This window comes from Solanum verrucosum, unplaced genomic scaffold (assembly GCF_900185275.1).
Source record: "Solanum verrucosum unplaced genomic scaffold, falcon-dt-bn FXZP01000301.1, whole genome shotgun sequence".
Classification (NCBI taxonomy): Eukaryota; Viridiplantae; Streptophyta; class Magnoliopsida; order Solanales; family Solanaceae; genus Solanum; species Solanum verrucosum.
Genome location: NW_026019916.1, coordinates 664,754 through 736,842, shown reverse-complemented (window position 1 = coordinate 736,842; position 72,089 = coordinate 664,754). Strand labels below are relative to the sequence as shown.

The window sequence follows — 72,089 nt, the reverse complement described above, 5'->3', positions numbered from 1 at the left end:
GAGGAGGAGCCTATAGTCATCGTGGGTAGACAAGTCTAAAAGCTTAGGACCAAGGAGATTGCTTTAGTGAAGTTGTAGTGGAAGCATCATTCAGTTGGTGATAAGCCTTGGGAGACAAAGTCGGTTATGTGTTCTAGATATACATAGTTGTTTTAGGCTTCAGGTACTTTCTGTTGCTTTATGTTTGATGAAAAATATAGTTTTAAGTAGTGAATAATGTAATGACCCAATTAGTCATTTTTGAATTTTTTTGTAAAATTACCATTTCCCCTCCTGATATTGTCCCCGAGTTATTTCTAATTAAGTTTTGAAAGTTGGTTTCAAACATTGAGTAAAAAAATTGTGAATTTTTTTATATTTGAGTTTGAAAGGCTAAAATTGTTAAAAATGGTTTTTGGTGTCTTATGGAGTTTCGAGTGTCGGAATGAAATTTCATCGATTCCATTAGTCCTGATATGTGGAAATTGGTTTACAAGAGTTGTGGGTTTTAGATTCAGAGTCTTTTTAAGGATTTGATGTCCTAAGTTGGAAATTTGTGAAATTTTAGTTTTTGGATTGACTGTAGTCAACATTCGGGGTTCAGATGCTCGGATCAAAATTCTGACAGTTCTATTAGATTCGGGGGATGATTTTAGACCTAAGAGATGTCTTGGTTGAATTTTCAGAGGTCCCGAGCTAGATTTAGCATTTTTAGGCATTATGTTAGTTCATCATGACTTCCACAAGTTTCAAGTCAAGAAGACCTTAGATTCGTGTTTCGACGATTCTATTGAGTCTGATCGCTGAGTATGGTCAAATTGCATATATTGTTTGTGTGTGCGGAGTTTCGAATGAATTCCTAGGGTCATTTCGATGCTTTGAGTGTTGATTGTGTTTATGGTGCTCCAAAGTTCACATTCCCGAAGATATCTTCACGATCATGATAGTCGTGTTAACAAAGACCTACTCACAATAGTGAAGGAAGCCCTTGTCCAGACCCTCTTGGGTGGTAGAGTTGATGAGTGGTATAGTTGCACTCATTTAAGGCTTATTTTGCTCAACAATTAGTGTACGAAATGCCTAATTATGTGTTATTCTAATGATATTTTGATGATTTGTAGTTATGAAGGCTAAAGGAAAGGCCAAGGATGAATGTGTGAAAGCATGGCAAAAAATGTAAAAAGAAGTATAAACTATACACCACTGATCGCCAAACGAGAAAGGCAAATTCCCTAATTGGTACGATATCACCTAAATTGACAGTGCACTAAGCTTATTACTCGAGGTTGGTTGGTGAACTCATGGAGAAACGTTGATGTGTCGAATACCAAAGAAGAACAGGGTGAACATCGCTGAAATTGATAGTACCAGATGACAAAATAGAAGTTCAAAAGTCAAACAACGGTGGTGATCGGCGGCTCGCTGAACGAGAAAAGTAGACTCAAATAGGACCGCTGAATAAGGTTCAAACACCTGAAGCCTGGAGCAAAGAAAAAGTGAGTTGAAGCACAATTGGTGACTCACTAAATAAGCTCGGTGAGCCCGACTAACGTCGCCGAGTGAGAAGCTCATTGAATTTTGGACCGAATTTTGGGAAACTATAAATATCCCACAGAAGAGAGAAAACAAGAATTCAAAATTGGTGAGAAAGTTCTGAGTATTTTTTAGAGAGAAAAACTTCTTATTGAAAAAAACAAACAATTTTAATTTTTGAGGTTTTTGAATTGGTGATCCTGCATTTGATAAATTGAGGTTGAATTCAAAGTAGGTTTTCTTGTAATTGCTTAAATTCATGTTACCCATAGTTATTGTCATGCAATGTATAATTTCCTTACACTATGTGATGTGTGGCTAAAACCCTAATCTTTTGGGGTATGGTTATGGGGTTAGGTGTTGACTTAATTTAGTGGGTATGTTGAATTGCTCAGTTTTATAGCTGTTAATCATGTATTTGAACTGCTACCATGTGATTATTTCATAAAATAAGGTGGCCAACCTAATTTTAGCTTCAATCTCGCTTTGGTGCTCGAAACAGACCAATAAGAGTGGGTAATTAGTTTAATGTTTGCAATTTTGTTATGCTTAATTGTAAATCCAAGGTACTAGGTTGAATTGAAGTTCACATGAATGAGACCGAAATGAGATTTCATGAACTAGTGTTATGAGATCGAAAGAAGACTAATATTGTTGAAGATGACCTAGCCTATCTATGATTATTTAGTTTTATTGAGAAATATTTGATACTACACCTAGTGATATAAATGTTCAATCCCCACAGCCCTAGACTAAATTAATTTCATGAACTTTTGCTTGCTTTAATAGTGGTATAATTGTGCACCTGAATTTGGGTTGTTAAATTTAGTGGAATCATCCACTCATTTGCCATGTTTACTATATTGAGATTAGTTGCGAGTTAATTCACTAATTGGATGCTTAACCTTGCATCATTCCTTGTTGGGATTCGACCCCGACTCTTAGTTGGGTATTTTTATAGATGATAACCGCTCACTCTTTGGATTTGTTTTAAAGAGTGATTTGAGCGTTATAAAAATGATGTCGTTGTTGAGGAATGGTAGTTAGGAATTCAATTTGAGAACTAAGTTGCATACTAATTATTTTTGTGGTTGAACAAACTTATGCTTAGACCTCTTCTTGTGTTCTTTTGGTAGGTGAAACAATGAGTACATATGGTGGTGACGACTCTACTCTCCAACTCCATGGGTAAGACAATAATGTTAGAAAAGAAGATGAGGTGATTTCTCATATCACCAATGAAGTTGGAGTAATTTGGTTACCACCGGTACATAAGGATACCACATTTGTTATAACCAAGTCCATGTTGCAGCTTATCAAATTGAGAGGATTATTTGGGGACTTCGAACATGATCCTAACAAGCACCTTGCAAGTTTGTGAGTGTGTGTAACCCTTTTTCAGCTAATGGTATTTCACAAGAGTCAATGTGGTTGAGATTATTCCATTTTTCATCAATAGGGGAAGCAAAACTAGGTGGTTATTGAGTTGCCAAGAAAGTCTATTACCTCATGGGAAGAATTGATTGAAGCTTTCCTTGAGAGGTTCTTTCCTCCGTCTAATGTAATGAAATTGATGAAAGATATTCAAAATTTTGAAAGAATGAATGGAGAACCCACTCATCAAGCATCGTTACGTTTTAGAAAGGTGTTGTTACAATGTCCAAGACATGGTTTTCCTGATGAACTATTGTTACAATATTTTTATCAAAGTCTTGACATTGTAAATAAAGGATTGGTTAATCATCTTATTCGGGGTAGTATAATTAAGTAATCATTCATAGAAGCATCTAGGTTGTTCGATGACATGACCAAAATTAACCAAGCTTGGTACACAAGTGAAGATTATGTGTCACTTCCACACTAGGATGCTTAAGGAACAAAAAGAGAAAACAAAAGCATGACAAAAGCATTGCTAAACTGACTACCCAACTCAAATTGTTATCCGAGCATGTGATAGAAGGTGAGATGAATTGTGTGAATGCAATGTCCCAGACAATGTATGATGATGAGACTCACGTGAGAGGAGGAAAATTGGAGGGTTTTTGGCCTAGCTATCCAAGGCTTGCCAGAAATCAAGGTTGGACCAAAAAATTGATGAAAGTTGGTACGAAAGGAAATGTGAAGTTGCTACATATATGCAGCCTTTCAATCTACATGATCCGATGAATACTACAATCGATGATTTGTTTGCGTAAATTCTACACAAAGTGGAGGGTTCAGATATGATTTTGAATGAAGAGTGACGTTTCATTTTTGTCCACCATGGTAATCTCACACTCATCATCCATTAAGTTACTTGAAGAAAAGATGGGGAAGCTGACTGCTCTTGTGTATACTAATCCATATGAGAATTCAATGACTCATTTAAATGAAAATCAGAAGGATGCTATCCAAGTTTCAGCTATAGTTACTAGAACTGGGAAGTCTTTGCAAGAAATACCAAGGCTCGAAATTGTAAATGCTCAAGGGGTGAATTCTGATGATGAATCACCTAAGGAAATGAGTAAGACACAAACAAAAGAAGTTGAAGGTGAACTGAAGTCAAAAGTAAGGAAGGCAGTGTTCATACCTCATCCACATTGCCCCAAATAGAGATAAAGCCTCATTTTCCTCAAAGATTAAGAAAGAAAAATGACAATGTAAAATTTCAAAAGTTTGTGGAGATAGTGAAAGATTTGAAAGTGAATATTCCATTGGTGGATGCCTTGACCAAAAAGTCAGGTTATGCCAAATATATGAAGGAATTGGTGATAAATAAGAGGGTGATAGATTGTGAAACAATTGAAATGCCGCAAACATGTAATGCAGTGATGACCAAGAATACAGTCCAGTCCTCCAGAAAGATGATCTAAGAGCTTTCACTATTCCATGCATTATTAATGCGTGCACTTTCACAAAAGCCTTGTGAGATCTTGGTGCAAGTATAAATTTGATGTCACTGATGATATTTAATAAGCTTGGGCTTGATGAACCAAATCTGACAAACATGAGGCTCTTAATGGCTGATGGTTCATAAAGAGGTCAGTTGGCGTGGTCTCTGATGAGTTGGTGAAGGTTGATAGATTTGTGTTCCATACTAATTTTGTAGTGCTTGATTGTGAAATTGATATTAATATGCCAGTTATCCTTGGTAGACCATTATTGGCCACGGGCAAAGCTTGGTTGATGTGGAAGGTGGTGAGTTGATATTCCAAGTTAATGATGAAGTAGTTAGCTTCTATATTCATAAATCAATGAAATATCCAAGTGATCTGTACGTTGTATCTCATTTGGATCAGATTGATGAAATTGTGGCAAGTATTGGAGATGCAGTATTGTGGGGAATCATTGGCTCAAGTGCTACTCCATTATGATCAAGCCGAAATAAGTGACTATGATGAAGTTGTGGCTGCTCTTGTGGGCGTAGGCTCACACACTTCGTTTCAAATAAAACTTAATCTCAATTTGTCTAGTCGAGAGGCAAGCCATCTATTATTGAGCCACCAAATTTAGAATTGCAGTAACTCCCCCCTCATCTCGAATATTCCTTTTTGGGGGATAACAACACACTTTCGGTGATTATTTCGAGTGATATTAAATAATGGCAAGTGGAGTTGTTACTCATAGTGTTGAAGAGGCACATTAGAGCCTTAGGGTGTTTAATTGTCGAAATCATGGGAATTTCACCAGGTGTATGCACTCACAAAATTAAATTGGCTGAAGATTGCAAACCAAGCATTAAGCACCAACGACAGTTGAATCCCCCAATGCAAGAAGTTGTGAAAAAAAGAGATTATAAAATGGTTAGACGTAGGAGTTATTTTTTCAATTGCGGACAACCAATGGGTAAGTCCGGTCCAATGTGTCCCTGAAGGGTGGTATCACGGTAGTTACAAATGAAAAAGTTGAACTTGTCGCCACTAGACCCGTGACCAGGTGGTGTGGGTGTATGGACTATCGGAAGCTTAACTCATGGACCAAAAAGGATCATTTCCCCATTCCATTTATTTATCAAATACTTGATAGACTCGCGGGGAAGGGGTGGTATTGCTTTCTTGATGGGTATTTCGGGTATAACCAAATCTTCATTGCACTTGAGGATTAAGAGAAAACAACTTTTGTATATGTCATGACCCTAGGGTATCCCCTAGACGTAACAAGGCACATAGAACCTCGAAAGGCCCCATTTAAGCCACTTAACATATCATAACATAAAGCAGAACAATAAGAGTAAAACACATTTCAAGTCTTAAAACTTTTTCATAAAAGCAAAGCGGAAGTCTAAACTTGTCTCCATTATCCATCTATTACAATACTTGAATCAAATAGGGACACAACTCATACAACATAATCTGAAAGTCAAATACAAGAATGAAACTACTAAATGAAGATATATGTACTAGGTCAATACCAAATTTATTTCTCGCTCAGGAGGAATACCGGGTAAATCATCAAGGAAAAACTTTTGGAAACTCATTCACTACCGGAACCGACTCTAGAGAAGGGGTTTCAGACCCAACATCCATCACCCTAACAAGATGGTAAATACATCCTTTGGAGATCATTTTCCTAGCTTTAAGGCAATAGACAAATTGACCTCTAGGCATAGAATTTCCCCCTTTCACCTCTAAGATAGGCTCATTTGGAAATTGGAACCTAACCACCCAAGTTCTACAATCAATAGAGGCATAACATGCATGCAACCAATCCATACCCAAACTCACATCGAAGTATAGCATGTCTAACTCCACCAAATCCACCAAAGTAACTCTATGGGACAAGGAAATGGGACAGCTTCTATAAACCCTCTTAGCCACTATCGAGTCACCAACCGGGGTAGAGACCGAAAAAGGTTCTACTAACACTTCGGAGAGTATTTCAAACTTCATAGCCACAAAAGGTGTCACAAAGGACAAGGTTGCACCGAGATCTAACAAGGCATATACATCAATAGAAAAGACTTTTAACATACCGGTCACCACATCCGGGGAGCTCTCTTGGTCACCTCGGGACTAAAGAGCATAAAAGTGGTTTTGCTTTTGGGCATTGGAGTTTGAACCGCTTTGAGGAGCTTGTTTATCTTCCCTTCCCTTAACCTTGAGCATCAGAAAATCTCTCACCTTGTGGCCCATCTTCCCACAACTAAAACACCCATCGGTGCCAACTAGGCACTTACCATCATTCTTTCTACCACATTTGCACAATTAGGCATAGCAACATAAGAACCACCACTATTACCTCCTAGAGGTTTAGGGTTGGAAACCCTATCCTTGTTGACCCTTGGAGCACTAGAGGAGCCCTGGTTGGAAAACCTTTGTCTAAACCTTGGTCGACCTTGTCCATCGGACCTAGCGTTGGAAAAGTTCCCATCACCAGTTCTAGCTCTTTTCACCTCTCTATTCTTTTTCTTGAGTTTTCACTCCTCAATTTGTTAAGCGTACACCATAAGCGTTGAGATATCCATGTCATGATGGAGCATTGTCGTACGGCATTCTTCTTCAACCAAGTCGAAAACACCCGTTAAAAACCTACTCATCTCATCCCTCCAATCCGCCACCATAACTGTAGCATACTTAGACAATTGAGTGAATTTTAAGGAATACTATTTTATGCTCATACTTCCTTGACGAAGTTTAATGAATTCCTCCACCTTGGCTTCCCTCAACTCTCGGGGATAGAATCTATCAAGAAATGCCAATTTGAACGTCTCCCATTCAATCGGTCCCGAACCTATGGGTTTTCCCCTCTTCCATAAATCATACCATACTTGAGCAACATCCTTTAGTTGGTAGGTGGCCAACTCCGCCTTCTCTTCCGAAGACACCCCCATAATAGCAAGAACTTTATAAACCTCATCAATAAACCTTTGGGGATCCTCTTCCACTTTAGATACATGAAATTCGAGGGAGGATTCATTCTAGCAAAATCCCTAACCGTTGAAGCAGTCGAATTAACATTAGGGTTCGCCGGAGCTACAACTTCTCTATTGGCTTGAGCCATCACGACTTAAGCTAACATTTGGATAGTAGACCTAAACTCTGCATGGGTCACATTTTCAACCAAAGGATCAATCGAAGATTGATTATCTTGAGGAGGAGCTCCTTGATTCACAATCTCTTATTCTACCCTTCTAGCATTAGCCCTTCGTTTATTCATATATTGAGACACATGAGAAGGATTAGGAGAGGGATTTTATAGAGTTAAAATCTAAGGCATGACTTAAGAGTAATGAAAGAAGTATAGTTTCATAACTATCTTATAGCCTCTCATTCATAAATATTGTGCGCTTCACACTTATGAACAATACTCTACTATATGTGTCTTATGAGACATCATCATAGAATCATTATAAATCTTGTGCCCTGATGCCAAGTTTGTCACGACCCAAGGGTACCCCCTAGATGTAACAAGGCACATAGAACCCTGAAAGGCCCCATGTAATACACTTAGCATATCATAACATAAAGCATTAGAACAATAAGAATAAAACACATTTCAAGTCTTAATTTTTTTTTCATAAAAGCAAAACGAAAGTCTAGACTTGTCTTAATTATCCATCTATTACAATACTTGAATCAAATAGGGACACAGCCTATACAACATAATCTGAAAGTCAAATACAAAAATGAAACTAATAAATGAAGATATTCGTCCTCGAATCATGATGACTCACTAACAAGCAAGGAGAAATGAGTAAATCCAAGCTACAACCATAATGAGAACCACCTTGAGAACCGGACCCTACACTTGGGGAAAATGTAGGAAAATACGGGTTAGTACAAAAATGCACCAAGTATGATAGTCATGCATAAAATCATGAAAACATGCTAAAAGGGACATTTTAGTTGAATGCATGCAATTTACTAAGTTAAAGCTTCATTTTGAAGATAATGGAAAGCATAAGTCATAAGCATACTTAACTCATAGATTATCATATCATAAGAGGAACATACCATACATACCCTCAAGGCATACTTATGCAATGCATGAATAAGATCCCATAATCTCACTCATACTAAGTATAGCCTCTTGAGTAACTATAACTCATCATTCATACTTTTGTTCATACTAACATAATAATGGGGAATACGCCTTAACCGACATAGACCATGTGAGCTTACCATGGAATCCAGTGTCTACCCCACACCGAAAAGGGGTTGTCCTACTTGCCTAAGGTAGAACCATACTCTTAGCTAAGGTGGATCCACTAGCTAACTACCTATGTGGTTACATTATTTATGGGATAAGGAGATTTCTACTAGAAACCCGAACTCAACTAAGGTAGAAGGTTTCCATCTCATGAGATACATACTTCGGGAACCCAGACTCAACTAAGGTAGAAGGAAACAATTTGGAAAGCCGAACTCAGCTAGTGTATAAGCTTTCATTGAGAAGTTGGACTCAACTAGTGTATAAACTTCCATCTCATATTCATATCCACTCGGTGCTAAGCAATAATTCCCATGGATTACATATTAAGTGTTGACTTAAGTTCATATTCATGGAAGAATGCTTGATACTCAATCTAACATAATTCATATTATAGCTCATAGATTCAATAGGTGAGAATAACCTTTCAACCTTAGAATCATGATATTGTGAGAAAGCCTTTCACATCATATCATAATCATACAGAAGTGTGTATATAAGGATAACCTTCCAAAAACACAACAACCATATCATAATCATAATCACTTTACTCTCAAATTGTTCATAAAGCATATACATAAATCTCATAATCATGCATAATTCTCATACTTTGTCCTTCAAGGACCATAGATCATATTTCCATCAACATATATATAATTACTACATTAGACATGGATAATAACATAATTCAAGTAACACAACTATCACAAGCATAATCTCATAATATTCTTCTATAATTAACAAACCCACATCACAAGTTCATAATTGAGTAATATGGGGGCTTCATGGGTTCTTGGGGATTTCAATGTAAAAACCATAATAAATCATCAGTTCAATCATACATAACTAAGTCAAACATTAGAATCATTTTTTAAAGGAACCCATGACTTGGAGAGAAACCCTAACTTTAGGGGGATTTCTATCTTTTAAATTGGGGTTTTGAAGTGACTCTATGGATGAAGGACTACCATACCTTACCAATGAATTCCAATGTGATTGAGTAGAAATCCTTAATCCTTCAACCCTAGCTTCACCTTCCTTCTTCTTCTTCCTTGGAGGTCTAGAGAGAGAATTTTTTGAGAAGGGATGAACTTTGGGAATTATTTGGGTGTTTGGAAATTCTGACATATTTTAGGTGAATTTGACTTTAAAATGACTTATATAGTGATCCTAAACTTACACAAAATGACTTCACTTTGATAGGACTTAAATCGGAATTTCCCAAAAACCACTCACTTAAAGTGAGCTGCCCAGGTGCCACGAGGGGTTCCACAAGCCGTGGTCATGATGATGAGCCATGGTCCCTCTCGTGGACTTGAGGCAGTGGCTAGGCAAATTTGTGTCTTTAGCTCACAAACCCAAGGAACCTTCACGAGGGGCTCCACGAGCCGTGGTCCCTCTCGTGGGCCTTGAGGCAGTGTCTAAGCCACCCTTCATCATCCCTCAACTACAAGGAATGTTTAAGGCCACTCCCATGAGTCGTGAAGTGGCTCGTGTGGAGGAGCCAATTTAAGGCAGCCTTAAGGAGGCTACTGCCTCCACCTCCACGAGTGGCACCACGACTCGTGGTGACCACCACTGGTTGTGAAAGCCTTTGTGGTCTTAGAGCAGTGACTTGGCGAGGCTTAGGTAGCCTTGGCCCTTGCCCCTTTTCCCTTGGCCCTAGACCACCTCCATAACCCTAACCCTCAAACGTAGCTCTAGTTTAGCCTACTAGTTTTTGGGGTGTTACAACATACCCTTATGGTACATTTGCTTTCAAGAGAACTCTCTTTTGGTTGTGCAATGCGCTGGCTACCTTTCAATGGTGCATGTTATCTATCTTTGTGGATATGGTGGAGGACTCCATGGAAGTGTTCATGGATGATGTTTTGGTCGTAGGAGACTCTTTCGAAGAATGTTTGAAGCATTTGGAGATGGTGCTTAAAAGGTGTATAGATTTGAATTTGGCTCTTAATTAGGAGAAATGTCAATTTTTTGAGAAGGAAGGAATTGTGCTTCTGTACAAAAATTTTGGGGCTGGTATTCAAGTTGATCAAGCTAAATCCAAGTAATTGAAAAATTACCTCCCCAATTTTGGTAAAGGGAGTATGAAGCTTCCTTGGTCATGATGGGTTCTATATGCGGTTCATTAAAGACTTCTCCAAGATTGTTATTCCATTGTGCAAGCTTCTTGAGAAGGAAAGCACATTTATTTTTTATAATGCATGTTTGGAAGCTTTCAAGATGTTGAAGGAGAAACTCGTCTCGGCCCCTATCATTATAGCACCCGATTGGAATCTCTATTTTGAAATGATGTGTGATGCTAGTGGCTTGAAACTAGGGGTTGTTCTTGGGCAACACAAAAACAAGTTTTTTTCATTCCACTTATTATGCCAGCAAAACCTTGAATTGTGCTCAAACGAATTACACCGTGACTGAGCAAGAGTTGTTGGCTATTGTATATGGGTTTGAGAAGTTTAGAGCTTACTTATTGGGTACCAAAGTGATTGTCCATACTGATAATGCAGCTCTACAATACTTTTTGGCAGAGGTGAAACTAGGTAGGGGTTCATGAACCCAGTAGCTTTTTGGTAGATATTATATTTGTACTGGAAAATTAATTATATATATGTATATTAATTTGTGAACCCTTAACAAAATTGATTGACGTTTATTAACGAAATTTAGAACCCCACAACTCTCAATCCCCGCTTCGCCTCTGCAGTTAATGGCAAAGAAAGAGGAAAAACCAAGACTGATCTTATGGGTGATCCATCTTCAAGAATTTGACTTTAAAATGAAAGATAGAAAGGGGTGTGAAAACCAAGTATCTGACCACATATCAAGGCTAGAAGCGGATGCTAAAGTGGCTGAGGAGAGAGATATTGATGATGCTTTCCCTGATGAATTGGTAATGTTAATTTCTACACCTCTGTCCCTTGGTATGCTGATTTTGCAAATTTTATTGTATGTGGGTTGTTACCTAATGATTTGAGTAGCCATCAAAATAGGAAGTTCTTGTTTGATGTGAAGAAGTATATATGGGATGAACCTTTCCTCTTTAGAGAATGTGTTGATAATATTATCTTGTGTTATATACTCGAAGTGGAGGTGCAAGAAATATTAGAAGCATGTCATGTTTTGCCTGCATGTGGACATCATGGAGGCATCTGTGCAACCTCCAAGGTTTTACAATGTGGCTATATTGGCCCACTATGTTTAGAGATGTTCATGCTTTTTGAAAATGTTGTGTTCAAACATGATTTGTCACTATCGCAAATCCTTGAAATTGAGTAATTAGATGCTTGGGGGATTGATTTCATGGGCCCTTTTCCTAGCTCATTTGGGAATAAATACATTCCTGTGGCAGTTGACTATGTTTCCAAATAGGTGGAAGCCATGGCATTACCATGAAGGAAAAAGTGTCATAAAGTTTCTCAAGAAGAATATTTCACAAGGTTTGGGACCCATGGTCCATTATAAGTGATGGGGGGTCACATTATTTTAACTGTCAATGTGAAGCACTTCTATTAAAGTACGGATTCAAGCACAAAGTAGCAACACTGTGCCATCAACAATCTAGCGGACAAGTTAAGGTATCAAATCGAGAGATAAAGAGCATATTAGCCAAAATAGTATATGTCCACCGCACCGAATGGTTTAGCAAACTTGATGACGCACTTTGGGCCTATCACACAACATTCAAGTCTCTTATTGGTATGTCTCCATACAAGTTAGTATTTCAGAAGGCATGTCATCTTCCAGTTGAGATAGAGCACAAAGCCTTATGGGCATTGAAAAGAATAAATTTGAATAGGGAAATGACTTCCAAGAATCGTGTGTGTCAAATCCTTGAGTTGGATGAATTTTAACTGCAAGCATATGAAAGCTCCGCTCTCTATAAAGAGAAAGTTAAACAGTGGCATGATGCAAAGATCTTGTCTCGTGAGTTTAGAATGGGGGAGCTAGTCCTACTTTTTAATTCAAGGTTAAAACTCTTTTCGAGAAAGCTTAAGTCCAAGTGGACTGGTCCTTACACAATCACGGGGGTGTATGGAAATGGCGCAATTGAAATTGAAGAAGCAAAGGGGGGTGAGATTCAAAGTTAATGGTCAAAGGTTGAAGGTGTACTTTGGAGAAGTGTCACGACCCAGGGGTACCTCCTAGATGTAACAAGGCTCATAGAACCCCGAAAGGCTCCATATAAGCCACTTAGCATATCACAACATAAGATAATAGAAAAGTACGAAAATTTAAAATATTTTTCAATACAATCAAAGTTTCATAAAACGAAGCAGAAGACTATTACACTTGTCTCAAACCATCTAATACTTGAAAAGAGTTAGGGACACAGCCCATACAAAAGTCTAAACATAAAAGGAAAGGGCGATCAAGTCCTCGATGCTATGAGGACTCACCAAAACTTCTCTTCTTGATCTACTATGAACCTAACCACGAGGATGGAAGTCAATATCGTCGAACCCTACATTTGATAAGAATGTATGCAAAAGTATGCGTTAGTACAATAATGTACTAAATATGATAGCTAGCATAAATCATCAACATAAGCATATAAGAGGCATTAGTCAACATAAGACATATACCATAATCATAAGAGACAATAACATAAGTCATTAGCATAAGAGACATCATCATAAGACATAGGCTATAAGCATAAGAGATAACGACATAGTCATAGGCATAATCAATGCATCTAGTTTAAAATAACATAAGAGAAACACTTCATAAGCCACCTCAAGGCAAGCTTGTGCAATGCATGAACAAGACCCCAAATCCCACCCATGCTAAGTAAGTCACTTTAGGTTCTCATTCATCTTTACCATCTTTTGATCTCATCCTTAGCTTATTTCTCATAGACAAGAGAACATTCACCTTTAGTCACACATGTATTGGAAGGGCCTTTCAAGTTACAATCCAAATTAAGCATACATCATAAGCATAAGTCATAAGCATATTCATTACATAGATCATAGTAATATAAGAGGAACATATCATAACTACCCTCAAAGCATACTTGTGCAATGCATGAATAAGACCCCATAAATCTCACCCATGCTAAGTAAAGCTTCTTGAGTAACCATAATTCATATTCTTGTTGTGGGAATAAGCCTTAACCGACATAGACCATGTGAGATTAACATGGAATCCGGTGTTACCCACACCGAAAAGGGTTGTCCTACTTGTCTAAGATAGAACCATGGTTTGTTAGCTTAGGTGGATCCATCAGCTAAATAACCTACGGGGGCACATAGTTTATGGTATAAGGAGATTGCTACTAGAAACCCGGCCTTTCTGACGGAAGAGGTTCCATCTCAAGAGATTGCTTCTAGGAACCCAACCTTTCTGTCGGAAGAGTTCCCATCTCACATCAATATCTACTAGATGTTAAGCATGAATCCCACGGGGTACTTATTAAGTCATAACTTGTTTCATTAGAATAACTCATTAGATCATGCGTGAGAATAACTTTTCACCGTCCATGTCTATATGTAACATTAGATTCAATTAGGTGAGAAAGTCTTTCAACCTAGAATCTTCATTATGTGAGAAAACATTTCACATCATGTTCATTATGTGTTCATGATAATAACATTTCAATCAACACAACAACATTATCAAAATCATGGACACTTCACTCTCAAAGTGTTATCAAATCATGTACATAAATCTCATAATCATGCATAATTCTCATACTTTTCCCTTCAAGGATCAAAAATCTTATTCAATCAACACATCTAGAATTCACTACAATAGACATGGATATATTCATAATTCAAGTAATCAAGTCACTACATGCATAATCTCATATACTCTCAATATAGGTCATGTGGGTAAAGTCATTCCACAATAATACCATATACAAAGCAACATACATAATAACTTCACTCTCAAAGCCTTAACATTCCTAGTTCATGAATATTAGATTTTACCCTCAAGGCCCTAGAAATCACATTTATACTACAACCCTTACTCTCAAGCAATAATTCACACGGTCATCATATATGTCTAATTCTCAAGACAATCTAACCACATGCTTCATTCTTAAGCAATTTTAGTCATATATCATCACATAAACTCAATCTCAACACTACTAATCATGATTCGTCATATAAGCCCTAATCTAATCAATTCATGTCTATAAGCTTTACTTTTAAGCAATTCATATATAGGTGCTCTAATCTCAAGCAATTCATAAAGTAATTCATCAATCTTAGAAGGTCACATCTAAGCCCTCAATTTCCCCTTGCATGGCATAAAACAAAACTATATCAATTTCATCTCTCTATACATGGGTTAGGCATGTAAACATGAAATTTCATCTTATAAAACATGATATACTACTAATTCAATCATAAACTACCTTTATCCACTCAATTGAATCATCATACAACAATACCCACAATATAGGAAGAAACCCTAACTAGAGTTGAGGGTTCATCTTTACAATTGGGGGAAATATGTGGGCTTCATGGATGAAAGGAATCCATGAATGAATAAGCCATCATACCTTGATTACAAAACCTACCAAGCTTCAAACAATGGAGACTTGACCTAGTTTAACCCTCTCCTTTTTCTTCATTGAGTTTTCTAGAGAGGTTTTTTGAGAGGATGAAGTTTTGGGTTTTAGAAATAATGAGGTGAATGAGTTGGTCTTTGACTTAAAAAGGCTTATATATGTGTATAAAACTAAGGCAAAATAACCTCACTTAATACCCATGTAAAAAGTAATTACTTAAAATAACCCCCACTTAATGTGGGGTTCCCAAGGACTACGCCCATCTTCACGATCCGTCAAGGGCACCACGGCCCTTGAAGGTGCCCGTGGTCCCTTGATCAGTAGCTAGGCTACCCTAGGATTTTCCCCACAAGCCTTCCCATGGGCCGTGGTCTTCACCACGATTGTGAAGGAGAGCCTTTTTGGGGCAGCTTTAGAGAGGCTATTGCCTCACCACCACGGGTGGCACCACATGGTGTGGTGGCCACCACGGGTCGTGAAGACCCTCGTGGTCATGGTGGGCAGTGCCTTGGCCAATTTTGGGCAGCCTTGGCCCCTTGCCCATTTTCCTTGACTCTTGCCCTTCTCCCTTGACGTTTAACCCTCACATTTAGCTCTAGGCACAGTAAATTTGGAGTACAAATTCTCCTAAGCTATAGGCACAGTCGGTGATCAACCTATGTTTGGCGATCCACCAAACGGATCGGTGAGCTCCATTCTAAAATCGTTCAGGGAGTTCCTCTATCTACACTTAATCATGTTGTTTCTTTGCATTAATGACACTATATTTTACTTTTTGGTGGGGTGAGGCATTTGTGCCAATAGTCCCCTTTGATGTGTATGTTGTTATGATAGTGTTTCATTTTAGTTTACTTGCTCTTAGCCTCCTTCTCTCAGATTTGCAATTACCCCATGAGTTTGGAAAATCATGAAATGCTTAAGTTTTCATTAATAATAATTTAAGGATTGATTGTGTTCAATATCGATGTCTTGAATAGTACTCATGATGAGCATAATGTATAGTGTTGTTGCTGCAAGGATGAAATCGATTTGGTTGTACTTGTGACCAATCTCTTTGAATCTTTTGTTTACTAGTTGTATTTTGATGCGGGCACATCACACGTATGTTTTTGATCTTTTCAGATTGTGCTAAATAATTGTATTTCGAAGTGTCATGTGTGGTGAGGCCTCACTTGAAAGCATGTGTTGGAATCCTAGAATTTGCCTTGTTAGTCTAATTGTCTAAACCTTGATAAATGTAAGGCGTGATCTCTGGCAACAATTCTAAGAGGGAACCCAAATTTCTATATCCTTTGTGATACCTTGTGAGAGTGTGCATCCGTTTTGGCATCGTTTGACCCTAAACCATTTGTTGACAAAACAAAATTAAAACCTCTTGAGCCAAATTGTCCCATTGTCCCACCTTCTCACCCAAAATCCTTTTTGAAGTATTGCTATGTTTGAATAGCCAATATAAGCCAAAATCCTAAGTTGGGGGTATGGAAAGGAAGCAGGAATGAAAGGCAAGTAAAGGGAAAAGAAAGATGAAATGAGACTCAACTTTGAAGTTTGTTACACAAAGAAGGAACCCCTCTTTAAAAAAAAAAACATTGTGATGAAATGTTTTGAAAAATGGAAATTAAAAAGAGAATTTGATGAAATAAAGGATATTCCGAATAAAGTGAGTGAAAAGTCAAAGTTTGAATTCTCAAATGAAAAAAAAATAATGAAAAGAACTTGAGAAGAGGTGATCCAAATGTAAAAAGATGTTTCACTTGTGCATTAGTAAAACTCTGCTTCGTCATAAAAAAAAAATTATAATTACCCAACAAAATTAAAAACTTTCATGTAAAAACTTCTAAACAAATTAATGATTCAACAGTTAACGAAAACTTGATCTATTTTGTATTTCACCGATAATATCGAAGTTCCAGTTGGGAATTCCTTCTCCAAAATTGTTTGTCAACGAAATTATACCCGTTTTCAAAATCTTCTTTCCAATCAGAAAAAAAAACACAAATGTAATCAAATTCACTTCAACAGAGATTGAGTATTATGAATGAAAATTTAAAAATCGATATTAGAAATTTGATGAACAAGTGGGATGAGTTCCTTGTCATTTTTTTTGGATTTGTAACCGATGACAATTTTAGTGATGTGTTCCTTTTTAAAAATATTGAATTTGTAACTGATGCAAATTTTAAGTGATATGTTCTTTTAAAAAAATTTTCTCCCTTCTGTTAGTAAATAATTGTATTCTTTCAATTAAAACGAATTAAAAAAAAATATAAATCAAATACATAACAACGAAAAGATTGATATTTTTAATAACTATTCAAAAATGTGGTTATTGTATCATGTTAAATGCTAAAATATTAATATTTTGAATAATTCCTCTTTTTTAAATATATTTCGTTTGAGAAGAAATTAATGAGCAATTTTTGGGATCAATTTCTTACATTTCCTTTAACCTAATTGGAAAATAGCAGAAAGGTAAACTGAGGGAAGCAGGAGGCGATTGAGAATCCGAGATGCAGTTGAAGAATTCATATTCATATTGATTGCTGTTTTTGTATAAGGTTTAATGGCGTTTCAGGGTTTCGGGAAGAATACAGGCCCCATTGCCCCTCCTAAAGCGCAAACCCCTTTTGGGAATTCTCGCACTCCTTCTACCAGGTGCTTTACTAGGGTTTTCGAAACTATTTTCATGCTTCTTTTCGCTGTTTTCCACACCTTGAATTGAATTTTGGAATAAAGTTAACTAGTTGCCATTAGGGTGATTTTTGCAATACTAAATTCAAACGAGAACTTTACTATCATGGTTTTCAGAGATTATATATTATACGTTAACTGAATATTTTTGATTTATCACCCAGTGACACTCTTCCTAAATGGGGTAATGGACAAAAATACATCTACCATGATTATGATGCCCAAGCCCACCAACAGTCTCCCCAAGTAGTGCCGCCTTTACCTGAAACTGCCCTCTCTGCTAGTGTTAGAGGTTCCCGACTTCAAGATTTGAGAACAACAGGGCCACGTACTTCATTTTCTTCTGATGCAGAGATTCTGGGAGCCTCCAGGACCATGAGGGGAAGGTACATTTTTATTTCCTTGTTTTTTTTTTTACACAAAAACACTCTTCTCCGTTACTTGAAACATTCCATTTTGATTCTTGATGTAACTTGTCATGAGTAATGTCTGTCCTAAACAACTCTATAAGCATTTTTGTGGCAGAATATATTGAGCTGTTTATTAGTGCTTACAGTGTGGAATTGTTTACTTTTTCACTTAAAGTGCACACTGAGCTATCTAATTCTTCCACCCTTTTTTGGTAGTCGTTCAGATTTGATATCCAGTGATCAGGGCCCCTTTGTCTCCCAACAAAATCAATCATCTCCATTGTTTTGGAATGAGAGTCCATTGGTTCCCAAGAGTACAAGGTCACCTCCATTGGCTTTTCATAACAATCTTCACACAGAGGGCAATATTCCTCCTCTTGGTGGAGCTCAACGGTTAGTTTGGCTTCAATGACTTCTCTCTCTCTTGGTCTTTTTTAAATTAAGTATTGTCTGAATTTTTTAGCATATGCATATAGTACTCAAGTGACAGTCTAAGAGGGTGTTTGGATTGACTTATTTTAAGTGCTTATGACTTTTTGTAGTGTTTAGGAAAGATAAGAAGTGCTTTTGAGCACTTACTTTTAGGCCAAGAAAAGTACAAAAATAAGCTAAAAGCTAAAAGTTGGATATGACCAACTTATGGCTTTTAACTTATAAGCTATTTTTAAACCAAGCCAATCCAAACACTCTCTAAGTCCGTCCATAACTAACTGTGTATTATTAGTACCTGCATAACTCTAACCAATCACCAAAGAACCACTTAGGGTTTGATGTACCTTAATTGGGAAAGAAGGTTTAATTGGAGATGGCTCCTCTTGAATGCCGTCTATTCTAGCTTTTGGGATGTCAAAACATATCTGTCACGACCCAAATTCGGGACATGATGGCATCCACTGCAACCTATCAAGTGGACAAGCCTAAACCCAAACACAAGATGCGGAAGAAGCAGTTTAAGTAATAACAATAATAGAAGCGAAAGACAAGAATAGTATATGTAGGAAAAAGGGCCATGTCATATATCAGTAGGAGATCACACCCCTCGAAATATGACTATCAGAACCAGTCAATATCAGAGGAGGAATCAGGCATGCACAAAGTAACAGTCTTGGAGAAGTAATCCAAGATTGCATGATAGAGAGACAAGCAATCCATGCCTAGGATCACATCGAAATCCACCATATCTACACAATAAGGTCTACCCAAGTGTCGTACCCCTAGATGGTCACCACACAAGCTCTATATACCCGACCCACTACTAGAGAATCACTTATAGGGGTAACTACACGCGAAGGCACATACATCGGCTCACAAGACAAATCTAATCGCGTAGCATAATAGGTAGACACATATGAAAAGGTAGACCCCCAATCAAATGAAGCATAAGCATGCTGATGGCAAACAAAGATCGTACATGTGATAACAACATCCGATGTCTCTGTTTCGTGCCTCCCCAAAAAAGCATACATATGGTCGTGTCCACTTTGACCACTCAATGTGCCTGCTTGAGGACCACCTCTAGTACCTTAGGACCACCCCTAGTCGACTGAATCGGAGCCCCGAATGCCTGAACCTGTTGATATTTTGAAGATTGATCCCTAGGACACTCTCTAGCAAAGTGGCCAAATGCGCCACTCATAACAACCTTTGTTGACCCTATATGATGACTCAGCTGGACCTAATTGGCCTGAATACCCTGAATGTGCACCTCGAGAAGTCTGAATCGGTGCTTGAACCATCTACCCACTAGCACCTGCGGAGCCACCATCAATAAGCTGTAAGGTTGCCTGTACCAGCTTGAAACTGCTAGGGATAACCTTGGCCCTAAAACCCTCTACCACGGGACTAAGACTTGCTGAAACCACCCTGATGACATGGCCTCTTGTCGCTGCCTCCATGGGCTTACGATGGATCCCCTCACTGGTGCGTGTATGATCAACTACCTATAGGAATTTGTCGCCAACTGAAGCGGAAATGATAGTCCTCTGACAAATATGATCACCCTCTTGTGCTCTGTCGGCATCAGCATAGCCGCATGCCTAGCCAACTCATGGAACCGTGTCTCATACTCTGCAACTGACAATGATGAATGATCCTTGAGTAAGATCTGTGAACTCATCTCGCAACCGCTCACTCAGGCTACAAGGTACATACTTCTCTAAGAAAGCCTCGTAGAATTGAGCCCAAGTCATCAAAGTTGACTTGACTGGTCTGCAATCTAAATAAGATCTCCATCACTGCTTCGCTGGACCCTCAAGCTGGTAAGTAGTGTAATCAACCCCATGGGACTCGACTAACACAAGGTTATGCAACCTTTCATGGCAGTTGAATAGGAACTTGTGGGCATCCTCGCCCGCAACACTGGTGAACCTGGGAGGACCCAATCTGATATACAACCCCAACATCTTGTGCTCCTCAGAAGTCATAGCTGGCCTAGGAGCCATAGGTTGAGCAAAAGTCAGAACCTGTTGGCTCAGTGTACGAGGAGTCGCAACAACATGATATACTTGTGGGGCAAAAGTACCTTGTGCCCATGCTCGGGCTGAAGTCTGTGCCTCATCTCTAGCCTGTGGTCCTGCTGAAGTGCTAGGCATAATACCCGCCTAAGACATACCCTCCATGAAACTGAGGATCCTGGCCAAAGTGTCCTGCAATACTAGCGTGGACACAAATTCGGGTTGAGACTGGGCTAGCTCCACACCCTCCGCTGATGCTGAACATGCTCAACCTTTATCTCGGGCTCTAGTGCTGGTGCCCGCTTCTGATCTCGATCTCGGGCTGGAGTATGTGCTCGCCTTTGACCTCTGCCTCTACCCTTCTCTGGGGCTCCACCTTGAGGTGAAGGAGACTCTCGCCCGCTCGTAGTCGACCTTGTCCTAGCCATCTGAGAAGAGTGAAACAAACAAAGTTTAGACATTGGTACAACCATCAACGCACGAGAAACAAGAACAGTGAAGTATTCTTAAGAATGCCCTATAGCCTCTCAAAGATTAGATACAAACGTTATCATATAAATCCGCGAGACTACTAGACACTTGCTCCTGTACTGGTGAGAACGGTGAACCTAAAGTTATGATTGCTTCTTCCGCATCATGTGTTTGGGTTTAGGCTTGTCCACTCGGTGGGTTGCAGTGGATGCCATCATGGCTCAGATTTGGGTCGTGACAGTCTCCGTCCTTCGAACTTAGATGTTGTGATCACTTAGGTTATAAATTCATGTATGGTTGGGTATAAGTTGCTGAAGGATGAAGTACCAATAAATACATAGACCTTAATTATTGGTAAATTTTAAGAAGGCATTTGCAGCAAGTCTAGACTTACCTTGCTTACAACATCTTGATTTTCTAGTATGTAAGTAATACACTACCCTAAGGTAGTGTCAAGCCTAAAGAAAGTAAAGCACTTCATTTAGACCCCAAAAATACTAAATACTATTCTATGATGTATATCTATAATTTATTTAAAACGGAAAAGGGTCAAAATTGCCCCTGAACTATGCGAAATAGACCACTTATACCCTCCGTTACATTTTAGGATCAAAAATACCCCCGTCGTTATCCCAAGAAATGACAAATACCCCTCAAGAGTTAACACCCAAAATTTTTAATGATTTGGCAATCCATGTGGACTTATCCCTCCACTTAAGCTGCCAACTAGGATTCCCATGTGTAGACCGCTGCATCTACACCTCCTAATTCCACCACTGCCGGCACCGACTCCGGTACCCTAGTCATCAGATCAAATCGAACGTCTGCCACCTCTTTTCTGTTAGCGACGTAACTCATTGATTCAATTATCGTGGTTTGTTTCTAGTTCCTACCATACCTCTGTTGGAATCATTCCATTTTGGTTCAATTTTATTAAATCGTTAACTTTTCCAATCGTTGCTCAGCCAACACTACCGATTTTCCGTTTTGAACACAACCCGTTGTGAACACAAGAAAAATTATGGATTACTAAGAAAAAATAATCCTTTCTATATAATTTTTCTTCTGCTACCGTTTAGCTTCTAATTTCTTTTAGTAGTTTATTTTCTTGTCAAATAAAATGTTGATGGAACAAATGGTGGAGCCACCAGTTATTGGTACTAAAAATGTGATTACGGCAATGACAAAGGCCAATGTCAGACGAGTGTTCACTTTCTCAATTCAATTAATGGAGCCTTTGGACATTACTTGAAACTTTGATGGAGAAGATTCATTTTTCTCTCTCAAAACTAGGGTTTAATTTGGGAGGATGAATTAGGATTTGGTCAAGAATGAAATGGGAAATCCCAGTTGGCAGCTTAGGTGGAGAGATCAGTCCACGTGGCTTGCCACGTCATTAAAATTTTTGGGTGTTAACTCTTGAGGGGTATTTGTGATCTCTTGGGATAACGACGGGGTATTTTTTATCCTAAAATGTAACGAAGGGTGTAAGTGGTCTATTTCTCATAGTTCAGGGGCAATTTTACCCCTTTTCCGTATTTAAAATGAAATAATGATCTTCACTTACAAGATTCAACTTTTTCCAAGTGAGATTCATGTCCAAACACAGTTTCAATATCCAGATATTTTTTTTTCAGTTTAAACTGGCATTTTTCAACTTCAGCCAACTATTGTCCAAATGAGCTGTAAATGATTTGAATTACATATTCTTTTTATTTTTTCTTACGTTTTCTGTATGATTCTCATATATAAAAATAAAAATATATATCAGTCTTATCAAATACTCCCTCTATCTTAATTTATGTGTCTCATTTCTTTTTTTATCTGTCTTAAAAAGATGTGTCGTATTTAATAAGTTTCTAATTGTACTTTTTGTCATAGTATTAATGATACACTCTCATATAGGAATGACATGCCATGTTTAAGACCAGAAGATTAAAAAAAAATTGTATGGTATACACGAAGTCTTACATTCTTAAACTTCACATCGGATCAAACTAAGACAGAAAAAATGAATAGAATATATTTAAGGCCTTTGGTAAGGTTTGGCTTTAGGGCACAAATTCCATTAAGCTGCCACTTCCCTAGGCCATTTCCTATATAACATCTTGACTCTTGGTATAGTCCACTTTGGCTGGTCTAAAGGGTTGACAAATAAATAGGATTGCTATCAGTAAGAAGAAATGGAGGTTTGGGTGGTGTCTTAACTACTATCTGATCAAAGTGGTTGTGATCTTGACATCCTTTTCTAGTTGAGGCATTGGTTATGTCTATGAGAAGATAGCAAAGCTTATAGGCAGTACATTCGTCCATTCTTATCTTGAAATTATGATCAACTGATCATCCTCTAAGCTGAGGGAAGTATCTGTGATCATGGATACTTTCCGTTTTCACAAAGCATTTCTGTTTTAAGTTTTGAGATAGAATTAGCACAAAATCATACAGAAGAGAGGCTTGATCCTTTTATTAGCTTCACTAACTTGTCTCATATTTGAAAAAGAAAGGGACTACTGCCTGACAGAGAAAATACAAAATCAGTTTGGTTTCTTTGACACTATAAGGGATCAGAAGCCAAAATAATTTGCAATATTATATATTGTTCTTTAAAAGCTATTGGATATATTCATATTTTCCTTTTTAGACCTCTTTATACTTATAAATTTAAGCCAAAATAATTTGCAATATTATATATTGTTCTTTAAAAGCTATTGGATATATTTCATATGTTCCTTTTTAGACCTCTTTATACTTATAAATTTTAATAATGAAAAACGGGAAAACTTGGTAGAAGAGGCTGCAACGTAATGCCTTAAAAAGAAATACAATTATCCACAAAGAACAACCAGTCTCTATACCTTGGGAATTGCCATGTAAAATGTATGAAAAAGGAAAACAGAAATTTAATAAGAGAAGTTCTCTATCCCTTCAAAAGTTCTTACTTCGCTTCGGACTACATTACCTCTTTCCTAGATTTCCTACATAATAGAAATTCCGTGCATGTTGGAACATGGAACATTCAACCCAAAACAAGTTCCATCAGTACACATTTCCTCTTTTCCGAGTTCCTGGTTAGTAGCAATTCCTTTTCACAAAGTGGGCATGATGAGTTCAACCCGAAACATGTTCAGACATTGGTGAGCATCTGATTAGCAACTTGCCAGTGCAGTAGCCAACTATTGACGTCCTGTCTTGGACTTTTTCTCATAAGTACCATCTACTGGATTTTTCCCTTCTCAAAGTATCTGCAGTCGAATATGCAATCCATGCTGCCGGCTGAACCAAAGCAAGATTGATAATTTATGCTGCCACCTATGTACTGAAGAACCAGGTTCTTTAGCAACTATGCAAGAAGTAAATGCAGACTAATACATCAACACAAGGATTTTTACGTGGAAAACTCCTTGCTTGTTGGAGTCAAAAATCACTTTTCCCTCAAATTACCACTAAATTTGAGCAACTGTTTTAGGTTACAAATCTATAACGAAGGATTACCTCGTAGTACCTTCCCCCTCTACAATTCTTCCTAATTGTAGCTACTTCTTTCAAGACTCTACCCAGTCAATAAAGCCCTTACAACTTGAACACCTAATACAAATTCACTAGGAATATAATAGTTACAATCAAACTAGACAATGAGAACCGTAATGATAAAGCTTGATAGGAACAGGTTATTTTATCATTGCCATGACTCTCTCTCAAGCTGAAGATTCTCTCACAAAGTAATCTCTCTTTGTTTGTGCAGTTGAGTCTCTTGTCTTGAGCAACATCAATGTTCTGTGATCTTTATGTAGTAGGATGGTCGTTTTTTGTTCTCCTAATTTAACATGGATTAGCTTAAGAATCCAAGAACCTAATTCAAGTTTGACTTGGTTTTTCCTCCTTCACGCATCGGCTTCCTTTTGTTTTCTCCTAGTTCCAGAACACTTTCCTCATCTGCAAATATAGTAAATATTTCCATAACGCTTTCTTGTTCCTTGCTCCATAGTATAAGCCGTAATCCTAATTCCTCAAGGAATCCTTCAATGCACATGTAATCTACTTTGCGCTTGATCAACAGTCTTTTTCCAGTGTACTTTGTAGTCGAAGGACTTGGTTCCTTCGCTACTTCTGTACTTACAGCTCTTGCAGTACAGTAGTAGATATGCTAAGGAATTGGTTGTTCAGTAGTTCCTTGTCATAAACACTACCAAACCTTATTTGAGACATGTTTAATAACTGGTTCTTGCATATGTTTGTTAATCATCAAAACTTAATATTGTTTGCCTATCTCATAGATCTCGCTAGCTCTTGGCTCTCAGCTCAACAAAGATACTAGGTTGCGTGCCACTACATGCTACACATGTGTGAATCTTTATTTTTTAATTGAGTAATCTCATAGTGTAGATACCTTGAAGAAATAAAGAAATCTGGTTTGTCTTGTGGCCTGTTGATTAAAAAAAATCTTATTTTAGTAGTCTTCGAAGTGAACTATTCGATGACTGAAGTGCTGGTTATGAATCAGCTTAGTTGTCTTTGATGTTTGCATGGTTTATGTTTGTTGGAGAATCTTGTTACGTTGAACATCTGGCAAGCTTAAAAAGGCTCTTGCATGAGGAAATTTGTTTGTTATATTTGATTAATAATTTATTACGTCTCTCACTGCATACCTTGTAAGATCATGCATGTGTTTAATTTAGTTTTTTTTTGTTCTTCCCCATCAATTTTTCATTATCTTATTCTTGGCTGATGTTCTACAACTCTGAAGAAGCTTATAAAGTCAATGCAAGCAATTTCATTTGTCTGATGGCTGGGTGCAGTGGATTCTGATGATTTGATATTCTATCTGACAAGTATATGGAAAGATATTTTATTGGAGTGCTTGGTGCACTTCTTGGCTATTCTTTTTTCTAATCCTACAGTGGCTGATTAGACGCATCTTTTGATCCCCTCTTGAAGTCCTGCTAATTATTATACCCCAATTAATATTTTTTCCTGTTTAATTGTTTTTAATGAGGATTTCTCATGCTTCACATGCTTATCGTAATACTATGTTAAGAAGTTTTAAAAAGTAAAGCGTCATCTTTTGTCCCAAAATTTATGTTTTTTTTATGGCTGTTGTGTCTGGGCCAACTTTTGCGCACCTCGACTAATTTCATAGGGTACCTGCCACCTCCCGCCAACACCAGGCAGGGGCGGAGACAGCATATAATGAGGGGGTTCAACCCCCTCGGCGAAAAATATTACTATTTATACATGGTTAAAATTATTTTTTAGGTATGTATAATAGATGTCGAACCCCTTTCCACTAGTTCGTGTGTTTACATCTCAGATTTTGAACCCCCTTGTTAAAATTTCTGGCTCCGCTCCGCCATTGACAATAGGTACTAGGTTACTACGTCCACCAAGGCTAGGACAGATGGAAAGAATCATCTAGTGTTTTTTGTTTCCATTGTGATTAGAACTTGAGACCCAACCACTTCATTGATCACTAGGCCCACACCCTTAGGTGTAGAAATGTAGCAATTTGGAATCGAACACTATTTACCACTTGTAGCTGGACTTCTGCTGGTAGGCAATTCTTCAGATGGAAGTTTCTAACTCTATTTTATTATGGGTTTGTCATGAAGGCCTTCGCTCCCCCCTCATATGCGGGGAAACTCATCCCAGCCGTTTCATAACTTTCCAATTCGATTACCTCACCAAAGGCTGCCCTCGATTCCAACAAATTATGACCCTGGAAGACAGATCCCAGTGAAGCATGCAGATCAAGTCTCAAAAAGAACGAGGTCCCCGCCTCAGTCACCTCCTAACGTGGCTTCTTTTGAGAAATCAGCTCTTGGTCTACGTGAATCCAAAAGGTATGACAGAAAAATCCTGACTGCCAATTTTGTGTCTTTATTTTAACAAGCACAAAGAATGTCAATGAAAAGGCTTGCTTGAAAGGTGCAGGATATCATATTTTATGCATATTCAAACTATATTTCTTGTAAAGGCTTTCGTTAGAACTATTACTATAGCTACCTATGTTGTAAATTTCTTTCTTATGTTTAGCAATTATTATTGGATGCCTGAGCCTGCCATGTATGGCTGTAAATTTTCTGTTTTTCTGTCAAGCAATTATTAGGGGAGCCTTTTGCTTATAGAACTTGTTGATTCCAACAAAAACAAGAATAATAGAAGAAAAGTAAATTTCATGTTTACTGTAGATTCTTGCATTAATAGGGAATGTGAACAAAACAAACTCGGTGGGAGCTTGTGATCAGAGCATCCTGACATTCTGCTTGCTAGTTAGCTCAATGCAAAGCTGAAAGTCAAACTGAACCATTTGAGAGTGGTGATCTAATAGTAATTTATACTCGAGATAAGTTCTTTGTTTGTGCAAGTTACATAGAACTGGCACAATGACTTATATGCTCACTAAGAAATTGTGTTTTCCATCGTGCATCGTGGTTGGATAAGTATCTCGATTGCTTTTGGCCACTGAAGAAGACTTTGATAAGAAGCCGATGAAATTGTGTTTTGACAACAACATTTTATATACATCTGCCATAATCTGTTACGTTGCAGCACAAGTTGAGTCAGTATTGGCTCAAACTAAGAAGATCAAGTGGTCTCAGGAGAACTCTTGTTATTGACAGTAGTGCAAAAAAGGATCTATACAGTTGAATGTGAAGAAAAAAAGTAGAGTAAACCAATTGGCCATTGATTTCCTGCTTTCTTCAAATGTTTGTTCAGGCCGTCTACCTCTCCTTCCAAATTGAGGTCAAATGCCCCCCCTGACTCTCTAGCTCCTCAATCCTCAATGTCTGGATATAGTGTCAATGTTGAAGTTGATCTGAGTAAGCCAATGCACTTTCCAGTTCCCAAAAGGACCAAGTTTCCTTCCGTACCTTCATCTGATCAAGTTCTTCAGTATGACTCCAATCATGCAGATGATGATATTCAACGGTAAGAAATTATACAGATTAGCATGTCATCCTTACCAGATTATTATTTTGTAAATCCTTTTCTTGTTGACAGAGAAACTGAGGCGAAGGCAAAGCGCTTAGCTCGTTTCAAGGATGATCTAAGCCAACAAAATGCACGAGATGATTCTAGTATTCCTCAGAAGGGTCCTTCAATGAGTCAGTATCAATCTGTTGTGGACAGACCAAAATTTTCTGCGGAAGATATTGTAGATTCAACTGATGATTTCTCAGATGGCAATCTGCTATCTGATTATCAAGGGTCGGAGTCTTCTGGTGTCATAATTGGGTCATGTCCTGATATGTGTCCAGGTACGTTGTCCAATTATTCATCTTATCTAACACACTTGTTGAAAGTTATGCAGTTGCCATGATGAGTTAACTTGTCCATTTACGTCAATGGCTTGCGTGATCATGTGATCTCACAAAAAAATCAGCTTTTCCTCATCAAATTTCTCTTATATGTCCCCCTTCTCCTCCGGATTTAGTTATAGGTGAGAATAACATAACATGCAGATTAACAGGGATTCTTTCTAACTCTTATAAACCTCTGCTGCTTTGTCTTCTCTTCTCTTCTCTTCTCAGCCTCCATCTTCAACTTTGCTGGAAATGTCCTGCCTCTTCACGGGACAATTCAGAAAGAATTAAATAAGTTATGCCAGCAAATGGTATTTTCCACTTCCGACTGCTGCGGCTAAGCTAGACCAGGGGCGGATCCACGTGGGTTCACCCAAACCCCCTCGGAAAAAAAATTACACTGTATATATAAAGTAAATTTTCTGTATTTATGTTAGATATATTAATTTTGAACCCCCTCATGAACAAGAAGCAAGCTGTAGCATAGTGGTATACTCCTTTAAAATTGACCTTCGCATCCAGGGTTCGAATCCCATTGTGAACAATTCATTTTTTTTTAGCTTCTCTTCATTTAGTTTCAGCTAAAAAGAACTAACTTTTTGTACCTATAAACTATATATTTCTACTTCCTTGGATTTGTGTTTTGTTGTCTTTTTCACACGTTTAGACATTTATTTTTCGAACCCCCGGTATGAAAATTATGGATCCACCACTGAGCTAGACCACTAATGGGAAGGGTATGTGAAAAATTTTATGGGTTGGAAGGGAAAGAAAAGTAGTTACAGGTAAAAAAAGAAAAGTTGTTACTAACCCCCTCATAAAAAAAAAGTAAAATAGTTGTAAGTTTAACTGCTTTAGTCTCTATTCCATTAAGTAATGACTAGAGGAAAGAGACAGTGGTGCAATTCTTGAAGGTAACTGGCTTTGGTGGAGGGAAACCTGAGTTCTAAGGATGTATTATTGTGGCTTAAATTATTTCTTTGATGCTGATTGTGGTTTAGCTTATTGTATAATAAATCATTTTCTTGTTCACAGAGAAACTGAAAGCCCTTATTTTTGTGACAATTGTAAACCTTCTGGATTGTCGTATTAAATAAAAGTAGTCAAAGTTTTAACAACCAAAAGTCTTTTTTCTTTTGTTGTTTCTGCCCGTCCAATCTTCCCAAATTTACATGCTGAACTCAACCCCCACCATATTGTCTCTCTTTTATTATATAGTCTTCTGAAATGTCAATTGCATCCCCTCCACTATGGCACTATCTCTAAATTACCAAAGAGCCCTAAATCCCTAATCCTTGGTTGATTCCTTTTATCTGTCTTATTGACTCAAACACCATCACTCTTGTCACCAGAACTTCGAGCTACAGTGCTGGCTCCGGGAATCGTGCCTTGAACTTGACGATGTTCTCTTCGTAAGTCACAATAAGCACTCCCCAATTGTTGGTGGCCCTCTTTAAGAAACTGGAAGCTATATACCTCCAAAAATCCTTACTGTATCTTTTATTGGTCTGGAGCAGAAGTTAGCTTGTGGTTCATGTGTCAAACTCACGAGTGAAGTTTATTTTGTTCAGGTAATAAATTTCTCACCAAATGTCGAACTTGTTCCTGAATTTTTTTCTGTTGCAGAATCAGAAAGAGCAGAACGAGAAAGGAAAGGAGATCTTGACCAATATGAGCGTTTGGATGGAGACAGAAACCAAACCAGTAAATTGCTTGCTGTCAAAAAGGTCTTTATTGGGAACTCTTAAGTATTATTCGCATTTAAGATAATAGAAAAAGTTTAAAGTTCATGAGAGCATAGAAAGAACGAATTGATGAACATTGCCAAATGATTCTTTTCAGTACACCAGGACAGCTGAGAGGGAAGCTGTGCTCATACGTCCAATGCCAATCTTACAGAAGACCATGGATTATCTTTTGAATTTGCTAGAGCAGCCTTACGGAGAAAGCTTTCTTCGCCTGTATAACTTCTTATGGGACAGGATGCGTGCAATCCGTATGGATTTGAGGATGCAACATATTTTCAACCGTGAAGCTGTTAATATGCTGGAGCAAATGGTTGATATTTTTGGCCATGTGTCTTGTTATATTGCTTTCAAGCATCTTTGTCTTATCATTATCTATTCTTCCGGGAGGTTTTTTTTAAGTGAAACTTCTATCAACTTTTCAGAGGCTTTATATGTGAATCATTTAAACTCATCCTAATGTTGAGATATACACCATGATACTGATGAGTTAACTTATAATCTAGTAACTTTTTAAGGTATGCATAAATTAGCCATATTTTTCTGAGTATAAAATCTCAACATGCTCTATCTGGAAAATGGGATGGACAAAAATTGGCATCTGCTTATTCACAAAGGTCAATTTGGTTTACAATCAATCATTGCATTATACTCACAAACCATACAAGCGATCTATTGTTGTAACAAAATATTATGGTTATGTAGTTTAGCATATATTATTATGTTTTCTTGATTCAACCGATAGGGATATTTTAATTGTTAAGAAGCTTGATTTACAGATAGGTTTGGGTTTGAGTATGAAGGGGCTATGGTTCCTTGCAGTAGAATTTTTCATCCGAAGCTAATTTTTTGCTTAATCTCACATAAAACAAGACACCTAAATGTTCTTGTTGATTTTAGTGATGTTACTCAGTTTTGAAATATATTCTAATTTTATTGCCTGTCATTTTTGTTTCAGATAAGGCTCCATATACTCGCCATGCATGAATTGTGTGAATACACGAGAGGAGAGGGGTTCTCTGAGGGATTTGATGCACATCTCAATATTGAGCAGATGAATAAAACATCAGTTGAACTATTTCAATTGTATGACGACCACCGGAAGAGAGGAATAAATGTGGAAACTGAGAGAGAATTTAGAGGTTATTATGCACTTTTAAAGCTTGATAAACATCCAGGCTATAAAGTAAGTCAACTATTAAGCATATTCCTGAATTTGTTTTCCGAGTGTTTTTCTTGTTGTGGAAGTTTGAGTTTTGTGCTAGGTTGAACCTGCAGAGCTTTCACTTGATTTAGCAAAGATGGCACCAGATATGCGGCAAACCCCAGAAGTTCTCTTTGCCCGTGATGTGGCAAGGTTGTTTCATCATTGCATCATTAGGAGACCTTATTATAACCTTGCCACTAAAGTCACCTAAGAATGTTTTTTCTTTTATATTTTCAGGGCCTGCAGGACCGGTAATTTTATTGCTTTCTTTCGGCTTGCAAGAAGGGCTAGCTATCTTCAAGCTTGCTTAATGCATGCTCATTTCTCGAAGGTATTACCCACACTTCCGAAGTATTTTAATTTAAGTAACGAGATTTATCGACTTTATCAATCCTTCTATCCAATTCCGTATTTTCGTTCAATAATTCAACCAATCAATTACGCCTCAATTTCAGATGGGTTGGGATCTCAGCTGCATAAATTCTATATATTCATTCCACTTTATTGGGGACCATTTAATTCTGATTGAATACTGCCATTATTAACAAAATAGTTCATGCTTTCTTTTGGCATAGTAAATAGAAAGGACCGCTATAAGTGACTTAAGGCAATAGAGAACTTGAAAGTGTTTTCCTTTGCTCCACTGATTTTATGCTCGTGTATGTCTGGCAGTAGTTTCCGTTGTTGAAGGTTATAGGGGCAAACTTTTAAATATTTCACCTGTTTGTAGATTTACATTGTGTTAAAGCATTTCATTTCCTTGGTGTTTCCAGTTACGAACCCAGGCCCTGGCTTCTTTACACTCTGGACTGCAGAATAGCCAAGGAATCCCTGTTACCCAAGTTGCCAAATGGCTTGGGATGGAGGTAATTTTTGAATATTTTTGCTGGCTGTGTTCTTATATAACAGTTTTTGAGTGGAGTAACTTCTGCTCCTGGATATGTATCAGGATGAGGACATAGAAGGCCTTCTTGAGTATTATGGTTTCTCATTAAAGGAGTTTGAAGAACCATATATGGTGAAGGAAGGCCCATTTATGGAAGTAGACAATGACTATCCTGTCAAGTGCTCAAAACTTGTCCATAAGAAAAAATCAAGGACAATATTCGAGGATGTTTCAGTTCCGCATGTTGAGTCAGTGTTGGAGAAAGAAACAGAGACCCTGTTAGATAAGGATCATCAGCAAAAACCTTCAGCTTTTCAATTTCTCAAGCCTGATAGTTCTTCACTGTCCATCGAGGAGAACACACCTGATTATGAAACTGTTTCATCTCCAAAAGATGAGATAGAGGCGATTCCAATTACTAAAACAGAATTTTATCAGAAGATAAAATATGAAAGTCTGCAGGCTCCTCCTAGTCATGCGGTGTCAAGTCTACTGGCTCCTGCTAGTCCTTCAGTATTCTTTCCTCATATTTCCCTTGAGGTTCAGCAACAAGCTAGAGTTCGGAGTGCAGAAAAACCTGAAGTACCGCTGCAAGCAAGAGTTGGGAGTTCAGGGAAACCTAAAAACGATGAAGTTGCACAATTTGATGCAAGAAGTATGCCCATTCAATTTATTCCTGCCAGAGATGAGTGGGAGAGTTCTCTAGTTTTGCCAGCTAGTTCTCTTGTAGAAGACACAGAATTGAAGCACATGTGTGATGAAGAGAATGAAGATGAAGAACTAGTGATCACCAGCGAGGAAGCTGAAACTAATGAACCAGCAGCAATTTATTATGATGAAGAAGTTGCTGAGGCAAAACTTAAACTGATTATCAGGTGCAGCTTGCTCTACATGGACCTCATATCTGCTGCAATTACCCTTGTTTCTCTGCTTACCTTGTCAATTCACAGGAAATGGAAGCGACGTTCTTTAAAGAAAAGGGAGATGCGAGAGGAGAAACAGTTAGCATCTAAAGCTGCTCTGAGTTCGCTCTCTCTTGGAGTTCCAATGTGGCCCAACAGAATTGTAAGTAGTGATGAAAGTCTCCTTTCTTTTTCTCCAGCTTTGTCCAATTAAATTTCTGCCTCCGTGCTTTCTCATAATACAGAGCTGGTGCAGCCTCAGTATCATGTAATAAAAGCTCTTTTTTTTTCTGTGTACTGCATGAACAGTAAACACTTTAACTAAATCATGGTACCTGTTTCTGGTAACCGAGAAATCCCTGAGGGTCATTGGCGTAAGGTTCGAAACTGGGTGGATGATGGGCCGACCTTTTACCTTTCTCCACTCAATTTTGGGCTTTTGTTTGCGTCAAGACTCGAACACGTGACGTCTGCCTAATCCACATCTGTGCTCTTACCTCTAGACCAAAGCCACGCTGGCAGCTAAATCATGATTGCATCCACCTTTGTTTTTTCCTATTTTGGTTGAAGTTAGTCTTATTAGGCCTTAAATACAAGTGAAGGTTGAAAAATTAATGGATACATCTGTACCGTTCAAATTTACTATATTTTGTTGTCTGGATGACAAGTTTCTGTGTCCTAATCTATGTGAGAGTTTGAATTTTGAAGGCCAGGTTTATAATTTACCATGTTCTTTTTATTTATCATATTTAGTTAGAGGTCAAATTTGATAATTTTGCTTGGTTTGATTATGAAAATCTAATTATGTACCAGAGAATTTTTCAAGTTGCATTTTGATAATTTTTATTAGTAATTAACATAGGTTTTGACTAACAATTGTTAGGTCCCTCGGAAGGTCAATCTGTGACATAAAATGGGAAGGATGGAGTGTTTGTGACCTGAGAGTGTTGAGTGATAGGACCCATTTATACTTCTATGAGTATTGAGTGTTCCAACCCCTATTTACTTTTATTGGTGAGTCAGTAATTAACCATTACCTATTAATCAATATTCTTCGGAGATGCTGAAGCTGCAGGTAGTGCTGGTTCATCTTGTTCTCTCACTTTGTTTTTCTATGTAATGGTGAAAACTAATATTTGGCTCAACAGAACATGAGAAGAAAGTGAATTTTCTGGGCTTTCAGGATGTGTTTGTGCCCACTGGCCAAAACTCGATTTGCCTCCGATTTTGGCCATCTAAAATTACTTGACCTCTTTCTTAAAATGACATATTCTCCCTCTATCAGTTCATAATATCATCTGACTACATATTCTAATAATTTAAGTTTTAAAGGGTAAAATGGTGGATTATTTAGTCCTAAAGATGTTACAACAACAACAATAACATATCCAGTGAATTCCACAAGTGGGGTTTGGGGAGGGTGGCGTGTGCACAACCATTTCCTACCTTGAGAAGGTAGAGAGACTATTTCCGATTGACCCTCAGCTCAAGTTAAACATATTAAAAAACAAGTATGTAATTCTAAAGATGTTATATGAATTCAAAACATTCCACTCTCTCAATTCAAACCCATGTTGCTCGGACTCGGGTGTGGGTGTACAATACGGGTGCGGATCTAGAAGTTAAATACTTCATGATCTAAGATTTGAGGATACAGGTCCAAATATGGATACAGGTGTGGGGGCCTGGCTAAAGATAATTCAATTATCTAAAAGTAGAGTTATAAAACCTAACTTATGAGATATTATGTTGAATACTTGAGAAAATATTGATTAGAATCCTAGAAGGAGAGAATGAAAAAGGGTGACAAAGAAATTTCTATATACAAAGTATTCCATTTTCTTCAATTTCACCTTAGCTTTTGTTTTGATTACCGAAATCGTAGAATCTGTTGAGAAGGGTAAGGCTGTGTACAATAAAACCCTTTTTTTGATGACAAGGAAAACCCGCAGCTGCTACCCTTTGGGTGCGTACAGGGTAAAACCCCCACTCCTATGCAATAGCTCGCAAACCACATAGGAGAGGTAACCCGCACTAGGCAAGCCAGGTGCGACGAGCTCGACCCAGAAGGCAAACCCCTTGCTTTCGCTGGCAAGGGATTTTGAACTTGAGACCTCCAACATGGAAGTCCCCAGACCATGCATATACGGGTAGTTTTGGTGCTACGGTCTGCCCTTTTTTTATTGAATCTATTTGGAATTTCTCCGTTGACTTTGGTCAAAGTACCCTAAATTGGTTGACCAGATCAGGCATAGTCTTGTTATGGGGTCAACCCTTCCCGATCTAACCCACTAGGCAGTCTAGGACCCTTAGTGGTCGTTTGGTATGAGAGATAAAAATAAAGTCTTGGGATAAAAAAATAGTCTAGGGATATAATTTTGGTGTCTTGTTTGGTTGTCAAGTTTGGGATAACTTGTCCCACCATTTATACCATAGTGATGGGATAAGTTATATCACATACATGGTGGGATAACATATCCCAGGATAGCTAATCCTGGGATAACTTGTTCCCATCTAAACTATCACGATCCAATTTCTTAGGTCATGATGACACCTACTATACCCCACAAGTAGGTAAGCCTAACCCTTAGCCCGAACCATAAGCAACTGACTACCAAGCGGAAGTCAACAATAAGAAGCATATATCTTATAACGAAGCTAAGAAAGGGTAGTCTATAGAAATGCAACACAAGGAGCCATCCCAAGACCTTGTATCAGTTAGTAATCGAGCATCTAATCAAAATAAAAGAACAAGGCTTTTACAAATACTAGATAGGTACAGGCTTGTCTTTGAATACAATATAAAGACTAAGCCTAGCCTAAAGTAGACGGAAACCGGCAACTCCGAACTCCAGGAGCTCACCTTAGTCTTCGAGACTCCAAGTTGCTCCACACGACTCCAAATCATTGGCGATAACTCAAACTAGGATCTGTAGGGAGCATAAGTGTAGTATGAGTACCAAAAACGGTACTCAGTAGTCGATGACTACTGACTGAGCTCAAAAGATAACTCAAGCATAAACAAGTAATAAGGAAAGCATATCACAAGCAACTAAACAGGAGATAAAGTAGATCGGCAATACCTAATAGAAACAGGATACAAGGGGTTAGAAGCCTAGTCAAGAATGTACCTTGAACACTAGCCAACAGCCTAATCGCAAGTAACTAAGATACCAAGTCAACTACCTAGGATTAGGAGGACCCACAACCACAATCCTAAAGTCAAAGCCTATCAGCTAACAAGAAAACAATAACATAGTACAGATTATTGTCAAACAATAACCTAACCGGACTCCATAAGCCCGGAAGGTACAAACAACAATCATAACCCAACCGAACCCCATAAATCGGATGGTGCAATCAATGATCAACAAACAAGTATACTGGTGATAGGCATTACATATGAATGCAGAGGATGCAATAAGACCCTCAGAGAAGTGCCACGAATCCAAGCTCAAAAAGCGAAAGTCGGGCTCCCAGCCCCAGTTACTACAACCACAGTCAACTCCCAGCGCAGCTAACAAGAGTGACTCAGGAACGTGTCAACTTCGAAGAGGATCTCAATATGTCATAGCCTCCCAGCCAGAAAGTCCACTATCATGGGCGTATGCCTCCCAGCTAGTAAGAGTGACTCAGGGGCATGTCGACTCCGAAGAGGACCTCAAAGTAGCCAAAGATCATGCAAGAAAGGGTGTCGACGTGCCGACTAGTCAAGTAAAAACAAATGCCTCTAAAATCTTAAGTAGGAAAGGAGCACGTCCCAAAAGTCTTGTAATCTCAAAAACCAGTAAATCAATTGATCTAGGTGGATAAAAGCCAAGTAAAACAGTGTTTCATCATGAATGATAAATATGCCAATGTATGAACCGGGATCGTACCACAAAGCTCGTGAGAATGAGCAAACAATGCAATGCATGCCATCATCAACATTCAAACAAGGCACTTAAGTCAAATAACCACACAACCAACCAAATCACTCAACCAAAGGGATGAGTACTAACCTGGGATCCAAGTGGTCCTCGCACACGACATCGGGCCCTACAATATAATCATAAGCTCAATAAGGATACAACAGGCCTATCGCTAAACAATAAGCGAAGGGATCAAGAAGAGATTTCAAATCAATAAAGGGATAGCAAACTCAAGGGATGACGCCCTACCCTAATCGCACCGCTCTAGTCCCAGGTTGAGCACAACTAGGACCAATTCACGGCTACAATGAGCCACCAAGGTCACAAGCATCAATGCAAAGAAAACAACCCAAAACAAGCCTTAAAGAGAGCAAATCATAACTACAAGGCGCTAAAACACAACCTAAAGCATCTAATGTCCAGCCTAGTCTATTGCCATTATGAATCAATCCTAACAAGGATAAGCAAGGTCATCTACACCACAAGGGAAGCTACAAGCCTAAACTAAGGATTCCAACATCCACACTAAGCCCAAGGCTCCTACGGAGTCAAGATAAAATGGAATAACAAGAGGAAAGCTAAATACCCGACAAATACAATCCAAAATCACATGAAATCTATACTAGGCATTATCTAAGAAGCTCAATCAAGAAAGTAGCTTGAAGCCATCTCAAAGCTGATCACGAGCGCTCTGAATCCACCTCACAAGGGCTAGCCCCTTCCGAAATGCTTGAAAACCACGCTATCAAATTACCGATCACGACGTCATTACAGACGTTTTGACATTAAAATCGTAACAATTGGAAATAGACCCAAAATCGAGTCAAAATGGGAATGTGGGACCCACACCGAGAAATTGACTTGGTCAAAAGTCCTAAACGACTAATCGAGCTTGTGCCCCGAAATGGGGCTCAATTCCATGCTCGGAACAACCCAAACCACCACATGCATCAAAATCACCAATTGAAGAAAACAAAAGAGAGCTGGCATCCCTTCGGGGCAGAATATTCCTCAAATGGGGAGTCCCCAACACTTACCAAACACTCCAATGCGTAGCCACGAAGATTCCGGACATCCACAACTTCAAATCACCTTAATCAGAGTTCCCAAGCTTGAGATATTACATTTTTAAAATGAGGGCTGAAGTTGAAATTTTGGGATATAAATAGTCGAAAATGGTCGCTAAAAGTTGAATCCGGTCACTGAAGGCTTAAATTCTGGTTGCTAAAAGCGCACTTCAGCTAGTTTGCTCAAACTGAGAATTCTCCAACGGGGTGCCCGAGATTTGTTCAGAACCCCGTGTGCGCAAACGAAATATTCTACCCCATCGAATTTGGCATTCCAGACTCAACAGATCCATTAGGACTTCCATCCGAAGTCGTTTCGACGAAAATTGGGTCCCACACCCAAGTTTCGTTTTAAGCTAAAATCCACAAGGGTCAAAATGAGACCGAAAGCCTCAAGAATTGCACAAAAGGATTTTTTTTTTTTGTTGTTGTTACAAAAGGATATTAATTTATATAATTTACATAGTCCTTAGTCCTTGCATCTGGAAAGGGAACATATCCATCTTATGGAAATTTTCATAATAAAATTTTATAGATTTGAGAAAATGCATAAATATGGAGTACTATGTATTACAATAATTAACAATTTAAAAAATTTATAAAGAAATTTTAATCAAACCCAAAAATAATATATTATTGACTCTCGAAATTTCAACTGTATTACATAAATTGAAACAAAAAGAATAATGTTTATGATCCGAGAAAATCATAATATTTAATGCTCTAATGGATACAGTGATCGTATTATTTCAAATTCAACTTTTTTTAGTAGGATCAAACTTATTATAATTTAAAATTTGATTGCAACTTTAGTGAAAATAATAGAAGAAACTTAAGCGGGGTAGGGCGGAGCGGGTGGATGTGGGGTAGGTGCGGGGTGGGTGGATGCGGGTGGAAGTGCTTAAGTGGGGTGGGGCGGGGCGGGTTGAATTTTTTTTTGGTGGAGACAAAACCCGCCCCGCTCCGCCCCACCCCATTGCCATCCCTACACGTGCCTGCACTGTGCGCAGGTCCTGCCCTGCACAACTTGCCATTGATCCAGTCTCCTGAACTGTCTACCCTCGCCCAGCATTTAGCCCACAACCTTGTTTAACCACGGCCATGCTACGATCGCAGCATTGCCTGGCCTTGCCTTAGCTTTGCCCAGCCCTTGTCATGCCTTAGCCACACCTTGCCTTGCATACCTTAGCCACGCCAATGCCAAGGTCTATCTTCAATTGAACTTGATCTTGACCGAAGTCATTGGGCCTTGGCTAGGTTCATCATGTAAATCCCTTGCCAAGCCCTAGCCACTTAAACCATCAAGCTGAGGGTCTAACAGGTCCCATACCCACATCCATGTCATGTCGACATGGGTGTGGCACCGAAAGTGAAGAGTCCGATCAACTTAGATTCACACTGATATGATCTGTACTAATTTTTATTAGTTTGAACTTTATTTGATGTATTTTGGACTAATTAATCGACATAACATTTAAGCTATTATTTTAAAATCTTAAATGCTTGTCAGTATTCTAAAATTTACACTCTAAATCTCTCTGCTAGTCACAGTAACTCATGTTATTTGTGATCAAGTCTGATGTTTCTAGATATTTAGCTCCTAAAAGCTTGCCTCTTGCTGCATAGGCTCTATTACTGGGTCATCATATCTTGATAAAAAGCTTTTCTCAATTTCTTCATATGAAGGGTTGATCACTTCATGGTTTAGAGAACTATTAGATTTCTCTTGCTTTTATTTGTTTGGAGGGGCATCATATCCAACCAGAATACTGATAACCTTATTTCATCTATCTAAGATACCCTAAAATTTCCAACCATTTGGGTGTAGTTCTTCTTCCCGCTTCCACTTCTATACCTTAGGTCTGTTGTGTGGAAATAGGCATAATAGGTATGAATTGATTGAGAAATGTTTGCCGTAAAGTAGGCCTAGGGTGTCGAGAATTGAACCTTGTGTTTTGGACAAAAAAACATTTTGATTTGGGTGATACATTAACTATGTCAGTCGATGAAGTAGAAGCTTATTGTATCAGTCTTAGAATGCATCTATTGTTTTGTTCATGAACTAGGGGAATGATGAAATTAAGAATTAAATTATATGCATGCTAAAAGTTCTAGATTAGAAATACAGAAGCACTACATTTGTGTAAGCAAGCTCATAGAAGTAAAGAAAATAATTTCCTCATTTGTCTTCAAATAGAGTTTTGAGTGATTTGACAGTGACGACCTCCTCCCTGAATTTTCCAACAAAGGGTAGTTATTGGAATGAATTGAATCCCAACCAAATGCCACAGACAAGAGGCATCATCTCTGTCTATTCCTCACCAAACATTCAAGTACATCTTCTGATCCCAGGGTAGAGGCCTCTCTTACAAATGCACACATAAAAAGATAAAATCAATCTAATGCCACCCAAGGAGAATTGCTTGGTTGATAGAAACATGGTTAAAAAAAACAGAAATTCTTGGTTGATAGAAACATGGTTAAAAAAACAGAATTGCTTGGTTGAAATCTCAAGTTCTGCAAATTGTTAAATTTATTTGATGTTCTCACAAAATGTCATTTTACCAGATTATTTGGCAAGGTTGACATAAAAGCTTCAGCATGAACTCAAAATAGTTTTGAACTTTACTGCTTCTTTCTTTGACTCCAGCCTTAAATCTTTATTGTCAATCCCTAGACATCTGCATAATGTTAACTTTTTACTAAATGGTGAAAAATTATCTCTAATCCTGTTCCATGGGAGCAAAAGAGCAGAAAGGAAATAAAGATTTCTTCCTCCATCCTGGAGATGTTCCATTCATATGTGCATGTCAGCTTTCTGCACAAGAATGTCTCCATCTCACTTACAAGTTTTGCTATCTGTGTGTCTGAAATTGGACATACACGTCATCCTTGAGCACTTTTATGGTCAATTTATTTTCACTGATATTTGCTACTGTTCCTCCTTGTTTTAGCAACATAGCACAACAGTTGAGTTCAACATTGATCATGCTGTCTCAAAATGGTACCGAACTCAGGAAAAATCATGGTCAAGGCTGAATGTTTCAGATGTAGTTGCCACCACACTCCATGAAAAAAATGCAGCTGCCAGATGCCTTTGCTGGAAAGTAATAATATGTTGTGAGGATAATAATATAAACAATCTGAACCCAAAAAATGGCATGGACCAGTTGAATGCCAAGTCCTGGTTGCTTTCCAAACTCATGCCTGCAAGAGAAGATGAAGATGATACACTAATAACGTCTCCAGGCCTGTCTGTTTGGAGGAATTGGCTTCTTAACGAATCAGGCGGGGACCTTATTTGTTGTTTATCAGTTATCAAGTACACTAATTTTGAGAATCTGAATGAGACTGTAGCAGGTGCAAATGCAGTTCTCTTCCTGTTGTCAGAAGGTATCCCATGGGTTCTTCAGAAAAATCAGCTTCATAAACTGTTAATGTCTGTACCTTCTGGTTCTCAGTTACCCCTTTTGATCGTAAGTGAACTGTGCAAGGAAAATGCAGATCCTTCCACTATAGTTAAAGAACTGGAGCTACATGAAGTCCATGAATCAAGACTTCATTCCTTTAGTGTTGTTTACCTAAAAAACCAGCAGATGGAACAGTTGAATGGGTTTTTCAGCGATGAACAATTAAGAGGAGGACTGAAGTGGCTGGCAAATGAATCACCACCACAACCAGTTCTCCAGTGTGTAAAAGCCCGAGAACTGGTTCTCTACCATTTGAATTCTTTGCTTGGGGTTCTTGGTGAAATGAATGTTTGTGATGTGGGTCCAAACAATTGTATCTCAGCCTTTAACGAGGCCTTGGATCAGTCTATGAGGGAAATAGCTGCTGCAGCTCATGCTAATCCTACCTGTTGGCCCTGTCCCGAAATAGGTTTGCTGGAGGAACATAGCCATGAGCATGAAGCTGTGACCCAACACTTGCCACAGCTGGGATGGAGCTTAGCTCCAAGAATTGAACCAGTTGTGCGTGCAATATCTGACTGCAAATTTCCATCTTTTCTAGATGATACATCTTGGTTACATAGAGGTTCTGATGTGGATGTTAAAAACCAGATATTACAACTTCAAAGTTGTCTAACAAAGTACTTCACAGAGATTAGCAAGTTGATGGTACTGCCACTTGCAGAAAAAGAGGCCAGTGTTATGATGCAGAAGTTTGTGCAGCTTCAACTCCAGAACTCATACTACTACATTGTACCAAACTGGGTTATGATTTTCCAACGGGCATTCAATTGGCAGTTGATGAAGTTAGTTAAGGACACATCTTTCTCAGTGTATATCCTGATAAAGCATGATTTGTCCACTTCAATGCTTGGAGCTGTGGAACTTGAAGACTCTGCACAGTCGCATTACCATTTGTCACATCCATCTCTTGATGAAATGGTTGAAGCTGGACGGATGCCTCTTCTCGGATGTGCTATGCTTGACAGGGAAGGAAGAGCTTTCCAACCTTATCCAGGTATGACTTCACACAGTGAAGAAATTCCCACAACTGGCGCATGCAATGAAATAGAACATGGGAAGGATGCTGGACATGTTGAATTTGTAAAAGCCAGTTATAATAGAATGAAAGATCTAAATGAAGGTGAAAGTGAACCTCTGATGACCATTAAGGAAATGAAAGAAACTGACAAACTTGGCGAATTACTGGACAGATGTAAGATTAAGCAGAACATGATAGATAAAAACTTGTCAGTATATTTTTAATGCATTACTTTCCTCACTTGCTGAAAATCTGTTGTATGTGTAATGTATCTTTGTATCATGAAGGGTCTAGCTTTACGCATCCTTTGAAGGGTCTTGGAATTTTGCTCTTACCATTATTTTTAAACGTGACGGTTGTAAGAGCTGCATTCTTCCCACCTCTTACTCTCATTAAGCTTCGTGATGTGCTTTCATCCTTGTAAATGCAAAGGATGTCTTCCATCTCGAGCTTTACAGATTTATTGGTTTGGTTTGGTTTATAGATTTTAAAATTTGACACATGATTTGGTTTGGTATTTGAAAAATCCAAACAAATCCGGTCCATGTACACCCCTTGCCCAAACACAAGTGATGAAAGTGATATCTACCTTGGTCGATCTTGTGCTGTCGAGTTAAGTTGCACATATTTACCAAAATTGTAGTACACATCAGAAAGCTTAGTTGGTTGGCTATTTAAATTTTCACTTTATTGGTGACTTGTTTGATTCTTTACCTAGTAATCTTTTCCTCATTTTCCCTTCACTTACTCCTTAATAACTCAGGTAGAATGAAGAGGAATTTTTGTATATGGTATAGTTTCACCCCTGATTACAAAATGCAGTAAGAGGTTGTTTCAAAATATACCAAAAAATGTTGTATTTGCGTGCAGGCAAAATACACTGTATTTCCTGCATAATAAGTATATCCGCACATATAAAATGTTTGTGTCTAATTGAAATCCTGCAGATACAAGGTCAACTTACGCATCATTTCAATACACTTTACAATTATCGCACAAAAAATGCTATACATATGACTTACATGCCGAAATACAATAGGGGCAGTGTAAATTGTATTTTTTTTTTTGTTTAGTTAAACGTTAGTCGACTGTTGATTTTTTGCAACGACTCACTGTGATATGCGTAGATGATGTAACAAAGTCGTATGCAAATATAGTAATTCAAACAAACTTGGGTTTGAATTCCATTCAGGTGATGTAACAAAGTCGTATGCAAATATAGTAATTCAAACAAAGTTGAGGTTGAATCCGACAAGGAGTAGGGAGAAACACTTACTAATTGGATGAGTACCAAATTGACAGTCAATTTTTATTCCGCAAGGGTTGAAAAGATTTTGTGTAATTAAACTTAAAAATTGTAGTAAATAACTATGAATGCAAATTTTATGTGATTAAACTATCAAGGTTAAACTTATGAGATCAAATTACTAAAGTTGTGTCCGCACAATGAGTTGTGTTGTTTGTTGTTCGTTGGGTTTCATGCAATCACAAATATTTAGATTGTAGAAATGCACTCAATCTTTTTCAAGAGTTGAACAATTCATCTCCATATGATGTTTCCACTACTTAATAGGTTATTTAAATAAGCATGACCAATTATTTTATTGTTCCCATTGAGAATTTAAAAAACGAGGGTTAAGTTTTTATATATCAAGGTAAAATTAATGAAAACTTTGAATAACCTTTTATTCCTATCAGATGTCCAATATTCATTTTGAGACTTAAGTTAATTCAGATTTATGCTATCAGAATCTTACATGTTTAAATCTGATTTTTAAATAAGCTTAAGGTAACTTGTACTTCAGTTAACTGTTGCTACAAGTTTAAAACAATTGTCAATCACAAATATTTAAATGATTATGATCATTATTTTAACATGGTAATTACTTCTTGTACTTTTTTTTGTTGAGAAAATGATCAAATGGTCCTTTAAGATTGAGGTTTTGTTTTATTTGTCCTTTAGTGTATAATATGATGAAAATGATTCTTAATATATTTCAAAAAGATAATTAGTATAATTCTATATATAAGTAAACACTTGCAATTTTTGCTATAAAATTAAATTAAGACCCTCGGTATGTGAACTGTATATATGCACATGAGCTATCAAGCTACACAATAAATATATCTTTTTGTATCATTTTATCCCAGTTCAGAATCAACATCAAATTCCTAATCCCAACTTAAAAGAGCCACGAGAAAACCTTCAATGCAAGGTAAGACTTGAAAATATATTGCAATTTTATTGTGAATATATTCAATGAAGTATGGAAGGGAAGTATAAAATATCATTGAATGGACTAAATAGGTTGTGCATGGATCAAGGTGGATTTCCACAAAAGGTATCTTACTCTGGAAAAAAAACTCTCTACCAAAAAACCCTAAGAACCAAAACCCTAGTATTGAAAGTGACCTCCATAGCTGGAGTCACCACCGGTAGGACTACCCACCGTAAGAATTTCCACCCTTACCTACGTAAGACAATCCAAACATACAAAATCCTAAACCTGACCAAAACACAACTCACTACACTCATATTCTTAAACCAAAAACAACTATGCCACCACATCCATCTATCCTCCCCAAGCCAGTGGTTATGTTGCATGGAGAATCAAATATCACTTGGAAGGCTTCAGAAGTTAGATCGCTTATAATATGGGAAAACTTGTACTATGCCATTATAGGCAAATTTTCGTATGGCAAACCCGACATCATGGAGTTGAGGAAAACAATACCGGGGCAATGCGGAATAAAGAGTATATGCACAATAGGAGTATTGGACACATGGCATATATTGATCAGACTCACAAGCTTAGAGGATTATGTGCAACTACTCTCTACAACGATTTTCTATGTGAAATCTAGAGAGAATTACTGGAAAATGAGAACCCTTAAGTAGGATCCATGGTTTGAGCCGAATGTAGAAACAACGATTGGAGTTACATGGATATCGTTTTCGGATCCACTCCTGAATTTCCTTGCAAAGGAGAAGGGTGGGCATGGCAACACGAAATCAGAAAAGACCTAGTTGTGCTAAGGTCAAAATTGAAGTAGATTTTGACGGCCAAGCTACCACAATGGGTGAGAATTACGGAAGAAGATGATGTCACATGAGACATTAAATTCAAATGGATTAAGGTGCAGTATGATTATATGCCTAAATATTGTAAAAAAAAAAAAATCTTAGAAGGGCACAATGAGCAAAGTTGTTGGTCATTACATCCTGAGCTATATAAAACAAGGAATGAAGAAGAAACAAAGAAGAAAGAGGAGCTAAAATGAATAAAGACAACTGAAGGCACAAAAGGTGACCACAATAGGGTACTAATAAGTGGAAGAGTGGCGGGACTAAAACAAAATAAACAAGAATGGATAGTGAGAGGAATAAATAAATTAAAAAGAGATAAAAATGGGCTCATTAAAGGAGAGAATGGTGTGCAAGATGACAATCCTTTTGAGGCTCTGGGTAGAGAAGGAGACCAGGAGAGAGATGAAGAGGAAACCAAATAGAAAGTAGTAAGCACAAAAGAATGGGTGAATCGGAAATTCAGAAAACAAGAACCAACATAAAATAACATGGAAAGACAAGGGGAGATAGGCATAAGTAAGCAAAACAGTTTGGAAGAAAATAGTAGAGAGACGGAGAAGGAACAAGAGCAGACTCTGAAATCTAAACAAATAGAAGAGGAAAGAATACATGAAGAGCAGGAGGACAATATGATAGTGATGAGTGGTATATTTCGACTCATTTGAGGCATTTTTAGTTCAACAATTAGTTTCCTCATGCTTAACTATGTCTTATTATGATAATATTTTGATGATTTGCAGCTATGAACGCTAAAAGACAAGGAGAAAATGAATACTTGAAAGAAAGGTCAAAAACATTGAAAGAAGTACAAACTTCGTACTGGTAGTTACTTATTCAAAAGGGCAAATCACCCAAATGGCATGACCTCGTCCAAAGTGACGATGTTCACAATTAATGATAATAGAGGTAGGTTGGCGAACCAAAAGAGAAACGACGACTCGCCGAAGAGAAAGGGAGAACAAGATGACCATCGTCGAAGTTGACAAGACTTGGATTAAAAATGAAGGCTCAAAAGGTGGTAATCGACGATCTGCCAAATATAAAAGGAAGACTCGAACGAGTTTGCCAACTGAGGCTCAAACACCTGAAGCCTAAAATAAATGAAAATCGAGTGAAGGAAAAAAACAACGATCCTCCGATCGTGTTCGATGAGCCCGACTAATGTCACCAAGTTGGTCACGCAGTGAATTTTAGGCAAAATTTTGGAAAATAATAAATAGCCTAAAAGAGAGAGAAAATCGAGAGTTTTCTTTTGGCAGAAGAATTTTTGAGAGCTTTTGTTTTGATAGAGTGTTGGTTTGAGAGTACCTTGTGGAAAACATCTTTAGTTTTAGGGTTTTCAATTTTACTTTTGCAATTGACAATTGGAAGTTGAAATAAAAATGGATGTGGATTATAATTGCTTAATTTTCATCACATCCATGGTGGCTATCTTGATACGTATAATATCTTTACCTTTTGTGATGGGTGGCTAAAACCCCAAGTATAGGGTTGCAATTATGGGATTGGGTGTTGATTTAATGTAGTGGGTATTGTATTTTGCTCCATTTTACTGTTGTTCATTCATGGATTTAGGCTAATTAGCATGGGTAAAATTCATGGGTTAAGGTTGCAAACTTAATCCTATTTTCAATATCTGATTGATGCTCAAAAGAGATCGATTGGAGTGGGTAATTAGTTTGATGCATAAAATATAGGTTTGATTTCTATGGTTTGCTTGAAAGAGATTACGATTCAGATCTATTTTCCGAAATCTATCGAAAGAGTGTTTCCGTAAGGTAATGGGTTGATTTGTTAATCATATAGATGAGACCGAAAGGAGATTCTATGAATTGGTACTATGAGATCAAAAGAAGATTAGTGTAATTGAAGATGATTCGGCCTGCCTGTTTCTCCTGAATGTACACACAAGTGTACGTGATCGCACAAGTAATATAGTGGCTCTAAAAGAGCTGGATTAACAAACCCAAATGACTTGTCGATTAATTATTTTTACTAATTTTTACTAGTTTGATTATTTTTTTCAGAAGCATTACTAAAAAACTGCCAAAAAACAATGCAATGAAAAGCGACGGACTGCGTCGCCCAGAAAAATGACGACTTTTGTCACGTTGTCCGTCGCTTTTTAATAAAAATAATTATTCTTTAAATTATTTGACAAAAAGCGATGGACAACATCACTTAGTCCATCGCCTTTTTTAGCGGATTTTTGCGCCAAATATATATAAAATTTATACTTAATTATTTAATACAGGTAGAGACACTGTCCGTCACTTTTTATTAAATATAAATTTAAAAATAACTACTCTGTCCGTCGCTTTCTATTAATTGTTATTTAATATTTATTTTTTAAAGAAGCGACGGACAACATCTTTGTGTCAGTTGCTTCTTGGCCAAATATTTTTTTAAAAAAGCGACAGACAGTGTCACATAATCTGTCGCTTTTTGGCCAATCTTGGTCAAACATTTAAAAGAAAAAGCGACGGACATAGAGACATTGTCCGTCGCTTTCCTTAAAATATCTGGATACCCAGACGGGTTTTTTCCACATTCTTCCTTCTCTTCCTTCTCTCTTCCTTTCTCTCTTCCTTCTCTTTAAAATCGCTCCAAGCCCAAACACTATCCGTTGCTGCCGTCGTTGTTGTTGTTGTTGCCGCCGCCTAGCTCCCTTTCCAATTGTCTCTAATTTCTCCTTAAAAAGAAGGTTAGGGTTTCTTTAAATTAGTTTTTAATTTTTTATGTTTGATTTTGTTAATTAGAGAATGAATTTGTGTTTTGGATTGAATGATTGATTGTGTTTGTTAGAGAATTAATTAGGGTTTCTTAATTTTAGTGTTTGTTTGAATTTGAAAATCTTTAATTTGATTGTGAATTGGGATTTTTTAAAATTTGATTGTTAGTTAGTAAATTGTTAATAGAATGAAGTTTGAATGTCATAACATATATAGGATGAATGTTTGAATGTGATGAATATAAGAGGGTTTTTTTTGAATTAGAAATTGAATATATATATAAACTAATTTTTGGATTAGAAGTTTATACATGACTAATTTTATAGATTGGAGATATGAACTTGAATTAATTAGAATTAACTTGAACTTGAACTTGGAACTAATTAGCTTGAATATATAACTAATTAAATTTAGAAATTTGATATGAACTTGAATTGAAAACTTAAACTTATTAAAACTTGAATATATATATAACTAATATTCTTGGATATGAAGTTTATATTTAACTAATTTTAGAACTTTCATATGAACTTGAACTTGAACATAACCAATTCATGGATTAGAAGTTTATATATAATTAAGTTTAGAAATTAAATATGAATTAACAATAAACACATGGGGTAATGAAGCCATCTATACAGAACTTTTCAAATAGCTGAGGAAGTATGTAAGTGTGCAATCACTAAGTATTTAATAATATAGTCATGTTATATTAAATTATATTACTTGAAATAACAATCACGTAGGTTTACGATGAATACTCAAGTGTCCAACATTTGCAATTAGTGAAAGAAGTAGCACTTGGATCTGAATCTCAAGTACTGACAATGAATAAGTATTGTGTCAATGGTTTTAAGTTTCAAACTGAAGAAGTTTCTAGGAACAAGAAAACAAACAATTGTGGTGTCTACATACAAGGTGATGTTGATGGTACTGGTCAAACTATTGAATATTATGGTGTCATTCAAGAGATTATTGAAGTGAGGTATTCAGGTTGGCCTAAGAAGAAGATTGTATTGTTTCGGTGTGAGTGGTTTGACTCATCACATAGAGGCACAAAGGTGGACCATCAACATAATATAATTGAAGTTAAGCACACCAGGGAATACAGAAGTTATGATCCTTTTATTATTGCACAAAATGCTAAACAAGTGTATTACACTTTATATCCATTGCGTAGAGACAAAGCTGATTGGTGGGTTTTTATAAAAAGTAAGTCTGTGGGAAGAATTGAAATTGAAAATGTCTTAGATGTGGCGTATCAAAATGATGTTGCAATTGTTCAACAAGAAGTTGATGTTGAATTGGAAACCACACTACAACATCCTCAACATTTATTAGAAGAAGTATCTGATAATGAGATACTGAATGTTGAGGAAGAAATATCCGAGAATGAGGAAACTGAATCATTTGATGACGAAGAATGGGACGATAATGAAAATGAAACAACTGAGAAGGAAGAATGGGAGAATGATGGAATTGAAACAAGCGAGGAGGAATAGTGTAGAATGAAAGTTAGCTAGTATATATATGTAAGTGTATTTTGCTAATTTTATTGAATTTATAATTTTTATATATATTATACATGTAAATTTGCATACAGATATCATCAGGCGATGACAGTGATAGACATCGCGAGCATCTTGGAGTTAGCCAGACTAAACATGCTAAAAAAAGAAGTTTAGGAGACCCATAGATCCTGAGGATATTGCAGGATCTATTTCTTCTGCGCCAGAGCGCATCAACCATGATACTCATATACTTGTTGTTCTGTTTGGTACGGCGGATCCTCGACAATATTATCCTAATTACCATCGACCAGTAGGTGCTTCCTCTACTTCACAGGCAGTGCCTTCAGTACGCTACGAGGACCTACCTTTACATGCTATTCGTCGAGGATGACCCTTATCGGTAGGTACTCAATCTCCCACAGGTGCATCTCCTCAGTTATTTACCATGAGGATTAGAGATTCTAGTAGCGAGCAGTCTAATGTTATGGCCGGTACGCCTCCATTGACTCAGCGTTATGTGCATCATGATGTATCACTTTCTTCTACAGCTACACCTAGTGCTACTCCAGATGAGATGCTTCCTCTAGTTCCTGGTAAGAAGGACAGACATGATTGAGCCGGATTGATCATCGTAAGTTTATTTTGTTATCTATTTGTTAGTTTATTTTATTTATTTCTTATTTTTTAATATATTATTCATGAACTAACATATTTATTATGTTTTTTGCAGGTGGAATCCGACAAAGGATGTTGCTGGGGCATTAAAAGACTGTGTTAGGAGACTATATACACAGACTTATCACTCTTGGAGCAAGATCCCAAATACTATACGCCAGGTGATGTATAATAATTTTAAGGTATATATTTTTTAGTTAAGTTTAGTGTACTTTACTTTTTTTCACTATCGATCTATTTAACGTTATTCAATTTTTTTTATTCAGACTATGTGTACTTGGGAGCCGAGGCACAATCATGTCCTTTCGACCACATTTGAGAGGAAGGCATCCGCCAGACTGTCTACCTGGCTAAAGAAAGTTTGGGATAGTGCTGAACGTCCGAATTGACTGTTGCCACATGTTTTTGTTGATCTGGGTCGGTATTGGAACACAGACAAGTTTAAGGCAATATCAGACCAAGCCAAAAAGACTAGAGGTCGTCTTAAGGGTGGCTTGTTGCACACCGGAGGTACAAAGTCTATTGGAACAATTGCAAGAGAGATGGTAATTAGTTCTAATTCAAACTTTTAAATAAATAATTAGTTGATTCATATATATCGTTATAAATTTCAGTTTTTTATTTATAGGAAAAAGAATTGGGACGCACTCCCATTGCACCAGAGGTTTTCAAGAAGACTCATGTCAGGAAGAAAGAAAATGAGTCGGATCCGGATGTGTGGGTGGAGGAAAGAGTCGAACAAACTTTTGTAAGTTATTTAATATGAATAATATATATTAATCGTGAATATATTTATGATAGGTATATATATTGATGTCAATTTTTATATTTAATATGCAGAATGAGTTTCAGGATTACGTCGATGAGAATCTAGATAGTTCGGTCGAAATGACACCTGAACTTTCTACCCAGATCTGGAAAGAAAAAGTGGTGGAGGGACACACAAGGGTAGAGTCTATGGTCTAGGCTCTCGAAACAATTTAAGACGATTCCAGTCAAGCTTAGAAGGAATTAGATCGTCAAGTCAAGCCGAGGCACTTGACGGTGTTCAGATTGATGCTATGTACGATCAAATAGCTAAACTTACAGCGGTACTGGCAGAGTCGGAGCGGAGAAGAGTAGCTGAACAAGAAAGCATTAGCAAGACCGTTCAGCAAATTCAAAACCAAGTGATGAACCTCGCTCGTGGAACTACTACTTCGGCTCCCGAGGAAAGTGACGACTACAGTACTGATAGTGAGGATGATTGTGTAGGACTCACTCCCTAGTTTACATTGGTGAACTTTTATGAATTTTTGTAATTTTGAAAGACTTTATAAGTCTTTAAATTTTGATTTAGATACTTTCGAATGTTATTTTAAGTTTCTTGTTTTATGTTTTGTGTAGATTGTTTATAATTTTGTGTTTGATTGGGTTGAATAATATAGATCAATTGAATTGAATTGAATTGCAGGTGGGCAGCAGAAAAGTTTCTGCTGTAAAAAAATTTGCAGAAAAAGCGACGGACAGCATGGTTTTGTCCGTCGCTTTTCTGGGATTTTCAAAAATCGAATTTCTTCAAAAGCGACGGACTGCGTCGCATTTTGGAAATTAAAATAAAAAAAATATATAGCGACGGAGTCCGTCGCTTTTGTAAAAACATTCAAAAAATAATAATTCAAAAATGCTCACAGTCCGTCGCTTTTTAGCGACGCTGTCCGTCACTTTTGGAAAAGCGTCGAGCCAAAAAGCGACGGACATAATTGCGTAGCATTTCCGTCGCTTTTGGCCAAAAAAGTGACGTACTGCGACGCTTTTATCCATTTCTTTTTGGCAGTTTTTTAGTAGTGAAGTGCCAAAATAATTTGATTTATAAATAAAAGTAAGCAAGAATTAAATACTAAGATTACCTTACTATGATTGCGGAAATTCCAGGGCTGCAACTTACTTAGAATTCATGCATAATATCTTTTTCTATGGACTTCAATTGGTTATCAAATCGCTGATTTACAAGGTTGAATGTATGATCATGGTCTCCCGACCTCTAATCGCCTACCACAATTGGCAGTCTAACTACATCGTTCAACAGGGATAGACTACCAATCACAGAGCATTGCATTTTCATCTTGGTTAGTAACCAAGTAAGGTCTCTAGATATATCCCTATCTTAGATACAAATCAACCCTAATTTCTAGAGAAGATCATACTCCTTTTGTCTGACGTTCTATACTCCTAATATTTCTCTACTGAGTTGAATTTGGACAATACATTTATTACAATAATTGCCAATCACGAAATACTAAATCAAGAACAAAAGAACAAGTTATGCGATAACCAACTTGAATACATAAAATTCAATATTAAACAATCATTTGTAGCCACACCAGAACAAGAGTCTTTAACTACTAATGTCTAAGAAAAGACCAAAAAAAAAAGAACCCTAAAAAGTATAATGACTTTTCTCTACTCAGTATCTCCCTTAATAATTATTCTTATGGTCTATTTATACCAGTACTTGGTCTACGGTTGACCATTACAGACCATAGAAAGTGCTACAATTCATAGGTCCAAACCATTGGTCGAGTTCGGCAGTTATTATAAGGGTTTTTTTGGGTCTTTTCTCTAATTATTTTAATCCAATACTACGTCATTTTACATTCTACCCTAAGCCATATATAAAACTATTTAGCCCCAAATTACCCACTTTCAATTCATTCTTCTATTTCCCTAAATCTAACCAAATACATTCTTCAAAATTCCCTCCTAAAATCTAAGGAAGAAGAAGCTAGGATTCAATTGCAAGTCTCCAATTCACCATTCTTTGTGGGCTTTTAGCATCAAGGTATGTGGGTATTCACCCATGAAATCCATTCTTCCATCCCTCCCCCCCCCCCCCCCCCAAGGTTTCCAATTCTCAATCTCAAATTCAATTGTTTAAGTTAGGGTTTCTATCCAATCTTTATGAGTTTCATTCAATTGAGATTGTTTATTGTTAATTATGTCTTCTAATGCATGATTAAATGTTACTATATGATATTTAGTTGAAATTAGGTTAACCCATGCCTAAATTATGATTTTCAATTATGAACCTATGATGAACTCGTGAGCCTATGAATTATGAATTTATGAAGATATGCATGTTTTTTATGAAATTGTTGTAAATGATTTGGGGATACTTTGAAAGGAATGTATCAAGGTTATTGTGAAATGTTTTCTCAAATGTTATTATGATAATGATTGTGAAAGGTATTTCTCACATATTGATTCACATTGGTGAAAATGTTTCTCATCTATGTTGAATTATGTTTGAGGAGCTTTTCTATGTTTTGATCTTGAAATACGTGGATTGGTATTGATCATTGCCTTCCCTATGTTATGTTGATATTCAACTTTTATCTATTCCATTGGAATTTAGACTTAGCACTGAGAGGGCTTGAGGTGGAGGCTCAAATAGGATAGTCTCTAGTATAAATCTCTAGTCCCAAACTACATGTGCCGTAGGATTTTCTTAAATAACTTAGCTAGTGGATCCACTTTATCAAATGATGATATGTACATATTCTACCTTGGCAAGTAGATTCCCCTTCTTTTGGTATGAGGGATATACCAGATTCCATGATATATCTCTCATGGTCTTATTGTCAGTTAAAGCTAAGATCCCACAAAATAATTATGTTTTCTTCAAGCTTTTCTTATGTCTTTTACGTTAATGTATTTGACTATGTTCCATGATTCTAATGTCATTTCTTTCTTAAGCTTTCAAATGTTTCAATATGATCATGCCTACTCATTTTAAGTCATTCATGCCATCATGTCTATGTTTATGCATATCACCTCATACTTGGTACATTTCATGTACTAATGCTTACTTGTGCCCGCATTATTTTTTCTAATGTAGGGTCTGACGCTCCTACCTCCCATACTCATGACTAGTTGGTTTTATAGACTTTGAAGATTGGTGATTCCTCATGTCCCGAGGACCAAGATACTTTTATTTATTTTCCTTTATTTCACTTGCATACTTAGTATGCGATGTTTGTGTTACGTCCCAATCACTTTTCTTATGATGTATTAGATGACTTTGAGAATTATGTTAGACTTACGCTTTGTCAAACTCTTTGGATGTAAAATGATATCTTCTAAAATATTTACTTCTATTATCGTGTATGATGTATGCTAAGTGGCTTTTGTAGAACCTCTCGGAGTTTTGTATATCATGTTACACCTAGGGTGTACTTTGGGTCGTGACAGGTTCATTCTTTGCCTTTTTTATTTCACCAAAAGTCTAAACAAGTTGATCCCTGCTACACACTATAGCCATACATGAATTTACACACTAAAATATATTTTTCTTTTACGTTAATATTTAGTCACAGAGGTAAAATCATTATACAGTTTGATGTAGTTTTATTCATATGGTGTGTTGGTTATAGGTTAGCAATTTTGGAGCTATCGTTGTTGGAAGGTCAGGGTTTTGTCTAGGGGTGTACAAAATCGAACCGAAAACCGAACCAAACTGCAAATCGAGTCAATCCGGGAAAAAAACCTGACTAGTGATTTGGTTTGACTTGGTTTCATTTTGAAAAGAAAAACCCGACTATATTTGGGTTGGTTTGGTTTTAACTAAAAAAACCCAACCCGAGACCAAACCAACCTGACATTATATATATAATTTTTTAATTTTATTTTACATAAAAATATTTACTTTGATATAATTTTTAAATATTTCTTATACTTTTTCATAGTTTTTATCTTTTAATATATTATTTCAAGTTTGAAACTTAGAATTATGAATGAGCCAATAAAGATTATAGTCTACAGATGTTGGTAATTATAATAAAGCTTAAATCAAAATCAAATTAATACTAATGCAAAAAGAAAATCAATTCAACACTAAGAATGACAATAATATTGAATATTTGTTCTTTAGTTTTACATTGGTTTAGACAATTAAAATACATAATCTAATTTTAATTTCCTTTAATATTTAGTCATGTAACTAATACTTACTCCCTCCGTCCCTTTTTAGTTGTCCACTTTAGAAATGGCACACAGATTAAGGCAACAATGATTAGCACAGTGAAGTTACAATTTTACCCTTATGACAACTTTTCACTTCAAAATTACAACCACTTATTTGAATTCAAGTGAAATAAATTGGAGGGAAACAACATACACTTTTACAATTTTCAAGAAGTGTAAATAAGGGTATAATAGGAAAAAATTTGTTGTCCTTTCTTGATTTGTCAAAATGGACAACTAAATAGGGACAACTAAAAAAGGAAATATGGACAAGTAAATAGGGACGGAGGGAGTATTAAATTTAATTTTAGCATGATTTAGTACTTATAAATTATGATCATTTTCATTATAACTTATTAATGTGCAATATTTGTTTTACGCGATTTCATTATTATTATTTTTGTTGGATATTTTAGTGTCATTAATCATATCATATTGTGTTATATTTTTAAGAAACATCTTAAATAATTGTATTTTGGTAGGACTAAAGAAATATTTGAAGTACTAGTAAATTATATGTTTGTATGAACTCTCCAACGACTTTCTCTCCATACCCCAACGACTTTCTCTCCGGCGTCGCCGGTGAAACTGACAGACACCAGTGCTGCTCCGACCAGGCGGCAGCTCCGACAGGATTGCTCCGCTCCCCTCTTTCTCTTTCCCTCTTTTTCGTTCTTCTTCTCCACCTCCAGCAGCCGACGAGGACCACCAACAGTCACCGGACAGCAGTAGCAGCCGGCGACAACCCACGACAGCAACAGATTCGGTCGACAGCAACCAGCGAGAGCCAGCTCTGACTCCGGTGAGCTACCGGCCAAACAACAGTGCACCAGTAATGCTACTGTTTGTCGCCGGAGACCAACCAGATATGGCCGGAAAATTCATCGACCAGGTTCTATCTATCCTGTCTCTCTTTCTTTCTTGATCTGAATCTATTTTCTAAGCCCTCTCTTGCAGATTTTGTGTACTGTCTTCTGTTTTGAAACCTTATGATTATCTGTCTCTATTTCTGATTGGCTTTGTAGTTCAGATTAGGGCTCCATCTTCTATATTTCGGATCAGTGCTTTCTTGTTTTCTATTATAGTCTGGATCAGTGCTTCAACCGTTAGTCTAGTTGTTGCTATCGTGTCATTTAGATTATACACTTGTTGCAGTACTATTAAGTTTATTCCTGTGTAGATTTTACATTAGTTTCAGTTTCTTTCTAGTGGATTTGGTATCTGATGGTGGTAGTGAGTCATGTCTTCGGTTGAGGCCGAGGTCGAGGGAAAATAGTGGTAAGAGGGTTACGGGTTCCCATAATTTGAGGGTAGGATCATGGAACATAGGTTCGTTGACGGGGAAGTCCATAGAGCTAGTGAAAATTCTCAAGAAGAGAAGGATAAATATAGCTTGTGTCCAAGAGACTAGATGGGTAGGTTCCAAGGCTCGGGTTGTCGACGGGTTTAAGTTGTGGTACTCAGGAGGCTCAAGGGATAGAAATGGAGTGGGTATTTTAGTAGACGGGGATTTGAGGGAGCAAGTGGTGGAGGTTAGGAGGATCAATGATAGGTTGATGATGATTAAGCTAGTCATTGGAGGATGTACTTTGAGTGTTATTAGTGCTTATGCACCTCAAGTGGGCTTGGACGAGGAGGCCAAAAAGCTCTTTTATGAGGATTTGGATGAGCTAGTTAGAGGTATACCAAACACTGAGAGAATTGTCATTGGTGGAGATTTTAATGGCCATATCGGGGCAACTTCTAGTGGCTTTGATGATGTTCATGGAGGCTTTGGTTTTGGGGAGAGAAATGGAGGTGGAACTTCGCTTCTGGATTTCGCTAAAGCCTTTGAGTTGGTGATTGCTAACTCATGCTTCCCGAAAAAGGAGAACCACTTGGTTACCTTTCGTAGCTTGATAGCTAAGACTCAGATAGATTACTTACTCCTTAGGAAGGGTGATAGAGGTCGCTGTAAGGATTGCAAGGTTATCCCAAGTGAAAATCTTACTACCCAACACAAGCTTTTGGTGATGGACCTGGAAATTAAGAGGGATAAGAGGAAGAAGAGGGCGGGCTTTCGATCGACCGAGGATTAAATGGGGTGACTTGACCCCTGCCCTTTCTCGGGAGATGGGCGAGAAGTTGACTGGGATGGGGGCTTGGAGTGGTAGTGAGGATGCGGACACCATGTGGAATAAAGCAGCTAGTTGCATTAGGGAAGTTGCTTCTAAGGTGTTGGGGGTTTCAAGGGGTAATTTTGGAGGCCATAAAGGAGATTGGTGGTGGAATGGGGAAGTCCAAGGCAAAGTGGAAGCAAAGAAGGCGGCTTACACAAAGTTGGTGGAGTGCGTAGACGAGGAAGAGAAGCGGACGCTTAAGAAGGTTTATAAGACGACAAAGACAGAAGCTAAGTTAGCAGTTACGAAGGCTAAGACGGCAGCTTTCGAATGCTTATATGTCGAGCTGGGGGACAAAGGTGGGGATAAGAAATTGTATAGGCTTGCAAAAGCAAGAGAGAGGAAGGCTCGTGACTTGGACCAAGTGAAGTGTATCAAGGATGAGGAAGGCAAAGTATTGGTGGAAGAGACCTCCATCAAGCAAAAATGGCAAAGATACTTTCACAAACTTTTAAATGAAGAATGGGACGGAGACATTGTGTTGGGTGAGTTGGCGCACTCTGAAAGACTTCGGAACTTTGGGTACTGTAGGTGTTTTAGGATCAAGGAGGTTATAAATGCTATTAGTAGGATGAGCAGGGGAAGAGCGACCGGACCCGATGAGATTCTGGTGGAATTTTGGAAGAGCACGGACAAGGCAGGTATAGAGTGGTTAACTGGGCTGTTTAATGTTATTTTTAAGACAACAAAGATGCCTGATGAATGGAGGTGGAGTACAATGGTTCCGTTGTATAAAAACAAGGGTGATATCCAAAACTGTAACAACTACAGGGGTATCAAACTGCTAAGCCATACTATGAAGATTTGGGAAAGAGTGGTGGAGATGAGGGTGAGAAGAGGAGTGTCCATCTCTGAGAATCATTTTGGATTCATGCCGGGACGATCGACTACCGAAGCCATTCATCTTATGCGAAGACTGGTAGAAAAATATAGAGAAAGGAAGAGAGACCTACATATGGTATTCATTGACCTTGAAAAGGCCTATGACAAAGTACCGAGGAATGTCCTCTGGAGGTGCTTGGAGGCTAAAGGTGTCCCGATGATATATATTAGGGCGATAAAGGACATGTACGGTGGAGCCAAGACTCGGGTTAGGACGGTTGGAGGAGACTCGGAACATTTCCCAGTTGAGATGGGGCTGCATCAGGGATCAGTCCTTAGCCCTTTTCTATTTGCTGTGGTGATGGATGAGTTGACGCGGTCTATTCAGGAGAAGGTACCATGGTGTATGTTATTTGCGGATGATATAGTACTGATTGGTGAGACGCGGGACAGAGTTAATGCTAGGCTGGAGGTGTGGAGACAAACGCTGGAGTCCAAAGGGTTCAGGTTGAGTAGGACCAAAACTGAATATTTGGGATGCAGATTCAGTGATGCGGTGGATGAGGCAGATGGGGAAGTGAGACTTGACACACAGATTATTCCTAAGAAAGGAAGTTTTAAGTATCTTGGGGCTGTAATCCAAGGAAGTGGTGACATAGACGGTGATGTCACACATCGCATTGGGGCGGCTTGGATGAAATGGAGGCCTGCCTCTGGAGTCTTGTGTGATAAGAAAGTTCCACCGAAACTTAAAGGTAAGTTCTACAGAGTGGTAGTTAGACCGGCCTTGTTGTATGGAGCAGAGTGTTGGCCAGCCAAGAACTCACATGTTCAAAAACTGCATGTTGCGGAGATGAGGATGTTGAGATGGATGTGTGGGCACACTAGGAGCGATAAGATTAGGAATGAGGTTATCCGAGAGAAGGTGGGAGTGGCCTCTGTAGTGGACAAGCTGAGGGAAGCGAGACTGAGATGGTTTGGGCATGTGAAGAGACGGTGCACAGACGCCCCAGTAAGGAGGTGCGAGGGGCTGGTTGTAGAGGGTACGCGGAGGGGTAGAGGTAGGCCTAAGAAGTATTGGGAAGAGGTGATTAGACAGGACTTGGCTCAGCTTCGCATTACCGAGGACATGACTCTAGATAGGAAGGAGTGGAGGTCGCGTATTAAGGTTGAAGGTTAGTAGGGCTAGCGTGTTGTCTTTCCGTGCGAGGGTTTCGGTGGGTAGCGTTTGTAGTAGTCCTAGCCTTGCTCTTGTAGTTCTTGTCTGTGATCCTATAGCCAGTTGTCGTTTACTGCGTTTCACCTCTCACAGTATTTTCTTGATGTTATTGTCTCCTTTGTTGATTATGCACTTTTCTCTTATTGGATACTATGTCTTATATAATGTTTCCTCTTCTTTTACTTGGGTTGTCGTACTTGAGCTGAGGGTCCTCCGGAAACAGCCTCTCTACCTCCACGAGGTAGTGGTAAGGTCTGCGTACACTCTACCCTCCCCAGACCCCACTTAGTGGGATTTCACTGGGTATGTTGTTGTTGTTGTTGTATGAATACTTTACCGAAAAAACCCGAAACAACCCAAAAAATCGAAAAATCCGAAAAAACCCTAGGTTGAAAAACCCGAGTTTTATTGGTTTGGTTTGGTTTATAAATTTAAAAATCCGACACAAATAGTTTGGTTTGATATTTGAAAAACCCGAACCAACCCTGTCATGTACACCCCTAGTTTTGTCCTTTTAGTTTATTTATTAGAGTGGGTTTTAGTGTTCTTATCTTCATGGCGAAGTAATAGCTTATCAATTATTCATAGTAGTTTTATTCTGTTAATTTGAACGTGAATCCTTGTTATAGATTTAGCGTGGTTGCGTGGAAATATTCGTATAATTGCAAAATAAGGCAAGGTATGTTAAGGAAAAACTCTTTTTTTATATCGCACGAATACTCAAAGTTGAAAATCATTGAATGAATCATTTGTATTATTATATTGCTATGAAGATCCTCTGTGAAGGGCATTGAGATGTCGTGTTTGTACTATTTGAAGTATACTTGACGGTTAACGTTATTTTTCCATAGAGTCTCTTATTAATTATGTCTATTAGCGAGCTTTTGTCCTAAGAATGAGGCTGAAATGATGAAGATTTATTATATTGTGTCTAAGTGGTTGTTAAACCGTACTTTCTTGTGAGAAATTCTTATGTAAATGTTGTGTGAAAATTATATTCATACTAAATCTTGTACCCTATTCTTTTGGTTATAGACTTGCCAAACAATTTTGTTTCTAATCAGGCTCGCACTTTTCCCAACTTAGAGTCGTCTATAGTAAATTAAGTTAGACATGTAAGTCTCCATTTGAGTTCCTAAATGATTGATTTGCTAAATTATAGAAGAGTGAAGATCTTCGAGTTTATTATGGGTTTTATAGGTCTAAATAGTCGTTTTAAAGTGAAATTAAGTTACAATGAAATTTCTTAAGAACCTTAATATCTTTATGAACATTTTCAAGTTTATGTTACCTTCCTAAAGTCGAGTTAAATGTTCAAGTTTATTTTACAAGTTGGCGAATATGATGTCGGTTAGCTAACGGAAGGCATCACCATTGCTAGCATTTGGTCAGGTATGTCATGCATTTGTATATATATTTATATTAGTTTTTTGACACGTGCGTTGCACGTGATGACCAATTCCAAAAATATATGTTATAGTAAATAGTATTTGCTTATTTAAGCGGAGATTTGAATAATAAGCTTAGCAAAAAATAATATTACAGATTCTTTTGTGAATGTTCAACATGGATCGTCATATATATTTCTTATTCACGCAAACCTATGAAGATGGTCAATGAAAAAATTTATTAGTTAAATGCAATAATGTGTATATTTATTTCAATTTGATGAGATTAATCATGTAATTAGTCTTATCTCACTAATATTACCTTATAGACAATATTTACTTTGTATTTTTCTTGTCATCTAACCAGATGTGTTTTTCATGTGTATTCCACGCTAAATTGTTTAGATGTCATATGAACATGTGAAGAGAACAACTACATTTTATATATTCACATATTTTCACATTGGTTGAAAAAAAAACTCGAAACATATTAAAATAATATATTTTGAAGTTTACAAGATCTTGTTAACTTGATAATACATTTGTGACATAAATAATACTTTAATTTAAATGCAAATACCTACCCAAATATAAATATATATTTGTATTAATGAAAATATTTATCTCATAAAATTAATTATTTAATAAATAATAAAAAAATAAAATAATACAAACTTCAACTAACATTATTACAAGTCATATGAACTTTTCTTCATCTAAAATATTGAAATCTTAAGAAATAGTAAATAAGTAAAACAAAGGGCAATGTGTATATAGTAATTACTATTTTGAAGAAAACTTCATTAGAGTTTAAATCACATAAGTAGCATTGATAAATAAAGTTATTCTTTTGTCTTGATCATCAAAAACAAATTGTGACAATTCTCTAAATTTTGGAAAAGATATTCAGAAGCATACATCTACATCATAAGAGAAATTGTTAACAAAAACAAATGAATTTAGACTACATCATGTTAACTTTATATATTGGAACATTACATACTAATGCATATATTAAGCAAAAAAATAATTATTATATCATCAAAATTATTTTTCTCAAGTACTCGAGGTTATGGAATATACCCTAAGCCTCTTAGGATAGAACGACTTGCTTCATCAGAATAGTGGTACCTCATATTCTACTAAACTTCAAACTCGCTCAAAGACAATAAATCACACAAAAAAAATTAAAATGCAAGAAGAAGAAAGGTAGAAGATTAAAAAAATTGTGGTTGAAAAATGAGAGGATGCCCCTCTATTTATAGTCAACAAAGGGTGGTATGAACAAATGTTTTTTATGTCTTATCTGAAAAGTCATGATCTTTTCGAGAAGTCACAATCCTTTGAAAAAGTCACAACTCTTTGAAAAAGTCACAACTCTTTGGAAAAGTCACAACTCATCGAAAAATCACAACCCTTCGAAAAAAGGCACAACTTATTGAAAAAGTCACAATGCATCGAAAAAGTCATAACCTAAGTTAGAAATATTATAGTAATTTAACATTCAAATTAAGAATTCATGCTTTTAAAGTATATATATATATATATTCCCAAACGGGGTCACCGGGCTTTACATCTCAACTATTCGAATTTGTCTATTTAGGTCAGGTTTATGCCAAGCCAGATTTACAAGAATTGTCCAAATTACCAATACATCTGATAAGTTCAGTAAAGAATTATGCAAAAGACGATGGTGTTTATTGCAGGTTCTTCAACATTTCTATGGAAAGCAAGGATTTGCAAGAATATTTCCCAACAATCAACTACATAATAATGGAAAAATTAAAAGATTTTAATGTTAAAGCCATCAGAGTTGATAAAAAACTTCCACATTTAAACAAAAAGTGGATACAAACCAGAAGAGTGTTAGGAATTAGAGCATTATACTTTATTCTTAAACGTTTTTATAATGATATATAAAAAACTTCCACATTTAAACAAAAAGTGGATACAAACCAGAAGAGCGTTAGGAATTAAAGCATTATACTTTATTCTTAAACGTTTTTATAATGATATGAATGTATATGTGTGTGTATATATATATTCATGACATACGATTACATGAGCATACCATACATGTTTAATTCAATGAGGTCAGATGTCGGTCATGGAGGTCATAACAGTTTCAGTTTCAGGTGGTATCTCTATTATCCTTTTGTCACATCTATTTATGATTTCACCTGCTGCCTTACATATCAGTATATTTTTATTTGTATTGACGTTCCATTGCCTGGGAACACAACATTTTGTGCTACAGGTTCAGAAACGGGCCCTGATCGGCCTTTGCAATATGGATGTTGTCTCAGCTGAGGATTGGTAAGCTCCATTCTTCTTGGAGTTAGTGGGGTCGGTAGGTTTTGCATACTTGAGTTTGTAGATGATTGTTGGTATCATTGGGGAATTTTCCAACCATTTGAGTTGTGATATTCGTAGAGACTTTTGGACATACTATATTGGGTCTTTTTAGCTTTCCGTTATAGCCTTGTTAGCTTGGCGTAGATGTGATTTCAATTGCAGCCTTATCGGTTGGTAGTTCCTTGTCATTTAAGTTTTCCTTGCCGGTCCTTTCATTATGTCTTTGATATTATTGAGACCTCGCCGATACAATTATCTTATTTCACTATGTTATTGTAAGGGCCCTCGTTGTACCATTTCCTTTATGTTTTAGTGGTTCACTCGGTCAAGTGAGGCACTAGGTACCTGTCACGCCTCTCCTAGTTTAAGGCATGACATAATGTGGAGACTATGGAAGTTCAAATTCTGTGTGGATGATAGAGTAAGGAGATGGGACTATAAGGACCCTCCTAGTGTTGGTTTTGTGAAATGCCTAACCAAGAAACACTTGCTCATGTGTTTCTTAAATCATCTATAGCTAACAGGACTTGGTCCTACGTTTTCTCTTTTGCAGGTTTAAACATGGTAGGACTTCAACTGAGAGAAATTATAATGCTCTGGTGGGGAGGAAACATCAAGAAAGACTTGAGACCATACTACAGATCTGTACCAACATTTGTAATATGGGAAGTATGGAGGAGAAGAAACAAGATGAAGCATGAGGGGAAGAAAACATCTTTGCATAGGATCATCCACAATGTCACTAGGAACATATTCATGTTGATTCAACTGAGGAAAACACGGATGAAATGTTCTGCCAGCTGTCCAGAAATGATAAAAGAACTAGAAAGTTATAGGACTAGGATGAAGGCTATATAGTAAGTTCATATTCCTTTTGCCTAAGCGATGCTACATGAGATATTAGGGCTACCATTGAGAACACCACGAACACATTTGCGGAAGCTAAAGCTATTTTAATAGCATGTAAGCATTGCAATCAATCATACCACAATAGAGTCATCATTTAGACGGATTCAGTGTTACTAGTTAAGAACCTAGAAGGGAAGTAGGCTGCTCCTTGGATAATTGCATATATTGTGGCAGAAATAAAGACATATATATGTAGAATAAAGAACATATCTTCTGGCATATTCTAAGGAAGGGGAATCAGCTAGCAGATTACCTAGCTAATATAGCCATTGATGAAGGTAATTGCTACTACACATATTTTATAAGCATAGAAACAAAAGGGATAAAAATTATAAATAGCGATAAATTAAAATGCCCCTATTTAAGAGTATTACCAGTGCGAGGATTTTAGGGTAGGGGAGGCTACACCATGAAGTTTTTCACATTCACGACATTTACAAAGGTCAGGATGGTGTCAAAGTTAGTGAAATGCTATCTAGCCTAAGCTATTACAACTAACAAAATGGGAAGATCTGGGGTCAGTCAGACTGCTAAATCTGGAAGAAGCTTGCAACACTTATCTTAGGCGGTGGATCAGAGCTACCCATTTCGGAACCACCTGCAGAGAATCAGAATTTAGGGCCCATAGGGGGAGAATGGAGGAGAACTATGAGTGCTCACCAAGTGAAGAAGTAAACCTCCATTGGACTAGATCCATCAACAAAAACAATGAGCATAACCCATACAACCCAACTGAAACAGGAACAGAGATCAGTAACAAGAAAGAAAGCAGAAAGGAGACCAAAAAACTTACTCATGAAAGCTGATATAAGACCAAGAAAGAACATCAACTCCAGCTGGTTGATGATCCAAAGCTAAAGCAAGTGGAGACTAGGGTCGGTCCACGACGACAACATTTCTCAGGTGGAGAGGGTTTTTAGGAAATGGAAAGAAGGATTTGAAATAGGAAATCCTAGACAAGCTAAGACGAGAAAATGAGGTAAGAATGCCTCACAAGTCTCCAATTAAAAAAAAGGGACAAGTGGGGCCTCTTCATCTTTTCCTCAATTTAATTTAACTCTTAATTAATATAGTGGACCAAATTAGTAGTTTTAAAACTTAGGAGACTTTATTTTAAATTGTGAAGCATATTAAGAATGGAAAAAACCTTTTAACTTATTCAATTTTCTTTTTAAAACTGAAGTTACAGGGGAACGTTGGAATCCAAGAACGGGACTTTTTTTTTTCAAAAAAAATAATTTCTTCTTCATCTTCAAAATCATCAAATCTTCTTTGAGTTTGTTGTGTTTTTCTTTTCAATCAGTAGCTTCTAATACAAGGTAAATGTTCTTCTCTTTTCTATTTCAAAGGATAAGATTAGGGTTTAATAAAGAAGAAAATCATCATCATCTTGCTATTATATTTTTTTTATTTTTTTACATTATTTTATTCCGTTTGAACTTGAAATTAACTCAAAAGAGCACTTTTGATAAGTATAAAAAATATTTTGTGTCCATTCTTCAGCTGGGTTTAGTGAATTCAATTTAGTTGTTTCAGCCAACAACTTAAGTAGTTGTTTGGACAACTACAGAAGTTGATTATAGAAATAACTTTATATTTTTGTTAATACAGAAATTGTCCAACAACTTCCTGTAGTTGTCCGACGATTCAGAAGTTGTCCCAACAACTACTGCAGTTGTTAGACAATTGTGTTTAATTGTTGGTCAACTGATTAGTTGTAGGACAAATAATTTAATTATTGATCTATAATGTACCACTATTGCTCCTTTTCTGTTGATCCTATTCAGTTAATTTCTTACTATTTACTAACTTTTAACTATTTTAGTGTAGTTATAATGCTTCAATATAAGAGGAAGAGAACTGGAACATCTTCATCCAATCCAAATGCTAAAGAAAATGCTGAGAGCTTAACTGCTGCTAGAAAAAGAGGTACCACAACACTTCAAAGTATCGGTGGACAACCATCTGGAGAAGAAAAAAGTGATCAAAGTAGGGACGATCAATCTAGTGAAATGGAAAATAATAGTAAGAATAACAGTGACCTATCAGGTGAAGAAAAAAGTGATGAAAATAACAAGGAAAATTCAAGTGAAGAGAAAAAAGATGGTGAGAGTCATGGAGATGAATCAAGTAGTAAGGAACAAAGTGAAGAAAGTGAAAGTGAAAGTGAACAATCGGATGAAAAAGAAGAAGAAGGTATTGAATCCTCTCCAAATTATGTTAAAATCATTTCCAATGATAAGTATAAGTTTAAGACCCACTTGAGTGTGTCTGGGTCTTATGATTCAAAAATCAATGCGAGAGTTGGTTTTGGAGCTCAATTTGTTGAGTTTAGAAAGATTTTAATCGCACAAAAAATTGAAAATGATTTTAAAAAATCTTGTTTTGGTCACTTTTTGAAGTTGGATCAATCTGTAGCAGTACAACTTCCAATGAAGTTAGTACATGGCCTTTGTCTTCGTCGTATATTTTCTGAAAAGAATAAAGAGGTTTGGATTGATTATAATGGTTTGCCTCTTTGTTTTGGCATTAATGAATTGACTATTATGACTGGACTTCGATGTCATTCCCTACCTCCTCTAAGTCAACAATTAGCGAAAATTGGAAAAGAAGGTGAAATTTTGGTTGATCTGGTGGGTCAATCTGCAAATGCTGTTGTACTCATAGAAAAGATGAGTGGTCCATGCTTAACCAAAAAGCAAAAGCTTGCTATTAGTATGGTTTGATTTTTGCATTGTGTATTGTGTTCAAAAAGTGCAGAAAAGAAGATAGAAACTCATTGGCTAAAGATGGCGTCCAAAAAAAGTGTGTTCAATTCATATCCATGGGGTCAAGTTAGCTTTGATCTTACCATTAGCTTTCTTTTGAAAGAGCTAGATTCAACCAAATCTCAGTATAATCTTCATGGATGTCCGTGGGCGTTCGCCGTAAGTAATTAAATTGATGTTTTTATTTTATAATTTTTAGTTAAATTATTATTTGACTTTATTATCTATACTAAGCTATTTTTAATATTATATTGTAGGCTTGGGCGTTTGAAGCTATTCCGGCACTTCAACGATTGGCCAAGGATTCTTTACCTGAAAAATCAATTTCAAGAATGATTAAATGGATGGCTGGAACACCTGCTTACAAGACAAATATTGATCCTATTTATCAGAAAAAGAACAAGTAAGATTATATCTACATAATATTAGTAGTTGTGTTATGCAAAAGTTAAACAAGTAGTGTAATTATTGGACAACTGAACTTGTTGTTTCGTCAACTATTCAAGTTGTCCAACAACAGTAAAAGTTGTAAACATACAACTTAGCTATTATTGTACAACTAAATTAGTTATTTCAAAAATATTATATATCTACATAATATTAATTGTGTTATGCAATATTGAAATACTACTGTAATTATAAGACAACTAAACTTGTTTCCACAACTACTTTAGTTGTCCAACAACAATAAAAGTGATTTCCACCATCACATATTACTGAAGTTTTTAAATTATGAATAACTTTTTTTAAAAAAATGCAGATGCAAAATCAGGTTGTTCACCCTTTTCTTTTTCCAACAAACATAGAGAAGGAACAAATTTATGTTCAAGATATTGAGTCATATGAAGATAGTTCGGATCCAAAAATTGATGCTTTAAAAGAAGAGTTGGCACTTGTAACAACTATAAAATTGAATATAACTGTTGTTGAAGAAGGTCTTGAGATAATTGGTGGAGAGAATAGTGTTGCGAGAAATTATGGAGTTGAGAGAGACGGTGATGGCCAGATTGCTTTAGATACTTGTAGATCTTTTGGTGGAGTAGGAAGAGATGAATCATATTTAGCTGATCTTGGTAGGGGAGAAGATACCCCTGGTGTGATAAAAACAACAAATGTGAATGCCTTCAATATTGATTGTTGCTGTAAATGTGAAACATGTTGTGATAAGTATGAAACTCTTTTGAATGAAGTAAAATCTTTGTCAACAAAGTTAGATGGGCAGCAATCAAAGAGGACTATATATCCGAGCTATGCAAGAAAATCTCCTTATACTCCTGCATTAAAAATAAGGTTGGCCATGAATTCCAAAGCCAAAAATGCAATGAAGAGTAGATTGGAAGTGAATTTGTACAAACCTCTTGATGTGGAGAAAAGAGAGATCTTTAGTGTCTTCATTAGCAAAAAGGAAGAGGAAAGAAAAATGTATTTGAATGGTAGATTTAATTATCAGGACTTGGTGAGCATGACTGATCCATATTTTTTGTTCGAGTGCAAGGTAAATACTACTATATTTTTAATTTATACAATAATTTATTGATATTGAATTGACTCTCAACTTTATTTTGGCAGCATGTTGATGTGATCTTGTCCCTTATGCGCAAGAGACAGATTTGGTATCCCAAGCACTATGATTCAAGTTTATGATTGCAATATTCATATGTGTGATGAGCCGACTTTTCTTACATTGATTCAGCCCATTCTCGAATTGTGGCCCAAACTACTCAAGCAGAGCGGGATGTTCAATCATTTGTCTGAAATTTTTTTGAATGATGCATGGTCATATGAGCGTCTAAAGAATGTGCCAAGTAACAATTCTCGTGCGGCATGTGGACCATATGCCTGTGTTTTTATTGATCACTTGCTTACTGGGACAGATATGAGCTGCCTTAATGACAATGAGGTGGATAATTTTAGGATGAAATATGTTGTTGCTGTGCTTGAGAAGGAATTAATTCCTTGAGAGAGTAGTTGTGTACAAAGTTCATTTTTGTACTTCATTGACAAAACATTTGGATCAATAAAATTATTGTGTTAGTTTTTGATGTAATTATTTCAGTATTTTGTGTTTTTGTTATCAACTACTTTAATTGTCTCTACAACTGCTTCAATCGTCCCTGTAAGTGCTTCAGTTGTTCGTACAACTGGTTCAATTGTTCCTACAACTACTTCAATTGTTCGTACAACTGGTTCAATTGTTTCTACAACTAGTTTAGTTGTTCCTGCAACTGGTTTAGTTTTTCCTCCAATTCTTTAGTTGTTTTGCACAAAATTACGTAGTTTATACTTAATAATTCACAAAATAACTCGATCGATCTTTAATTTTTACTAAAGGACTTAGTTTATAGTTAATAATCCACAAAATAACTCGATCGATCTTTAATTTTTACTAAACGACTTAGTTTATACTTAATAATCCACAAAATAACTCGATCGATCTTTAATTTTTACTAAACGACTTAGTTTATACTTAAGAATTTACAAAATAACTCGATTGATCTTTAATTTTTACTAAACGACTTAGTTTATACTAATAATTCATAAAATAACTCGATCGATCTTCAATTATTGTTAAACGACTTAGTTTATACTTAATAATTCACAAAATAACTCGATCGATCTTCAATTATTGTTAAATTACTTAGTTTATACTTAATAATTCACAAAATAACTCGATTGATCTTTAATTTTTACTAAACGACTTAGTTTATACTAAAATTCACAAAATAACTCGATCGATCTTCAATTATTGTTAAACGACTTAGTTTATACTTAATAATTCACAAAATAACTCGATCGATCTTCAATTATTGTTAAATTACTTAGTTTATACTTAATAATTCACAAAATAACTCGATTGATCTTTAATTTTTACTAAACGACTTAGTTTATACTAATAATTCACAAAATAACTCAATCGATCTTCAATTATTGTTAAACGACTTAATTTATACTTAATAATTCACAAAATAACTCGATCGATCTTCAATTATTGTTAAATTACTTAGTTTATACTTAATAATTCACAAAATAACTCGATTGATCTTTAATTTTTACTAAACGACTTAGTTTATACTAATAATTCATAAAATAACTCGATCGATCTTCAATTATTGTTAAACGACTTAGTTTATACTTAATAATTCACAAAATAACTCTATTGATCTTCAATATCAATGCGAAGTAATCTTAATAATTATAAAAATTGTCCCAACAACTATTAGAGTTGTTAGACAACTATGCGAAGTTGTTGGACAACTGTGAGAAGACGTTGGACAATTAAAAAGTTGTTGGAAAAACTAAAGCAGTTGTTTAATAATGTGCAGTTAATTGAAAAACATGACCCCTTCAACTGTATCCGTTGTCCAACAACTTTTGAAGTTGTTGGTATACATCTAATAAAAATCTTAACTACATAATTGTTTGAACTAATCATAGCATCTGTAAATACATGTTATGCATACGATAATAACTCATGAAACTACACCATTACTTGTTCCTGCAACTTCATTCGATCTCGTAGGACATGAAGTTTTTTTGTGGCCAAATCTTTTACATAGAGAGCATTTATTTCTTTTCTTTGAAACCACTTCTCCTATAGTAGGTACTCGCTTCAGCCGCTTCCTTCCCAGTTTAGTTTTCTTTTCAGGTGGAGGTATTACTCTCTCTAAAATTTCCAGAGGAAGATTCCAAAATTCTTCAGCTGGCACTGGATAGATGGGATCTGCATATGCAAGTATATATGACTCTACCTTATAATACGGAGAAGAGTACTCATAAATCATCTTGCCATATTCATCTCCAAATTTGTGTCTGAGCGCAGCCATAGCATGTTGACAGGGTATTTTATCCAAGTCAAACTCTTGACACGAACATATTTTACTTCGAAGATGGACCATTGCGATTCCATTGTCCGCGGTGACGCTGAAGGTGTCTTCATCAATTTGATGGACCAATAATTTATTTCCCAGATTCTTATTAGCCATTATTTTAGTTTCAGCTGAAGGAATGAAAGTGGTTTTTAACTTGGCGTATGCCATTCTTCTCTCATGAAATTTTTTCGACCATCTCTTGCTTATATCATTGAACAAGGCAATAATGGGAAATTCTCTTGCTTCATTGAACATTGCATTAACAGACTCAGCAATATTTGAGGTCAATACATCATATCTGAAATATAAAAATTTAAAAATATCAAAAATTAAAATACAAACTATTGCAGATTTTTAATACCTATTGTAGTTTTGAAAACAACTGTTTTTAATGTCCCACAACTTCTGCAGCTGTTGAAACAATTATGAAAGTTGTCCAGCAATTATAATAATTGTTCCAACGATTATAATAATTGTCCCAACAATTACAATAATTGTTCGAACAACTATACTAATTATTCCAACAACTACAACAATTGTTAGAGACCTGCAATATTTATGTTTGAACTAGTAAGAAGTTTACCTGTTTCCTGGAAAATATGCTCTACTCCATTTGTGAAACCCAACATTCTCAAGATAATCAGCGACCTCCGCATTGATAATTCGGATTTGTTCAAAATGGTCATGGTACACATCTCTCCGATATGCTTTTGTTGCATGGTAATAATGTCCAAGAAAAGCTCCACAATGAAAATTTTTACGGGCATTTTCACCAAGATGCCTCGTGCAACATCCATGGTATGCTTCAGAGTAAAATTTTGATAGTGTTTTTTCTATGCTTGGATGCCTATCAGAAATAATGCACAACTCTGAAGTATCAGGGACTATGTCCAACAAT

General features: G+C 36.9%; 2 protein-coding genes across 6 annotated transcripts in view; one reads left to right on the top strand and one right to left on the bottom strand.

Annotated features, from left to right (window-relative positions):
• Nucleotides 1–17,600: 17,600 nt before the first annotated feature.
• LOC125823092 (SAC3 family protein B) lies at nucleotides 17,601–42,930 on the top strand. 5 transcript variants are annotated; one of them, XM_049502515.1, is made up of 15 exons: nucleotides 17,601–17,815; nucleotides 18,016–18,237; nucleotides 18,478–18,654; nucleotides 26,792–27,022; nucleotides 27,900–28,112; nucleotides 28,185–28,441; nucleotides 30,113–30,213; nucleotides 30,329–30,544; nucleotides 31,190–31,417; nucleotides 31,497–31,588; nucleotides 31,676–31,769; nucleotides 32,212–32,304; nucleotides 32,388–33,199; nucleotides 33,275–33,389; nucleotides 41,159–42,930. In XM_049502515.1, exons 1-15 carry the CDS (start codon nucleotides 17,724–17,726, stop codon nucleotides 42,917–42,919), a joined length of 4,704 nt encoding a protein of 1,567 aa, XP_049358472.1. In that variant the 5' UTR covers nucleotides 17,601–17,723; the 3' UTR covers nucleotides 42,920–42,930. The 5 variants fall into 5 exon arrangements, with proteins under 5 accessions (XP_049358472.1, XP_049358479.1, XP_049358493.1 ...); XM_049502522.1 differs by lacking the exon at nucleotides 18,478–18,654; XM_049502536.1 differs by lacking the exon at nucleotides 26,792–27,022.
• Nucleotides 42,931–70,792: 27,862 nt separating this feature from the next.
• The window catches only part of LOC125823176 (uncharacterized), a 1,623-nt gene continuing 326 nt past the window's right edge, over nucleotides 70,793–72,089 (bottom strand). The window contains exons 2-3 of the mRNA XM_049502598.1: nucleotides 71,775–72,089; nucleotides 70,793–71,489 (exon numbers count right to left, since the gene is read on the bottom strand). The exon at nucleotides 71,775–72,089 is cut by the window's right edge and continues 40 nt beyond it. Of these exons, the coding sequence (XP_049358555.1) occupies nucleotides 70,793–71,489; nucleotides 71,775–72,089 (1,012 nt within the window). The remainder of the gene's footprint in view (nucleotides 71,490–71,774) is intronic.

Excerpts from the sequence above, each read along its gene's own strand:
- LOC125823092 (XM_049502515.1), top strand. The coding sequence starts at position 17,724 with ATGGCGTTTCAGGGTTTCGGGAAGAATACAGGCCCCATTGCCCCTCCT. Across the intron at positions 27,023-27,899 it reads GGTCTACGTGAATCCAAAAG|GCCGTCTACCTCTCCTTCCA; the intron begins GTATGACAGAAA and ends ATGTTTGTTCAG. Across the intron at positions 33,200-33,274 it reads AAACTTAAACTGATTATCAG|GAAATGGAAGCGACGTTCTT; the intron begins GTGCAGCTTGCT and ends GTCAATTCACAG.